At 40.6% G+C, this 71,195-nt stretch overlaps 5 protein-coding genes across 8 annotated transcripts; 4 read left to right on the top strand and 1 right to left on the bottom strand.

The window, feature by feature from the left end:
* Positions 1-8,191: 8,191 nt before the first annotated feature.
* LOC144521185 (uncharacterized) lies at positions 8,192-13,772 on the top strand. Its single transcript, XM_078255578.1, has 4 exons — positions 8,192-8,470; positions 8,601-8,688; positions 11,700-11,856; positions 11,989-13,772. Exons 1-4 carry the CDS (start codon positions 8,272-8,274, stop codon positions 12,883-12,885), a joined length of 1,341 nt encoding a protein of 446 aa, XP_078111704.1. The 5' UTR covers positions 8,192-8,271; the 3' UTR covers positions 12,886-13,772.
* A 3,058-nt stretch (positions 13,773-16,830) lies between these two features.
* LOC144520351 (protein-serine O-palmitoleoyltransferase porcupine-like) lies at positions 16,831-23,830 on the top strand. 3 transcript variants are annotated; one of them, XM_078254026.1, is made up of 14 exons: positions 16,831-16,966; positions 18,679-18,871; positions 19,020-19,063; positions 19,219-19,400; positions 19,616-19,746; positions 19,844-19,864; positions 20,197-20,211; positions 20,312-20,437; positions 20,524-20,624; positions 20,756-20,832; positions 20,940-21,003; positions 21,210-21,295; positions 22,639-22,749; positions 23,029-23,830. In XM_078254026.1, the coding sequence occupies exons 1-14, from the start codon at positions 16,831-16,833 to the stop codon at positions 23,128-23,130; spliced, it is 1,389 nt and encodes a 462-aa protein (XP_078110152.1). In that variant the 3' UTR covers positions 23,131-23,830. The 3 variants fall into 3 exon arrangements, with proteins under 3 accessions (XP_078110152.1, XP_078110151.1, XP_078110153.1); XM_078254025.1 differs by lacking the exon at positions 20,197-20,211; XM_078254027.1 differs by lacking the exons at positions 19,844-19,864; positions 20,197-20,211.
* A 3,699-nt stretch (positions 23,831-27,529) lies between these two features.
* wdr13 (WD repeat domain 13) lies at positions 27,530-37,097 on the top strand. The gene is made up of 10 exons (XM_078255576.1): positions 27,530-27,636; positions 28,163-28,250; positions 28,377-28,608; positions 28,930-29,039; positions 29,289-29,419; positions 29,513-29,820; positions 32,503-32,683; positions 32,805-32,946; positions 35,500-35,618; positions 36,368-37,097. The coding sequence occupies exons 2-10, from the start codon at positions 28,210-28,212 to the stop codon at positions 36,550-36,552; spliced, it is 1,449 nt and encodes a 482-aa protein (XP_078111702.1). The 5' UTR covers positions 27,530-27,636; positions 28,163-28,209; the 3' UTR covers positions 36,553-37,097.
* Positions 37,098-41,227: 4,130 nt separating this feature from the next.
* On the bottom strand, positions 41,228-46,407 carry LOC144521183 (putative G-protein coupled receptor 173). The gene is made up of 2 exons (XM_078255575.1): positions 45,482-46,407; positions 41,228-44,424 (listed from the first exon to the last, which is right to left on the bottom strand). Exon 2 carries the CDS (start codon positions 44,251-44,253, stop codon positions 43,042-43,044), a length of 1,212 nt encoding a protein of 403 aa, XP_078111701.1. The 5' UTR covers positions 44,254-44,424; positions 45,482-46,407; the 3' UTR covers positions 41,228-43,041.
* An 18,539-nt stretch (positions 46,408-64,946) lies between these two features.
* Positions 64,947-70,938, top strand: tspy (testis specific protein Y-linked). Of its 2 annotated transcripts, XM_078255573.1 has the most exons (8): positions 64,947-66,389; positions 66,496-66,573; positions 66,658-66,769; positions 67,469-67,623; positions 68,122-68,198; positions 68,487-68,680; positions 69,062-69,109; positions 69,346-70,938. In XM_078255573.1, exons 1-8 carry the CDS (start codon positions 65,412-65,414, stop codon positions 69,384-69,386), a joined length of 1,683 nt encoding a protein of 560 aa, XP_078111699.1. In that variant the 5' UTR covers positions 64,947-65,411; the 3' UTR covers positions 69,387-70,938. The 2 variants fall into 2 exon arrangements, with proteins under 2 accessions (XP_078111699.1, XP_078111700.1); XM_078255574.1 differs by lacking the exon at positions 69,062-69,109 and having other exon boundaries at positions 64,948-66,389.
* The last annotated feature ends 257 nt before the right edge of the window (positions 70,939-71,195 follow it).

The raw sequence follows: 71,195 nt of genomic DNA, 5'->3' as shown, positions 1-71,195 counted from the left end.
AAGGTGTCCCACAAAGATCAATATTAGGCCCCCTACTATTCATTCTATACATACAAATATTTTTATTTCAACTGAACACTGCAATGTTCATATTTATGCTGACAATACTATATTGTGTACCATGTTCTTTGCCTCAAACTAGGCATTCTCTGTATATTACAGTCTGTGTTTAACCTCTTGTCCTCTTTTATTAATTAAATTAGTTTGTTCTTATCTTTAAAAAGACAAATATTAAATATTAATATAAATATTGTTCCTAATCAAATCCATACCCTCAATGTTAATCTTATAGATAGAGTACAGCATTATAATTAGTTAGGAATTTGATAGCAGATTGTCCACAACAACACCTCATTCTAAAACAAAGAATTCAAATTGGATTCTTACAGAGGGTCAAAGTTGATTTCTGCTTTCAAAACAGAAAACACATTATACAGTTCACTACTACTTTGGATATGTTTTGTATGCTCATGCTGCTGCCACTATACCCTAAACAATTTACCACACTGTCACTCAATTCACTACTCAAGATAGCTACGTCATTAGATACATTATAGCTACATTGATAACTATAATCAAAGTAAACAAACATGACTTCAGATCACAGAATAGGTTTAAAAGTTCCTTGTACAAACTCAACTGGTTTCCAGCACTGCAGTTTGTACCTTACTGCTTGAATGAACTACAAAACAAATTGAAGTCACATACATTCCTCTGAAGGACTTTAAAGGTCTGCTTACTGATATTTTTAATTGTTGTCATTGTTTTAATTAGTGTGTCTGTGTGGGTGTGATGATTTTCTTTGTGCGACTGAGTCTAACTGCTGTGATCTTTTGTTCTCAGGTCTCTATTGCAAAAAGAAAAAAAGATCTTGATCTCAGGGGCTCAGGGACAATTCAGGCTTAGCTAACTAATGTAAGAATGTATAGCCATGCAGTGAAGATTTTGACTTTGAGCATCATGATTTAAAGGGAGATGTAACACCATATAAACATCCATGTAAATAGCACAGATTATTTTTAATGAAAGGGGAGAGAAGAGAGACAGAAACAAGCACAAGACACACTTGAGAGTTTTTATGCAGTATAAAGAATTGAATTATCTGTCTATCATAAGAGGTTGACTGGCATGTGGGACATGTAAATCCAAATTAATGGCTTTTCATGGCAGTCAGGGAGATGGGGCGAGGGGCGTTATTCCCTAATGTCAAACCAACACTGTTGTCAAATCTTCGCTCATCACAACTCTATATCCTCTATTCCCAATTCTCATCTCGCTCTGCTGCTGTGTCACAGCGCACTTAACACAGAGCAGGGATGGGGGGGAAAGAGGAGAAGGGGAAAGCAAAGGGGATGTGAGGGGTAAAGGAGGGAGGGAGGCGAGGGATTGGCTTTGACCAACACCATCTCACCTGTAAAGAAGGAGTAAATGTGAGGCAGACTGAGACCAAAGATATTTCAGAGCATGTAATTGGCTACTGGACAACCTTAATAAGGATCCTGCTGGGAGCTGCTTGTGGCATTTTTGCAATAAAAGAGAAAAAGATGAGCAAATGGAGAAAATGAGAGAGCAAGAGAAAGTTGGGTGGAGAAGGAGAGGTGAAGCAGCAGGTTTACAGAAACAAAGGAATACACAAAACAAGTGCAGTGGGTGTCGAATTTTCCAAAGGGAAAGGTGATTACCACGGTACCAGAGGGGAGGAGGAAGGCTTAGTGAGAGTGCCTAATTAATTTGAGTGCTAATGTACAAACCACAATATAGGGTCTTCATCTCCTACACCTTGCTCCAACCCTTCGTTCAGCCCGCAAGGTACTACACAGGAAATTCACATTGAACTAATATATCAGATTTTCAATCTGTAATCCTGCTGGCTGTAAAACGCCCCTGTTTCCCCTGATTTCCAAGCAGTTTTCCTACCATGATGCTTTATCTCCGCTGATGCTTCAGATCAATAGACCATATCATTCACCCAGCAATGTATTTAATGATCAATATCAACATCTTTCACAGACGTGCCTACAAGGACACATGTGCATGGACACATACACACACACCTTGATGCATTATGTAGAGAAAACGTCCACCCCATCCCTCCCTCTCCCCCCTTAGTGATCTCGCTTAATGTGATCCCCAATGGCTGTCCGCTGTCTAAATGCCTGCTTTTGTAGCCAGAAGCTTTGATATTATTTTTTTCCAACTCTGGCAGACAGCTGAGCTAACATGTTTCTAACATAAAAAAAACAGTTACACTTTCCTTTTAAATTGCTCTTGAGATGCAAGTGCTGCGATACAACGTTGAAATGTGAATGTTTTTTTGTGCAAACACGCATAAGCCTTGCTCAGATACTCGAAGATGTTTTCAAAATGTGCCTCTCTTTCCGTCAGTAGGAGCACAATAAACAAAACTTATCCCACCCAGGTGTTTTACGACATCTGCAAGCTGTGGCTCTCCTCCTCCCACATACTCCTACTTATTTGCCCCAGGCTCATCCAAATCAATATACCATTAGCCAGTCTCTCCCCTCCCCCCTTACCTTACCTCCCTCCCACCCAGCTCTTTACTCTTATCCTCCCTTCACATTTCACGCTATTTCATGCTGTTTTTTCCTCCCTTTACCTCGTCTCTCATCTTCACCCCTTTGGCCTCCACCTCCCCACTCTCGCTCCAGCTCTGCTTCTGTCCTTTGTGTATTTCTCTGAACCCTGCCACTGATGTGGAAGAGAGTGGGAAAGAGGGGTAAAATGAAAGAGAGAAGTTAGGGTTAAAGGTGTAAGGGAGGAATTTGGCCATATCAGGTAGAGATGGCGATGGTGGTTGGGAAAGTGAAGTGGAGAAATATGAAGGGGGATAAGAAAGAGCAGAGCAAAGCAGGGAGGAGATGGGGAGCCTGAGGGGGGAGGGGAGTCTCACTGGCTGGCTGGCTGTGTGGGTGAAATGAATGTGTAATTGCGTTGTAGTGGCTCAACCCTTCACCAGAGTGATGGCAGGAGCGACAGCCACAACACTCCCCGCTGGAAGTGGCTGAGTCTGTGGGTTTCTGTGCATGTTGGGTAAACAGAAAAGCATGTCAATAGCAGTGTACAGGCACCAACACCACCAGGAAGCAACACGCCCATACCCTGCTGCAACGTGTCAAACATGGCAAGTGATGAGTGATACATGGGTCAGGAATGCTTGAAGCCAGAAGCAAAAGTGTCAGTTTGTTTAATGGAAGAAAAAGTGTATACACAGGGATTTTTAAATGTATATATTTAGCTGTTAAAATAGGGACTGAATTATTGGCCCATTTAGGGACAAAAACAGTGAGGGGTTGGCTTGTATCTCCCCTCACTGTCTCTTCTCTCTCCTCTGCCTTCACCCAAAACAGGCCACCTATTCACTCACAACCCACCCCGCCCTTCTCACATTTTTTTTTTTTATATTCTCTCCTCAATCTCTTCTTTATTCCCCCCCCTCCTCTTTCCCTGCACTTAGTACGACACGAGGAGGGGTGAAGAACAGGGTAATTAAAATGAGGATGCTGTGCAGTGAAATGAAGCGCAGTACAAAGACACACCTTATCCTGAAGAGATGAAAATATGAATGGAATAAAACCATTCGAGTGTGTGCTACAGATATAGGTAAACAGTACACTGTTTCATATGTTATTTTCATCAAAATAAGAGTAGAAATAGCCGACTTTGATGACCCAGCTGCCCCTCTCTTGCACACACACACACACACACACACACACACACACACACACACACACACACACACACACACACACACACACACACACACACACACACACACACACACGAGGAATAAAGCAGCAGCACAGAGCTTTGAGTGATATGCATAGCTCCAGGACAACTAAGGAAACAGGTGAGATGGTGACAGCTCACAGAAAGAAGAGGGGAATCAGATCCCAGTAACTGTACCATGGTGACTGCAGAGAGAGGGATTGGCAAGACCAGGGACGGTACAGATGGAGGAGTCACCTTGAGTGAGAAGAGGGGAAGGAGGGAGGGAAGGGACACAGTGGCGATGCCAATTTATTTCTTTTCAGGTCATAAGCTTGTAGATATTAGGAAACACACTTGATGAGCATTTAAACTGTATCCTGAAGTAGAGTATGGGATTTATGATTGTACAAAAAGGATAATATAAGATATGATAACTACAGGAGAAAATTAGCCTAATCCTGAGAAAAGCTTCACAGGTGTCCGCTACTGTTTGCATTCATGTCTGTTTGTGGTACAAAACACTGCCAGTCTGTTCAATGGTGACTAAACACAGGAGTCAGTAGAACTCTGGTTTGTCTCTCACTCTCACTAGAGGTGTAGGTGGAAATGAAATAATATTGATTGCACTCTCAGACGCAGCTTTATAGATTGGTTTTCAAACCGGAACATGAGTTCACTCCATGAGACGTCAAAGTAGTGTTTATCCACAACATTGGCGTCCTTAAGCCCACCTGGGTTACTGTTTATCACGGCTACAAATTTAGGTTTGAGCTCCGTAGTGAGATATTTTAGAAGGACTCAAACAGGGAAAGTAAGTGGGGAGAATCAATACATTTTGTGAAGTCACATTATATACATTTTTGAAATAAATTACCAGTTTGTTTTTAAATGGTTCTTTTTAAAATGTTATCTTACTGTTATTTTGAAATCCTGAAACAACAACAGTGACATCTGTTGGTGGACTACTGACACAGAAAAGATAAGTGATATTCCGTATTTTTCTTATTCCAATGACAAAGACCAAAACCAAGAATGAATTGAGCTGTGTAGCCAAAGCCACTTCAACTCCAAAAACTATCAATGAGCCACAATGAGCTACACCATAGCAGTAGGTGACATGTTCATTCATTACATGAACACAGGCTCTGTGGTTTATTTAGAGTCAGTGCACATGCATCATCCTGCTGCCAGAAATACTCACAAGAGTGCCAGAACCGCAGATGAAAACAGTCATAATACACCATTTATTCGTATAGGTAGCTTTTACTAAAAACTAAAGTGTCTAGCTGTTAATTGGATGTTTTTTTTTTAAAGATTTACATCTTCAGTAAGAACAAATGGGCTGAGAGCAACAGAGAAGCTGGGGAAGTCAGAAAGTACTGAGAAACGGACTAATACACTTTTGGTTTTAGTATTGTCATTGGCTTTGTTGACAATAAGAAAAATATACACTATCTTGAGCTTTATCTTTTAACTTTACTTAATCTAGGGAATAATTACCCGAGCAATCTTGCTTGTTTAAATGTACCGTATCTGATTTTTTAAAAGCACGTATTGTTGTGGAAGATGCCAAAATAAATCTAATCACTTGGAGGAACAACAATCACCAACAACAATGCCTTATTCACCGCAGGCATTTGATTTGGACTTGTCATGGTAGTAAAAGCACAGGCGTTACTAATAACATTAATGATTGCCCTGTTCTATCCAAATGTCCCATTACGCATCATTAATTATATTATTTTACACTTTCATGCTTTTACTGCTGTGACAAATCAAAACGTCTTCCATGTAAAATTGCCCATGCATTAAATGGCAAAGCCTGCCATGTATCCATCATTGTCACACAAAACATAAGAATCTGAACAGAGTTGTAGAAATGGACAGCGTAACGCTTTACAATAAGATTCACAAAACCCTGAACAGTAAAGAATGAGTATGGAATCAAACTGAATAACTCATGAATTAAGGACTAGTTAATATGAGTTACTTAAAAAGAGAAGGCTACTACGTTGAAGAACTAGTGTCTATGTCTATGACATGCTTGATATGTACAGTATGCAAAATGACAACTTTTTAATGCATCATTCCTGATTGACTCTCAGTTAGTTGCTGTGTGTTGTCTTACCAATTAAGGCAGTGCATTATACTGAGAGTTTACTAAGAATGTATCATCATTTCATGATTACCGCCCCATTACTTCTTACTGCATTACTTTGATCCTCCATTCTGAGTAATTCAGGAGCTAATTGTTATATGCTTGCTAATCCATTTCTAGTTTATTCCTTATTAATTGATTACTATTCATAATTATGTGTACCCCCATTGTAAAGTGTGGTAAAAAGGAGAGAGCTCAATGCGTGCTAATGCCGATATCAGAAAACCAATGTGTACCAACAATAACCAAGAATGGAGCATCCTTGATGTTTCTGAAAAAGGTTTTAGTTAAGAAATAAATTGTATATGCAAAACAGTGTTTTGAACTAAATTAAACTCGAGGGCAAGTTAGTTAAGTGTTTCTGAGTGACAACTGGAATGAAGCTGCTGAATATAAAAACAGAAATCCTAGCAGATATTTAGAAAAAGAGAGAAAAAGCACCAGCCAGGGCATAATGGGCTACACAAATACAGAGACAGAAGCTGTGGGAGTATTAGGAATGTGTTTAAGGTGTGGCTCTGCAGAGAAAATATTTTAATGTTGAAATGCTTCAAGTTTTAAAGTGCCCCCCCAGACTATATTTGTGAGGATGCACTAGGTTTGCTGCACTGACTATTAGACATTATGTCTGTACCAGACCAAGGACACTACACTTCTTGTGAGTGCTGACAAATGAAACACACATTTACCCAGTGTTAATTTCAGTACACACACATATACACACTGTACTTATCTATTTTAACTTAAAATATTGTATTAAAGTACCTCTGAGAGAATTAAAATGATAGATTAAAGTAAGCTATAAACAATTTTAGTCCACAAATTGGCACATAAAAGCATGCTTATTTGTTTGATTTTTGTCATCATTGTCCTGTGTCACACAGTGAAGCCATAGGTTAATGTGTGCACAGTAGATAATGCAGTAACTAATCAAAAACTTTTTCACTTAAAAACATTCTAATTTTCACAACATAAAAACTATATTTGCTACAACATGTAAAAGTGTTGTGAAGGTAAAGCTTTGCTAATGGTTGCAGGCAATGCACCACAGAATCTAATGGTGTAACACCGGCAAGCAGGCAGTGGTGGAAAGTAGCCTAACTAAGTACATTGACTCAAATACAAATTGGAGGTATTTGTAAAGGTACTTTTATTGTCACATACACATACATGTAGTGAAACTCATTCTCTGCATTCAACCCACCCCTCAAGGGAGCAGTGGGCAGCCATTTATAGCACCCGGGGACCAACTCCAGATCTGGGCCAGTGCCTTGATCAAGGGCGCTGACTGGAGAACCTAGTACATGTTTTTGGATGGTGGGGGAAACCGGAGCACCCGGAGGAAACCCACGCAAACATGGGGAGAACATACAAACTCCACACAGAAAGGCAAGGAACGACCTGGATTCGAATCCAGAACCTTCTTGCTGTGTGGCCACAGCGCTAACCATTGGGCACCATGCTGCTGTAGTTTAGACATTGGTGCATCAATAATTATAAACCAGTGATAAAATATACATTATTCTAAAATAGGCCATTCTGCCTAATGAGTACTTTTGGGACTTGAAGTATATTTTATGGTAATACTTTTGAACTTTTACTCAAATACAATGTCAATGCATGGCTTTTAGTAGAGTATTTATATCTGCGTGCTTCTTCCACCACCTCCACCAGGGGGCCGCAGTGCACCGTGTGGATGTGGTCACTGTGCCAAAAGAGACAGACGGGCACAACAAAACTCATCTACGCTGTTAAGCTTGAATACCCACACATCATCACCCATACACTTTATACAAACTGTTAAATTGAATGCAGTATAGAGGTGGATGAATAATGTCTTTGTCATCATGTATTTTTGTTCTGTTTTGTTAATGTATATGTCATCACCATTATGTGTACCTTTTCATTTATAGTGAGTGAATGAGTGCTGTATGACTGCTGGCTGTCTCTATGTTAGTCCTATGTCACCTGCCTAGGGACTGCAGATGAAAAGTAGTTATTTTTTACTAATTCTGGCATATTTACATGGTGTTTTTTTATACAACAATGTTCATAAATATGCATGCTCCCTATCAAATAAAAATAAAATAAATATCAAACAGTCCGCCAAGACCGACGTTTTTACCTGGAAAGTAAAATAACAACAGACAGACTGTTATGTTGTTGTTGATAACGGTTGTTTAACGTCAACCGTTAAAACCATAGACAGTATATAAGAAGGTTAAAACAAACTGTCCTGTGTTCACAAACCAAGCTAACGTTAACGTATTCATGAGGGTGCGCGCGCGTCTTGGCAACGGAAGTTGAACATTGTTGTTGCTGCCAAGAACTTCCTTGACCGAAGCTAACGTTAACCAGCAGAATCCAAACAGTTTTGAAGTAAAATGTCGTCCTGTTGCGTGCCTGGCTGTAAAAATCGACATTCCTCAACCAGCCAACTGAAATTTTACAGAATACCGTCTGGATCTCGGCCGTTTCAGGCCAACCGGAGACGTTTATGGCTACAAGCAATCCAACAAGCGAACGGCAGTACCGAGGAGCTCAAAGGAAATGCTCGTATTTGTGGCGCTCATTTTAAGTCACGTAAGATAAACACGCTTTAATTTTACAGCATGTTATACCAGCTAGCTGATTTATTGGTTGAGGTATATACTGTATGTTTGGTGGAAGACTCTGAAGTTGTCTAAAAACGTGTTTTGTTTATGTTTTATAGAGGAAGCTTCCATGGACCACGACAGTCCAGACTTTGTGCCTTCTGTGTTTACATACGCTAAACAGACTCCCAAGAAAAAAGTGAAAAGGTAATAAATGTGAATTAAAGCTAATTTTGTTAGCTATATAGCTAGCTAGTTGTTTAATTTATAATTGTATGGAGTGTGCTAGCCCCAGTCTGTGCCTCTCTCGGTAATACATGAGAGCCACAAATGGGGTTAGTAGTATAGCTAGCTAGCTAGCTAACGTTAACGCTAACGTTACTGGCTAGCAAACAGCAACAACAAAACATGACAAAGTCTTACTCTACGCAAAATTATTTCATAGTTTCATTTATTTGTTATTATTACTTAAGTCTTGCTCCTTGTCTTTTGATTGGGGAGGCCATTTGACTTCAAGACATAGCTAGTCTAGCCTAGATTTGTAGAAGACTTCTGTGCACGTAGGCGGAGGGTTTGTGGTCCTTCCTCAATAAAATATTAGCTACGTTTTTCAATAAGAAAATATGCAATTTCACATAATTTTGGACCATTATTATTACTACCATATCTGTATAAGTTGGAAACGCTAGAGCAGATTATACATAAACAACACTCAAAAGCTTAAAGACAAAAGTTGCTAAAGTCCACTGGGGACCAACTACAACCATTAGATCTGAGAAAAGTAATTTAGTTAGTTTTGATGCTCACATTGATTTAGACTCTGCAAGGTTTTCATCTAGAACTGAAACAATTAGTTTATTAATTGATTAGTCGACAACAAATTGACAAACTATTTTGATCATCAATTCATTTTTCAAAATGACAACTATTGTCTGGTTTCAGCTTTGCTTTTCTTCATTTATGATTATAAAATTAATATGGTCAGGCAAATCAAGCACTTTTACAATGTTGGCATAGGAAATTATAACAATATACCACATTAGCTACATAGCACATAACCACATTAGGCCACATTCTGCTTTATGATGAATCATGCACAAGTGGAAGGAGCTGATGGAACTACATTTTACTGGAATTGTACCTTGTGTGATTGCATGTGAGATATGAAATTGATGGATATACAACAACAAATAAGTCATATTTCACAACAGGTCGAGAAAAAAATAAGTACAGGGAAACATTGACAGTTGCAGAAGCAGTGTCCGATGTACTGTACATGTGTATATAAAGCTAAAGTTAATTTCCAACACCAGTCCTTTGATGGGCATTGATATGTCTTGCACATGCCTGTAGATAACATACACAAAGTAGAAATACTATGATTCTCAGTCATTTATGTATATATGCCTGTGTATTATCATTACACTTGTGCCACTGTAAAAAGTTCAGTCAGGACCACTTTGTCAAAATAGATTCATTCATCTGCAATTTGTATTTGGCGGTATGGCTCTGTTCTGGGGCCTCCCTGCCCTTCCATGTGCATATATGGAAAGCCTTAAGCGGGGAGAGCAGCAGTGCAGGATCCCCATAGGGTACAGAACAGAGCAGCATCAATGATAGAGACACGACATTGATCAAGTCAGACAACATGAATTTAAAAGGAGGTTGCAAGCGCTAGCAGAGATGCAGCAAAGTAGGCTGGGAAAAGCAGTTTAAATAGAGCACGCTATTTGGAAATCCAATCAAAAGAGGGAATCAGCTGAGCCATCAGCTGGTGTGCTGGTTTAGGAACTCTCAGCTATGAGCTGAGATAATGGTCGAGATTGACTCTGTGACCTGCCAGAACTTACGCTATGCTTCATTTGGTCAATAAACTTAGCTGTTTATAGATACTTATGCAGTGCAGTAGCTAAGTACATCAACATTTTAGTTAGTGATAGACTGATTTTATCGGCCGGCCGATATATCGGGCCGATATTTGCGTTTTTACGTGTATTGGCATCAGCCGATACGCGGCTGCTGCGTTTGCCGATAGTTTTTTCCCGGCGTTATTTACAGACAGGTGTCCACATGCAGCTCTGTGTTGCTGGAGACGCTGCAGTTCACGTGCAGACCATGCACTGCCCCTCCACCACTAGCACCATGGCAGTCTTAAATTACAAATCAAGCACTTTATTTCAATGGCTACTTTTCAGATTAAAGATTAAATGTGTTGACAAAGGACATTTTGTGATGACCTGATTATATCTGTCTTATAATATATCAGCAAGCAATGCATCATTAAGGCTGTGTTGTAGATGTTGAAGAAAGCCTTTTACCCTTGCACAGTTAACCATATGCAGTGCACCCATCCATATGATGCACATTGCACACATAATTTGGGTGATATGAATGTAAGATGATTGCAAGAAAGTTTATTATTTTTAAAGAAATGGCAGAGCAGATTCCGAAAACAAATCCAGTGTGGCAGGGTTTACATTTTTATGATATAAATTGAGGGAGCAAAAGCAGTATCGGCTCCAAATATCGGCAGCCCGTATCGGTCATCGGCTAAGACTGATGAAGAAAAAAAATCCATATCGGTTGATCCCTAGTTTTAGTGCAGAGATCTTCAACAGGGGGTTCGGGACCCCTAGGGGGTCCTTAGGGTTACTGCAGGGGGGCGTATGTTTCCAAGAAAATTAAAATATCCTAATAATAAGAATCCAACATATTATTTTGCAATATTATTAGCTGTTAGCTGATGATGATAGGCTTACTGGCCTGTAAGTAAGATAGTCACTAAGATCCACAGATACAGTTGATCCTAAGGATTCACTCTGCCACTTGTATGTTTAACATTAAAACATAAATTATAAAAATCATGCCAACAATTATTATTTTAATATCTTAGTATTAGCTATGCACTAAAAAGGTATGTATAAAGGCTTTAGGCTGCCCTACACATTATTGTAGGCCCCGTTTAATATGCAACTTATTAATCTTATATATAAAGTATCTGTAGTGGGGGGGGGTCCCTGCTCCCTCTCTCTTTTAGTAAAGGGTTCCTTGGCTTACAAAACATTTAAGACCCCTGTTTTAGTGCATTGAGCCTTGCTGCACTAATGTCTTGCACCACAAGCTGTTAATGCTCACCATCTTTATTGCATTTGAAAAGTGCACATTTTTACTATTCCACTTTGACGAGTAGATATATGTGACACAATTATTTTTCTCAGTTTTGTTCAAAGGTTTTACGGTCGTAGAAAAAGGCGACGCCGTACAGACAAAACAGCCGAAACGGAAGAAAAAACAACTCCACCCAGAGTTGATTCTCCTGTGGACCTCCAGTCCTCTGTTTTGATGGGGGAAATACACACACCATCAGTGTCAAAGGTAGCAGCCACTACATGTTTTTTTTCTGCATTCATTTGTTGCTTTTAGAAAATCAGTATATTTAATTTTGTGTTGTTATTGTGTTAAGAAGGCATAAAGGTTCACTCTCTTCTGTATGTGTGTGTTTCCTAGGAAGGAGAAACATTAACTAAAGAGGCTGAGACTGAAAGTGAAACCACAACAATCAAATCGCAAACAACACCTAGCCCAAACAAGACATCACCGTCATTTAAAGCACAGCTAGCCATCCTAAATCTAGACAAAAGGAGTCCCATTGTGTGCCTAAAACATGTATTTGTACCAGCAGGTGGGTATCAGTGTGAGCAGTGCAATCAGTACTTCACCAATGTATCGCAGCTTATGAAACACAAACGGCAGCATGAAGAAGAAAGCTCCTTTATCTGTGACATTTGTGAAAAGCATTTCACGAGTCAGGCAGATTTTACTGAGCACCAGTGTGTCCGCGAGCCTTCCTTTCCGTGCAACGTGTGTGATCGATCTTTCACTACAAGCCATAACCTCAAGCGTCATAAACTGCTGCATGTCAAAGATGGCAGGAAGTGCGCCAAGTGTGGCGTACTGTTCTGTCAGCGTCATAACCACATTTTATTCCTGCCGTTGGCTGAGTCTATAACCGAGTATGAAGAGGATCCCACCACCATCGAGCCTCGACATTTCAACAGTAACTTGATGCCAGAAAGCCATGTGCTGGAGGAGCCTAAGCCAAGCCAGACTGCTGACCTGATCTCTATACCATTGTTTTTAAAACCGTCCTCTGTGTCACGTCTACCCCCCCCAGTTCCCAGGCTCTCAAGGAACCTGCACAACTATCCTGCAACCTTCGTTCAGCCCCTTCCCCCCCAACATTCAGAACTACCCCCCGCACTAAAGCTCTTTTCACCACAGTACCTCACCTCAGCATTACTTGAGGTTAAAAGAAATTATGAATATATTTTAAGCAAACCAAGTGATTGTAAGAAGAAGAAGAATATTGTGAAGGAGGAACAATCCTCTGATTTCTCCAGATGAGCAAATCGTTGAGCACGTCAAAAAGGAAAGAATTGCTTTCGACCTGGATATTGTGCTCTGATCTAAAGGGAGGGAGGGAGGGAGGGGGGAGATGTATCACTGTTAAAAACAAACGAATGATTCCTGTACTTTTTTTCAATACAATTTCACCTCATATGTCAAACTAGCACGTTTGCCTCAGCCGTAATGTTTCACATTTCCTTACTACTTATACCAAGATCATCATAAAGCCAATAGCACATTCTGTAAAAACAAACACATTAGTCGGTTTGGTACATGCTAAAACATAAGCTCATTTAGGCCAGTTCTACTGCCACTAAGCCACACTTTTGCTGCCTGTATGGCATGAAGTGGTCACATTTTGTTTATGATATATATACTGTGAATGTATTGCTGCACACTTCTCTTCAATGTCGGTTTTCTTTGGTTGGTAGGCATAATCTGGTTCAGCACATCAATATGTTTTTATGCAAGTGACTGAACTCGTAATGCTGCTATTTTTTTTAATTTAGTAAGTTTTTCTAGTCATTTGTTTTACCACTGTTGGTTAATAACACTGTTCTGTAAGTAAGCAGAATCTGTTACTGATTGTAAAATTGCACTAGGTAGCATTTGGACTGCAGACTATATTCTGTACATTTATAACCAGTTTGTTAGTCTGTGGGCAAATGCACATTGTCATTGATATCATGAATCTCATTATCTAGCATCATATCTGACAAGAATTTCCAATTAATTCAGCTTTCTCATCTACCTCAGCTACCGAGAAACCACATAGACATTGTTTGTTGTTTTATATTATAGAAATGTATTTGCACATAGTTGTTTTTTTTGTTTGTTTTTTTACACATGTATGTAAATTTGGGATAAACAAGTAGGCTATTACATTTTTGAGTTTGCTTGTGTGAACTAAATTCTGAAAGTGACAGAAAGCAAGGCATATTGATAGAGGAAACTACCCTTTAGAGAGTTGTTTTTGCCATAAAAGCAAGAACCTAACCTGCTAAACTGTAAGTGAGAGAGACATATTTCCCTAGCTGCTGCAGGGCTGCTGTTCTGTAGCTGATTCTGACCCCCAAGACTCTGTGAAGGGAGACAAGTTAAACATTTAGTATTATATTCACATTACTGGATGCAACACACTCACTGACTGAAGCTACAGGTTTGACAACGCTTGTTAACACATCAGCTTGCTGGAAATCTTGTTTTTGTGTACGTTTTTTAAATGAACTTCATATTAGTTTCAGTCACTACAGTCAATAGATAACAATTTTATACCAACAATTTTTTGGGTATTTTTTTGCCTCATGCCATGACTACTGGCATAGCATTTGGGCCTTGTAACACTGACATTAAGACTCAATTAAAACCAAACAAAGTTTGAAACTACACTTACTGTTGTATAGATGCAAGTCACATCTACAAATAACATCCAAAGTACATTGTGTCCACATGAGGCTGATTCTCACTTAGACACAAATAAATAAAATGTCTTAATGAAAATATAGTCTGTACATAACAATATATACAGAAATAAAATGACTGTGCTATATTTGCTGGACATATTTTTTTACCTATGGAATTGAGCGGGGGGGGGGGGTTCTGTGTCTAATAGTGCATTCAGATTTGTCCTGATGGTGGTACTAGAGAGATTAGTAAATTGTCTTCCTGCTTGTCTTGGACCGGCCTCTGTTTCAGTATGTCATATTACATTAGAATGGCCATCTTATTCTGTACGCTGCGATACAATCCCATTGCAGAAAAAAGCCCATAGTACAATAACAGTAAGGTGCCTTCATTCGTTGGGCCTTTTTGTCACTATTTACTTTTGGTTCCCAAAGGGTACTTTTACTATTACTACTACGGCATGGTTTAGAAGTAAAACACAATGAGGTGGCTGCTCAATAGTACAGCCTACTCATAACCAATCCATTTAGGTTTATTTGTTTGCACAGGTCATAATGATTTTATTGGTGTTGGTGAGCATTTTTTTCTAGCTATGTTACACTTTCTTATAAGGCTCCATTTATACACTTATCATTAACTAATACTTAATTGATCAGTTATCATTTTGTAAGAAAAACATTTGGGTTGCCAGGTAGTGCTACATTTCTGGCATGTGATCTTACCCCTTCAGCATCTGGACCTTAATAATTCAACATTTTGCAGACTTGATGGTTTATTGCTGCAACAACAAAAACAGCAACTTGATTACACTTTATTAGTGACATTTAAAAGTGCAGAATTGATGGTTTATGACACTTGGGACCTTTTACAAACATTTGTAACTGCAGAAATGTTGGCTCATTAGAACGTGGGAAATTCATGACTTAACATTTCTAACTGAAGAATTGATTAATTATTAAAATAAGAAATCTATTAACCTTTATTAATGACGAAGAGAAACAACAGCCAAAGAATTGTTTCACAACCTGGCAACCCAAACATTGTTCTTATTTTTTTTAAAACAACGTATTATTTGAAAGTATGACTTTTTGCTTGCATTACATAAAATTATTTTTTATTATTATTTTTTTTTATTTTAATAGACTCACTAAACACAGAACTGCGGTTTTAACATATTTTGATAAAAACTAAATACAAGTATGTACATACAGTCACATTGCTAAGGAACACTATTTGCTTTTCTGGGATGTTTTTCTGTAGCTGAACATTTCATGCTGAGGACATATTTTAAAACTTGCAATATCTATTGAAATATAAATTGAAATCTGTTCTTTGGCCAAAGAATGTTCCCAAAAGAAAAAGTAGGTTAAGTGTATATTGACTTTATTATTCATACCCACAGTTCATCCCTCCAAAACCTCTTGTACCACATCTCCGAGCCAGATGCCAGTTCACGGTCTTCCATCTGCACGCTGTTACATCCTATTGGTCAGAAGGCACCGGTAATGGTGGGCGTTTAATGTGATTGGCCGAATTGGCTGTTACTTAAGGCCAACGACAGCTATGATTGGCTGACGTGCCTAGACCTAAGCAGCACATTGGTTGATCTGATTCCGCCTGGCTGCCTAGATGACAGTCAAGTGGTGCTGATGCTGTGACAATGGGAGTCATCCAGATAAGCATCATCTGGACCGAGTGTGCTTAAAACACAGCGGTAGAACACACGCTTCACTCACTGAAACGGGACGGGAAAGCAGCTGGGTAGAAACACGGGGAGGAACCTCCAGCTGTTGCTCAGAAAGGGTAAGTCTAACCCCTGGAAAACACTGCCCTGCCCGGGGCGTCCAGTTAGCTGTCCCTGACGGGGGGCTGGGGAACCGCTCTCAAGTACGTTGGTAGCATGACTGTAAATCCCGCTGGATAGGTGAAGCAAGGTTAATGATCTTTACAAGCTATAAGATGCTTTGCTTTCTGGCAAGTCGCCCAGCGCTGAACATACTGTGCAGTCAATGCAGCGGTTATAGGAATGCAGCTGTGAGTCAACTCAGCCCCTTGGTCGACTGCATTGCGGAGAGAGCATGCCTTGCAGAATAGCATGTGTCTACTTCTTCATACTGCCCTGTAAATAAGTCTTCAATTCCCCAATACAGCGCTAAATAATTCAGCATTTTATTGTGCTACTGTGTACATGTTGAGATTTCAGTTCCAGTTTGATGCATTTGTTGCGAAATTAAGACATGCATTATTATACATTTAGATACCAAAAATGAGCGTGAACATATTTTATTGTCATCATCAAAACTTTGACAGCCATTGCATGGATTTGCACAGATTTGTGGTGAGGTGCTGTGCATGCTGGGATTTGAAGTGTGAGGTTGTGTGCGTCTGTTGACAGTGTGTGAGTGGTTTAGTGGTCAGCTATGCTTGCTGCACTGGTGCATTATAGCCATAGATGTATATGTATGCTGACATTGGTAATATATAAACTATTTTTGTTGCTGTAAAAATGGCTTCCCTCTGCTTTTTTAAAGTTTATTCATGGGAGCATTCAGCCGACAGAAGTTTTTCCAAGAGCTTGCTCATGGCTGCCTGCTGCCTACAGCTCAGCAGGGCCTGGAGCAAGTATGGCAGCTGCTGGTTATCTGCCTGCTGTGTCGGCTTCTCTGGATGTTGGGTGAGAGTCCAGTTACTTTGTGCCCACTCAGTGTAATTCACCCTTCATACAGTATAGCTTGCATCATCATAATCGCCTGTACAGTGGGGCAAAAAAGTATTTAGTCAGCCACCAATTGTGCAAGTTCTCCCACTTAAAAAGATGAGAGAGGCCTGTAATTTCCATCATTGGTACACTTCAACTATGAGAGACAAAATGAGAAAAAAAAATCCAGAAAATCACATTGTAGGATTTTTAATTAATTTATTTGCAAATTCCTCGGGAAAATAAGTATTTGGTCACCTACAAACAAGCAAGATTTCTGGCTCTCACAGACCTGTAACTTCTTCTTTAAGAATCTCCTCTGTCCTCCACTCGTTACCTGTATTAATGGCACCTGTTTGAACTTGTTATCAGTATAAAAGACACCTGTCCACAACCTCAAACAGTCACACTCCAAACTCCACTATGGCCAAGACCAAAGAGCTGTCAAAGGACACCAGAAACAAAATTGTAGACCTGCACCAGGCTGGGAAGACTGAATCTGCAATAGGTAAGCAGCTTGGTGTGAAGAAATCAACTGTGGGAGAAATTATAAGAAAATGGAAGACATACAAGACCACTAATAATCTCCCTCGATCCGGGGCTCCATGCAAGATCTCACCCCGTGGGGCCAAAATGATCACAAGAACGGTGAGCAAAAATCCAAGAACCACACAGGGGGACCTAGTGAATGACCTGCAGAGAGCTGGGACCAAAGTAACAAAGGCTACCATCAGTAACACACTACGCTGGCAGGGACTCAAATCCTGCAGTGCCAGACGTGTCCCCCTGCTTAAGCCAGTACATGTCCAGGCCCATCTGGAGTTTGCTAGAGAGCATTTGGATGATCCAGAAGAGGATTGGGAGCATGTCATATGGTCAGATGAAACCAAAATAGAACTTTTTGGTAAAAACGCAATTCGTCGTTTTTGGAGGGGAAAGAATGCTGAGTTGCATCCAAAGAACACCATACCTACTGTGAAGCATGGGGGTAGAAACATCATGCTTTGGGGCTGTTTTTCTGCAAAGGGACCAGGACGACTGATCCGTGTAAAAGAAAGAATGAATGGGGCCATGTATCGTGAGATTTTGAGTGAAAACCTCCTTCCATCAGCAAGGGCTTTGAAGATGAAACGTGGCTGGGTCTTTCAGCATGACAATGATCCCAAACACACCGCCCGGGCAACGAAGGAGTGGCTTCGTAAGAAGCATTTCAAGGTCCTGGAGTGGCCTAGCCAGTCTCCAGATCTCCACCCCATAGACAATCTTTGGAGGGAGTTGAAAGTCCGTGTTGCCCAGCGACAGCCCCAAAACATCACTGCTCTAGAGGAGATCTGCATGGAGGAATGGGCCAAAATACCAGCAACAGTGTGTGAAGACCAGAAAAGAAAACCAGAAAACGTTTGACCTCTTATCATTGCCAACAAAGGGTATATAACAAAGTATTGAGATGAACTTTTGTTATTGACCAAATACTTATTTTCCACCATAATTTGCAAATAAATTCATTAAAAATCCTACAATGTGATTTTCTGGATTTTTTTTCTTCTCATTTTGTCTCTCATAGTTGAAGTGTACCTATGATGAAAATTACAGGCCTCTCTCATCTTTTTAATTGGGAGAACATGCACAATTGGTGGCTGACTAAATACTTTTTTGCCCCACTGTATATCTTTATCTTGCTACATCAGGCCTCCCCTCTTTTGTGAAACACCTGGGCACAGTCGCAGGAGGTTTCTACACTCTCTACCTGTTCTTTGAGCTTCATATGATCTGGGTGGTCCTCCTCAGCCTTCTCTGCTACCTCTTCCTCTTCCTGTGCCGCCACTCTACCATGCGAGGCACCTTCCTCTCCATCACTGTGCTCATCTACCTGCTGCTGGGGTAAGAGAGTCCCCCTCTGATACCCGACAGCTCAAAGTCTGTGTTTGAAGTGTAACTTTGCAAAGTCGGTGCTGCAGTGATGTTTAATTTGCGGCGGAAACTATAGGCCTACATCAAAACTGAAGCTATTCTTATCCAATTTTATCAGAGAGCTGCACATGATGGACACCACCAACTGGCACAAGATGAGAGGTAGGCCAGGAATGTTTTCTGTAGGCAGCAACATTTGACACATTTCTGATAGATGAAAGCAAAGCATGCGCTTGTTCTCGTTTTACCTTCATATTCAGCTTTGATAATGGTCTAATGTTGGAATTTAGTGACTAAGTGCTGATGCTGCTGACCAGGTTCACAGATGGTGGTTGCCATGAAAGCCATCTCTCTGGCCTTCGATCTGGACAGAGGTGTCGTGGCCAGTGTACCGTCACCCATTGAGTTCATGGGCTATATTTACTTTGTGGGCACAGTCATCTTTGGTCCTTGGATCAGCTTCAACAGCTACAAAGACGCTTTAGAAGGACGTAAGCTGGTAAGTGTGATACAGTATCTCAGTATCTCTTAAGCACAGAAGAGGGTGTGGTGTGTGTGTGTGTGTGTGTGTGTGTGTGTGTGTGTGTGTGTGTGTGTGTGTGTGTGTGTGTGTGTGTGTGTGTGTGTGTGTGTGTGTGTGGGGGGTTATTTAAAAGATTTATCCCGAGACAAAACTGTTAACTGTCCAAATCTTTGGTTCTTTCTTCTCCTCAGAGCTTTTCGTGGCTTTTAAAAGTGTCTGTTAGCTGGGTGAAGAGCCAGGTCTGCCTTGTTATTTCCAACTGCGTGGCACCATACCTTTTCCCTTATTTCATACCGGTCTATGGAGACAAGTTACTACGAGGGTGAGTGTAACATAGAGATAAAAACAATCTACATCCATGTTTATTGTCTGGCTTGAATTGACAACGGCTTAAATGATTTCTTCTACTTTGTTTACAGCAAAAAGAGAAGAAAGATCAGGTAATGAACTGTCCACCTCAGTGATTCTGTTACTCAACATTGTAGGCATGCCCTCCACATATTTTGTATACTTTAATGCATGCTCATTTCCTGTTTACCATTTGTGCAACGTCTTTTTCTGCACGCATGTATCCACATCATTCTCCCCTCTCTGTGCAGCCATGTGCACCAGGATACCCGTCTCACCCTCTCATTTTACCACCACTGTTCCACCATCTTGAAAAACGTAGTGAGACGTAGATCATCACATGGCAAGTCAACAAACCATTGAAATGGATTTAATCTCTAACATTAACTGCTACACCTTCTCTCTTTATTCTGTTGCTTGTCAGAGGTACACCGGCAAGGTATATATTTTAGTTTTGTGTAAGGATTAATTAGGTCCAAATGAACCTGACATTTGCGTGTAACATCGATGTGTTTCTTCTTTTAATGTCATTGCATCAGGTGGTTGCTGGCATACGAGAACACAATGTCTTTCCACTTCAGCAACTATTTTGTTGGTTATTTGAGCGAGACTACTACTACTCTGGCTGGAGCAGGCTTTACAGAGGAGAAGGAAAACCTCAAATGGTCAGAATTGCATGTGCAGTATGAACATGACATGTATTTGTCTTTATTCACATTTTAAAACAGCCCCTTTATCTGTGGTTCTGTAGGGATATGACTGTATCCAAGCCACTGAATATAGAGTTTCCCCGGTCGATGGTGGAGGTGGTAACGTCATGGAATCTGCCCATGTCTCGCTTTCTGCACACCTGTGAGTTATAATGTTAACAGTGATTGCTTGATGGCATCAGCTGTTTTTGTTTTTCAATCTCATTATGAACGGCATTGTAATGGCTCATACAAACAGACACTCTGAAGCAAGCTGATGCTCTCGTCTCACAGATGTTTTTAAGAGTGCTCTCAAATTTGGGACATTCTCCGCCATCATGGTGACGTATACAGCCAGCGCCCTTCTGCATGTGAGTACTTTGTGGACGTCTTACATAAGCAATTATACCTCGCACTCTGCACTGTTTCTCCCTTTTAACGAGAGGATTGTTTAGATTCTAACTATTGTGCCTGGCAGGGTTTGAGTTTTCACCTGGGTGCAGTGCTTCTATCTCTTGGGTTCATCACGTACATTGAGCATGGTGAGAGTCTGCCCAATGTTGTCTCTTTTCCACATTAGAACCTTTCCATTTAAAGAAGGTGCTTAGCTTTGCAGTAATGGTTAATTGCACCCGCTGTTACACACTGTTTCTGTTCACTGCAGTGCTTGTAATTTACCTCTTATGGCTAAAAAAGGAACTCTTCCTCTGGCTTCATTCTAATGCTTTGGTCTTGTTTTGTGTTTCAGTGTTGCGGAAGAGGCTTGCAGCCATTTTCAATGCCTGTGTGCTGTCAAAGAAATGTCCGCCAAACTGCACTCACAGGAACAAAAAGGTAATACCTTGCTCGTCCTTTTCAGAGAGGGGGTCCTTTGTTACCAGTCATTTATTATTAGTAAATGTTAGACATTTAAAAAAATATGTACAGTATGTGTATATATATATATATATATATATATATATATATATATATATATATATATATATATATCTTATATGCAAATATGAAGCTAGAGCCAGGACACCGTTTGCTTAGCTTTGCATAAAGACTGGATGTAGTGGGAAACAGCTAGTGATTTAAGGGGGGGTTATGTGCTGGACTATTTCTACTATTCTAGTCTCTGCCAGGCGCAGTGAATTCCCAGAGTGTCACTGGTAGGTTTTTTCACCTTTGGACAGAGCCAGGCTGTTTCCTCCTGCTTTCAGCCTTTATGCTAAGGTATGCTAACAATCTCCTGGCTCAAGCTTCATATTTCGAGTACAGACATGAGAGTTGTCTGTCTTCTATGACTCATCTAACTCATCTAACTCTCAGCAAGAAAGTAAATAAGGGTTATTTCCCAAAATGTCAAATTATTCCTTTAAGAACTATTTCATCTGTGCAAATGGCCAGTGCACTGGCATTGCTGGCACTTCCTTACAGAGCAGGAGGTGCTCAAAGGGGGCCTACCCAGTAGATCATCTGGCCTAGTTAGCATTCATAAAAAAAAATGTGCTTTCTATTTTTACTCTGCATATATTTGAAAATGTGAAAACTAAAGCACCTTATAATTCCCCCTTTGAGTTAGCCTATAATAAGAATAATGATAAATGTCCTCAGCAGGCAAATTGGCTATCATATTAGAAAACACAAGAAATAGTCTAATCATTAAAAAGATATTACTAAAGTAGTGTGTACATGATCTGGTTTTAATGCCAGAAAAACACACAATTGCTGCAGTTAAAATACAGCAGCCCCCGTGGTCTGCCATGCGCTTTCAGTTGACTGGCAAGCGGCCAGCAAAAATCCCTTATGTTAAATTGGTTACACACATCAAGAGCAGCAGGGAGGGGGAATAATGATTTATGCCAAGAAAAAGCAGCCTGCATGGACTGTAACATAGTGCTGAACACAATTCAGGCAATGATACATTAAAGTATACATTAAAGTATTTCTCTATAACTTTAAATATTCATGATAACAATCAAAGTTAACGTTTGGTAGAAGAAGTTAGTATTTCACAAACACTTAGCTAATCTGCTTCATCAAGAGTGTGTAAGAAAGCAGATTGAGAGAATAGGTTCTCCGGACCTTTAAGAGAAAAACCCACGCATATTACAATAATGCAAAATATGTATAAAAGACATAATGATTCAAGTCTTTTGTTCTTACACGATGCCTTGTTTCTCCCTCTGCAGAAGCTATGGGTGTATTTGATTAACATAGCATTCAGCGCTTTGGCAATACTCCACCTGACGTACCTGGGCTCTGTGTTCAACTCCAGTGTTGACTACATGGAGGAGGATGAGGTAAGGTCACATGTATGCGACTATATTTATACACCCTTTACTCGTAAAATGGCAGCACGTGTGACATGCAGTATTTCTAGTTTAAAGGAGAGGCATGAACTGTCATATAAATCATTTTTTTGTATAAGTATGTATTTTATATTCTGTTCAGAAAGTAAAAATAAATGAATGTTTTATCACTTTTTTGTAAAAATGTTTTTATGGAGCTTGTAAATAAGTAAAGGTTTGTGTATATTCATTGTCCCATTGAGCTCACACAGCATGTGCTGCCCCCTACAGGACGATGTAACCCATCATACTATTCAGAAGTGGTCCGAGCTGAGCTGGACAAGCCACTGGGTCACATTTGGATGCTGGATATTGTACCGCCTCATTCTTTAATAATGAGAGACGGAGAAAGTGAAGCAATAAGGAGAGATGTAAGGCAGGTTCTCCACTTCTGCACTGTGACTTTATTCCGCCTCAGACCGAAGAGAACAGACTCAACCTGTATACAACAATAAACCAACGCGCAGTCTTCAGATTGTGCCGCATGTTGGCTGGGTAATCTATTATTCTAACCTGCCGGGGACTAGTTTTGATATCCATGGAATGATAGCCCACTCCTCCCTCCTTTTCTCCTCACCGCATCCTTTTTTATCCGAGCTGCAGTTGTCAACCCTCATGTTGTGACAGCAGTTACCGATGTCTCACTGTGAGACGCAATCCTATACCTATCAGCATGGTGGAGATTGGCTGCTCCTTTCTGTGGACACATGATAGAGCCCACTATCTAGGTTTTTCAGGGTCGACTGCGGCAGATGTCCTCCAGATGTGGTTTCCCCCCTCACCTCAAAGTGTTTTACAATCATATTTTTAGGTTTGAAGGATTAGGCTGGTGATATTCTATGGCTTTCTTATTTTCAACAAATCCCATGTAAAGACAAACAATACGTTTGCCCGTCTCTCAATACTTTCTGACCTCCCCAGCCTGTCTGTGGCTCTCAGCCCTAATCCTATTCTATACACTTAATTTAAAAAAGAAGGCTGAATTATTTTCTAAAACCTGTGGGCACATCTTTGGATTTTTTTTAAGCAGCAAAATAATACACATGTTGTGCTCTACTAAGCATATATATATATATCTACTGAGCATATATATATATATATATATATATATATATATATATATATATATATATATATATATATAGCAGCATGACAGTGTATGTGGGATTGACACAAAATAAAATGCAGTGCCCACGTTCATTGCAATCAGGGAACATGTCACCCAGGTCCAGGGCAACAGTGTGGTTCGTTGATACATTTTGGACAACAACAGAAGTCAGTGACACAGTAGCATAAGATGCATGAGGCTCTGGCTCCAGAGGCAACACTTGTTAGTAGAATAAATTAATGAATGGTTTGGGTCTTTTCATGGGATTTGTTGGCAATAAGAAAAATGTAGAATATCGCCACCAGACGTATCCTTTCACAGAGCTTGTCTCTCAAGCATGTGTAAGACAACACAGAGTTTCCTTTTGAATGAAAAGAGCACAGGTTATGGTTATGAGGCAGCAATTATAATGTATAATGAATTCCCTTTTTTGTGAATTTTAGATAAAGAAAATGAATCAGTAAATCTATGAACTAACTTTTGTGGTGACATTTCCTAATGGGGTTTGTATTTTGTTTTGTGTTATTTTGATGATTTCCTTTACATTTAGTTATTTGCCTTTGCTTAGAAAAGGTCTTAATCTGTAATCTCTCTTTATTACATTTGAACAACTCTTTCACTCTTCAGTATTGGAAATAAAGGTTTAGAATCAGGGTATTTCACACGTTACTGTAGGGGAAAATGTTTAAACTTCTCTTCCAATAGTAGGTGGAATTATGAAGTTCACTATATTAAATATTTATCCTTAAGTACAGATTTGTATTACACTGCTGCTTTTAATGGTGCATTCATGTAACTAATGAGTAACTGAGGAAAGAATCAAATGAGTGTCTGTATCAGATTGTGTTCACGTTCTGTCTATATATCTTTCTTAAATCTGGAATGTCAAAAGGATTTGCTTCTTGACTAAGATGTAGTGTTTTAGACTAGAGCCCGAATGTTTGTTCATGCCTGAGAACAAGCGGTCAGTCTCTTAGGACCTAATACCACTCAATCCAACAGTATTTTAAATATTATTCTGATATTAACTTTAAGCCCACTTTTTCTCCCTGTAAATGTGAAGGCACTATATACATCTGTGATATTTTTATAAAATTTTACATCAAACCTGGATTGCTGTCTGCTCAATTCAACGTGGGAATAAGCCTGAGAAGATGTGAACATGTGAGAATATCAGGAACACATAGAAGCCAGATACACATGGACTGTGGTAAGAAATAGTTGTTTTAATTATTATTTACAAGAAGGATGTATGGACTGTTAGACAGTCAGTCGTGGCATGAGGGTGAGTTAGGGAAGCATTGCAAAGGGATGACAAAATGTTTTTTCACTCAAAGCAATGGTCCGGTTTAACCTGGAGTCTATTTTTGAGCATCTAATAAGCCAGAGTGGACAGTGTGGGGAAGAGGGCAGAAAAAGGGGGGGCGTTGAACAACAAATGTTGATGGATGGAGATCAGGTTCACTTTCTGCCTCTGTGAGAGGTGAGCAGATGCTGTATTATAAGGCCGCACAACAGCCTAGTCTGCAGGCTCGGGGGGGAAAGTAGAGAAGGGAGGTGCACTCAGCCCTGTTTGCCCCGGGGGCTCCCATGTTTACGACGGCAGGACCCAAGCAGTGTCTCCAAAGCCATCTTCACAAATGCCTGGAAGTTATTGCTTCTCTCCCTTCGGCTGTCCTGCGAGGGGATGAAACACAGACAGATACCTTCACTGAGGACACGGCAACCACAGCATCTCATTTCCACTGCATGATGTGACAGAATATCTTTCGGTGTCCTAAACCACTGAAGGTTTATATCAATCTTTTTTTCTACTTGGAAATCACGATTCACAGGGTGAAAATAACATGCTGCCCAAATGTAGCTTCATATAAATGCTTACCTCCTTGCTTCTTGTTATCATCTCCTTTCTGATCAGCTTTCTTCGGCTGCTCTTTAGGACTCTGAGGTTGCTGGGAAATGAAAGCAAATATTAATAAAGTGAAGCAAAAAAGAATTACAGATTAAGAAGAAAATGAGTATTTTAGACAAGTATAGTAATGATTTTCCTACCTTGGTAGCTGACTTCTTGTCCGACTTATTACCTAAAAATAGTTGGAACATTTAGATTTATGTCAAACATTTGGAAACAAAGTCACTTTTGTGACATTTAAAAAACAAAGAGTCATTTGATTTTTATGTCATTTAACATACAGCTCTTCTGGTATCCAGATAAATTAAACAACATATTTTTTAGACACATTGCTTACCTTTTGTTCCTGGCATTTTGGCTGTGCTCCAGTCAGTTCAGATTTCTGAGAATGTGTGCTTAATGTGGTGTTCAACTCGGTCATTTATGGCCCGTGCTTGTGAATGGCTCTGTCACTGGGGCCCCTTCGAGAAAGAGCACCATGAACAAGCAAAGAGCCCCGTCAGCTGAGCAGCATGAGCCGCAGCTCTGCAGGTCTTTGCTGAGCCAGGCGAAACCTCCGAGCTGACCTTGTCATACTGCCATTGTGAACCCACTGGAACTGTGTGTTCACCTATTGTTCATGACAAGAAAGCATTTTAGTCATGTTACCGGAACCATGAGAGTTTGTTTTATTATTTAAAAAACCCAAATGAGAATATTTTGTTGATCAAATTTGCCATCCTTCTGCATTTTCCATTGTGGACCTGTCAGTTGTGGAAGTACATTTACTAAAGTACTGTATTTAAGTACAATCTTGAGGTACTTGTACTTGAGTATTTCCATTTTATGCTACTTATACTTCTACTACTATTATTATTATTATTATTATTATTATTATTATTATTATTATTACTCCACTACATTTTGGAAGCCAATATTGTACTTAATACTCCACTACATTTATTTGACAAGTTACTAGCAGATAAAGAATAATAATACAACATATGCTATAAATCAACATCATTATTATAATTATTAATACTTATTATAAATGAAGCTGTCCGCAATATATAAAGTATTTACAATGAACCCAACCTTTACTAGCTGCAATGCTTATATTATTATCTATGTATTGAATATATTGAATTATGGAGAAGGGGTGGGAGTGTATACTTCTTCCCAGTCCTTTTCGGACATGTCAACAAAAAAAATCAAGTATTTGTTTTTCAGGTATCTCTATGCTTTCTAGTTTGTGTAATATTGTTATTTTCTGTAAGGCTTTTCTTTTACATGTTCTCAAATGGGTCATTTTACAATTTACATAATGGGTACTTTTACTCTTGGTACTTTAAGTAGGCTATATATTGATTCTAATACTTGCATAATTTTATTAAGATATTCAATGCAGGACTTTAACTTATAACAGTATTTTTACACTGTGGTTGCTACTTTTAATTAAGTAAAAGGCTGGTAAAATATTGCTGATATTAACCAATTGATTATTTAGTCTCTCGAGGACGCCTGTGGTCCCTCAAGGCCCCACTCCTAACATGTAAATGTTACACTGTTATTGGCCTACTTTGTGCTTGTGAGTGTTAAAAAGAAATGTCATTACTATCCAATGAATGTTATAATTCAAGCAGTGTCTGTTTCTGCTCGTTATATTTTGCATTCTCTAATCCTCATCACATTGGATCAAACAATACATCACGTAAATGCTGTGAATCATCATCATCATCATCATCATCATCATCATCATCATGTAGCTCCACATCAGTAGGCTGGACACCGTGTCATGTGAGTTGACAGTAAAAGCAGCGATGGAGAAAAGCTAAGGAAGGTGAGCTGTTTCCACACGTATTGCTCCGTGTTTCTGTTATAAAAATGCAATGTCCCATACTCTGTATAAGCCTGCTAACTGGTAGACTATCTATGTACATTGAAGAATGAGTGGAAAACAGATTTTTATGCGAGGACATATAATGTTGTGACTAACTTGCTAATTGCTAGCTAACGTTGGTTAGCTTTGCGACGTTAGCTGTCAGTTAGCTGGCCTGCTTTTGGTGCTACTTCCTATCCGCATGCTAAAACATGCACAACCCATTTATTCTTTAGCTGCATGTGACTATTTCAGTACACTTCAACAATTATGTTCTGGTGTCAAACTCACGTAGCAAATAATAGCTCGATATCAATCTGTGGTGCCAATAGATTCTGCATCATCACCTGATTCAACGTTGCGGATGGTAGGGTGTGGGGTGACACTCACGTTAGCAAAGCTGTATTCTCACACAGTGGCATTCAATGTAAAGTTTATTAGTTAAAGTAGCTAAACAATATGAACTGAGTGTTGTGTATATTGACAGGAATCTGCCCTGGCAGTGGCTTCCTTTCTACCCAGAGTGCTTGTGGAATGGCAGCAGTTTGGCAGCAGGTTTTGGCAGTGGATGCAAGGTGAGACTCAATCATGCATTAAGCTTTTAATAGTCTAAACTGATGAAGAAGCTATTCAGACGTGTAATTGCTTATGGATCACTTGTAAGTTATTGTGTGTGCTGTGTCACTTCTTTTTCTCCCCAGGTACAATGCTTACCGCACGCCTACGTTCCCACAGTTCCGAACTCAGTACATCCGCAGGCGCAGCCAGCTGCTCAGAGAGAACGCCAAGTGTGGCTTTGAGCCGGGGCTGCGCAGGCAGTACCTGAAGCTGCGCAGTCAGCTGCTGGCCCTGCGCTACGGGCCCCTGTCTGAGCAGAGCAGCTTCAGGGCCAGCAGTGTGCGCAGCTCCCGCACCACACTGGACCGCATGGAGGTCAGACCCAAATAAACCGAAAGGGAGGGGAACATATAAGAGAAAGAATAGGGAGTGAGTGAGAGAGAGGCCATTTATCAATTAGCTGCATAGCCAAGCAACACTTTGGTTGCCCATACATATTAAGCTGAGCAGCTCGGCTGGCAGTGACCATGTACATTGGCAATACTTAAAATGCAATTTCAATATGTTTTCAAGAATTATTGATGGTTATTTTAGGATTATTTGTGGTCACAAGTAAGTTCTGTCTTTACTTGCACTCACTCCTACGAGGTTCTGTCTTCCTCTCCGACTCCCCTCCCTCTCCTCTCCTCTCCTCAGGACTTCGAGGAGGACCCCCGCACCCAAGGGGCTCGTGGTCACCGCCGCTCTGTCAGCAGAGGCTCCTACCAGCTACAGGCCCAGATGAACAGAGCCGTTTATGATGAGAGGTACCCAGAAAAACGCTACACACAGCATTCCTCAACTTGCATTCAACTTCTTGTCTTATCACCTTCAGCAATTGAATTTTCTTTGATTCATTTCTGCTTTGAGCCATTGCTTTTTGGCTGTAATTCTGGTTTGGTTGCACTGAGTAATGATCAGATCACTTATATTGAGTTGTCATCAGTACGAAAGGGTTGTGAGGTGTGTTGTAATTATTATATGCTTACATAGTGAGCTTTTTTTTCTGGCTGCAGGCCTCCAGGCAGTTTGGTGCCCACCTCAGTGGCAGAGGCCAGTCGTGCCATGGCAGGGGACACAACTTTGAGTGAAAATTATGCTTTTGCTGGCATGCACCACATATTTGACCAACATGTAGACTCTGCTGGTAAGTAAAACATTTTGTTTAACTTATTCTTCTTTTAAATAATTCAGTTGTATACATTAAGCTTCAACACCTCCCCCCCCCTTGTTCTTTTAGTCCCAAGGTTGCAGTTTGCCAATGATGACAAGCACCTCCTTGCTTGCTGCTCCCTGGATGGCACCCTGTCCATCATGACGTTGTCTCCCTCTCCTCCCAGTGTTAAGGTGACACTGAAAGGTCACGGAGGTCCTGTCACAGACTTTGCTTGGTCTCTGAGCAATGACATCATTGTGTCGACATCACTAGACGGGACTCTGCGTATCTGGAACACGGGAGATGGCCGGTGCATCCGAGAAGTCAGAGACCCAGAATCCAGCGAGTTGCTCTGCTGCACCTTCCAGCCGATGAATAACAACCTTACTGTGGTAAGTCGTTTTTCTATTCCCCTGTACTAATTCCCTAGTGGGACAAAAACTTGCCCAAGGGATTTGTACTCAGTTACATGACATTGAAAAACACCTGAGAACCTAAAGGTATCCTATGCAATGCTTTTCTTCAAAAAACAATGTATAGACTTGACAAAAGTAATCCCTCTCAATCATCACTCATGACGTACTAGAAGTGCGTAGTGGTGTCTGTATCTGCAGAGACCCTGTCCTCTGCCTGTATTTTCTCTTTTTTATTTATTTTGCTGAGTGCGGGACGTTTGGAGGTGTCAACAAAGAGCGTTTGGGCCCCACGTGGTTGTGTAACCCCCAGCCAATAACAGCATTTTAATTTCCAACCGCTGCTTTGCCCCTCGCGTCTCATACCGACACCCAACTGACACAGAAACAGACAGGATGAAGCTCTGCATTCACTCATAATCCGACAATGTGGCACCTTCCCATGAAGGGGTGTGTGTGTGTGTGTGTGTGTGTGTGTGTGTGTGTGTGTGTGTGTGTGTGTGTGTTTGTGTTTATTTGTGCTCTTTAGAACATAACGGCTGCGAGACAATGAGAAAATATTGTTTTATTCCACTGATTCACTGCTTTGTTCGGCGCTCCCTCTCTTTATTCACTCTCTAGCTCGCTCGACCACCACCTCTCTCTCTCTCTCTCTCTCTCTCTCTCTCTCTCTCTCTCTCTCTCTCTCTCTACAGTCTTTTAACAGTCCCTCCAGGATTTCACAATGTCGCGATCGCGACACTGCCAACCTGTATACATTTTATCATAAATGTACGCTGTAACGATTTTTCAATCTAAAGTCACTGATAGCTGCTGCCATTTCAATCCTGTCGGCTCTCTGCAGTGGGCGGGGCTGCAGAGTTCCCCCCGCGAATGACGAGCGCGCACACACACACACACACACACGGTGGATGCAGGAAAAACCGGAGATAAGACGACACGATGACCTAAATTGAGGACAGCTACGCTCGTTATTGTAAGTGCAATGATAAGTTAAAGTCAGTACTTTATCAAACTGTATGAATGTGTGTCCCAGGCCAGGATAGCTAGATTTATGTAAAGATCAACCAGCCACTGACACACATGTTCAGATTTGATTCATTCAATAAATTATTTTTAAATCCACCAGCCATTTTCATATTATTATACCTACTAAAAAAGGTTTTGAGCAACTCACTGTAGCTGTTGTTCTTCCGGTTGCCGTCTATTGAGCCAGTCAAAAATAGTCGAGGGAGGAGAGTAAAGATGGAAAGCTCCAAAGCTTAGTTCCATATAAATGCTTTTGGGGCTTAGTGAAATGTGTTTTGTCGTTAGTGAAACACAATATTGACCTTGTAGTTGAAAAAGGAGCCTCGTATAAGAATGACATTTCCTCCTATGGAGTCCGTTCATTCGCATTCAGAGATCGCCTATTTTTGACTGGGAAAATGGCGGATAGCGTAAACAACAACTGCTAACGTGAGTTGCTCAAAACCTTTCTTTTTAGTAAACTCTGGGTACACAAACAATGTTCTCAACGCTTTCGTTAAGGTGTAGAGCCCCTGGTGATACTTCGAGCAAAGTTTCATGTTGTGTCAAGCCTTCTTAGTGTTTTAAAAATAGCTATTTTGAGGCTAGTATAAAAGTGCCCCTAGCACTCCCATTCAAAAGGCCATTTGACCGAAAAACAAAAATACGGTAAATCTTAAAAGTGGCGATTCCGTCCTAAATATGCTTTTAAACAAAAGTTTGACTCGGGTACATTCACAAAAAGACCCTAGGTTGCATTTTGGCGAGAGTTACGCTTTAAAGTGCGCCTAGACTCGGGAACAGCGCGAGCCTAGGCGCACACACAGGGACGCGCAGCACACAAACATGCAAAAGATTAAAAATAAAAATATTACAATGTGAAATCGTATTATGATCTGCTCGTGCGCTTTCACTTCACGCACGAGCAGATCAGTTTCTTCTCTCCTTCCTGCTCAGCAAATCCGTATAGAACTAATTCATCATCATGCATCTTATTTTACACGGAACGCTGACTCATTTTTGTGGATAATGTAGATTCGTAAAACAATAAAGCATGCAGAGACAAATCCTCTCAAGAGTAGCTTATTATCTCATTCCCAATAACTGAATGCTTATTTACACCATGCTGACATTAATTACAATTTTTAAATTGAATATCATCTTATGTTACCAAAACAAAAGTGGTAAATGTCCTGGATCATTTTGTTTTTTACTTTTTCACTGGCAAATACTTGAATTGATGAGCAGAATGTTAAATGAAAGCAGAGTTGTGCACATTATGGCTCATTAAACAGAACATGAGGGAAATGGATATTTGTTTTAACCGACAGTACCAACAACAACCGACATTATGACAGGAAAAAACGTGTTTTTCTGGTTTGAACAGGTTTAACTGGTCTGTCTGTCAGAGCATCCCTGTGTTGGTCTCATCTGCCTGAACACAAGACAACAGTAGCTTTCCGTTGGATTACACAGTGTTAGACCTCCAAAGAAATATTATATATTTTACAAAGATCAACCTGTGCTGGTTTTCACTAGTCTAGTCACTGCACCAGCCCCAACACTACAACCAGTGCTTTCCCCAGTCAGTTCATTAGTGCTGCCTTGTGGATATAAATAATGAAGATCCTCACTCCCAGTTCTGTGTTGCAGGTGGGAAACAGCAAGCACCACCTGCAGGTGGTGAACATCTCGACTGGGAAGAAGGTGAAGGGGGGCTCCAGTAAGCTGACAGGCCGCGTGCTGTCTCTTTCCTTTGATGCTCCAGGGAGGATCCTTTGGGCTGGTGATGACAGGGGGAGCATCTTTTCCTTCCTCTTTGACATGGCCACAGGTACATTCACAACATTTCCATTTGGCAGAGGGCAAAGTGTGCAGTGACTGAATCACAAATCATAGTTTAGTGTTTGAATCATGCACTCAATCATGCACTGAATGTTGTCTCTTCCCCACAGGGAAGCTGACCAAAGCCAAGCGTCTGGTGGTGAGTGAAGGCAGCTCCATCTGCAGCATCTCTGCCCGGTCCTGGATTAGCCGAGAGGCCAGAGACCCCTCCCTGCTGATCAACGCCTGTGTCAATAAGCTGCTGCTGTACAGGTGAGTCTGTTAGGGCACGTCACTGTTTATTAACGGGCAGTTTTGTCTCGGGATGCAGCGATTTCACTATTAACCGCGCTTTAAAACGTCACGGTTAATTAGTCGCGAAGGCTCCGCTACACCGAGTGTTAACTGACTGCACGTAATGTGTAGAGTGTGTAGTTCTTATTAAACCTCCTTCACATTATAAATGCTCACACACACACACACACACACACACACACACAGCACATAGTTAGACATGTGAAATCAGACGCCGGTCATAGCGAGTATTGACTGTCAGAGTGATGTACAATGGTGTCCCGTGTTGGGATAATGCTGCAAATTCTTAATGTTATATCAAGTAAAAAAAACACCAGGAAAACGCAGAGCAGAACCAGCCCCTGACCTCATGACAGCTGCATCTGCAACGGGGGAATTAAACCCAAGTTGGTAAGCTTGCTAGGGACTTTATTGTTTAACGTTGTTGTTAATTGCTTTTTAGCTTGTTAACGTTACCAGTTAGCGTTAGCCTGACAAATGTTAACGGTAGCTTTTCAGTTGCATTTACAGTGAGCGAGCTGACGATAACGTTAAAGCGTCAAAGAGCTCAAAAGAGTCAAAACTCAACTCAAACTCAACGGCTCAAATCATGTAAGTGACGTTACCACTTCACGTGCCTTACTTTCTCATCTTCATCCCCTATGGTACATCAGGCTTAGGATTGAACAATGTTGGAAAATAATCTAATTGCGACCTTTTTTGTGTTTATTTTTAAGCTCTTTATCTGCTATATTATTCAACGAAGACAAACGATGAATCATTGCATGAGTTTATATGAATGACATATTATTATTTATTTATAAACTACTTCAATCACAGTGATTTGTTGAACGTCTCGTAAACATGTAATAATTACCATGTCAACATAAAGCACTGACAAATAAGCCTGGTGTAAACATAATATAAACGTCAGTAACAAATCCCACAAACTAAAGTGCAGATTGCAGAAATGAACTTTTTTTTTTAAAACACTGTCTGTGAACTTTACTGGACAGTCTTTAAATATGTATATGTGCACAATGAGTATGGCACTGTCAGCCATAGTGATCCTACGGCTTGACCACTTCAGTTATAGCAGCATAAAAAACATTTTTTGTGTAGCTCCGGTATGGCGACCTGGCTTAAATATGTGCGGGAGGGCATGTTGTACCGCTCATCCTGTGTATTTATCAAAGCCGTCATCGTACTGAGGTACATCATATCTTTTGCGATAAAATTTGTTACTGCTTGAATCATTTCCACATTCGGTTTGGAAAAAGATATCTCTCCCATCAGATTTTGTCCTTGGCAACATGCTGCATGTCTGGCAGCTCCTCCAACTTTTAGACTCACCAGCAAGCAGGGCCATTTGTAGCTTTTTGGGGGCCCTGTACAAACTTGTTTTGCATAGGGCACCCAAAAAGGGCCAACTTCTTCTCAAGAAGGACAAAGACATTTACATAAGAAGGTTGATGATTGATCCTATAGCCTAATTGTTTTCATAACATTCAAAACTGTTACTGTTATTTCTGTTTCAAAAGGCAGCAATAAATAGCACATTAAAATATAGTAGGGCTGTCAATCGATTAAAAATGTAATCTAATTAATTACATACTCTGTGATTAATTAATCAAAATTAATCACATACATAATTAACGGTGCCTGAACCGATACTTTTTAAGAAAGTAAAAAAACAAAAGAAAAAAAGGGTACTAAACAACAGTCGGTGACAGTAAAGAACGGCTTGTTTATTGCTAAGGCCATATGGTCAAAATTAAATGATTTAATAATAATGTATAACAATAACTTATTTCACTAGTAAATTGCTGTTGAACGACAAAAACAACAACCAGATAGGAAAAGGACATTTACAGTAACTTCAAATGCACCACGAGGCTGTAGTTTACCAGTTTCATTGAACGCACCATCTGTGTTGTTTCTCCGACGGCAGCTCCAGATTGTTACATCCCGGTGTTGAATCCTCTACAGTAAAACACAGTCAAACTTTACACCGTTTAGCGTTAGCTGTCAGCATTTTAACCGTGTTTATCCAGCTACTAGCTAGCAGTAGGCTAACGTTAGCTGCTGTCGAGTATTGTGTTATTAGCGTGACGTGCAGCAGTGTTTGTGTTGCCTGTAATGTCTGTTTCAGAGCAGCAGAGAGAAGCGCAGACATATCAGTGGCACCAGATTTTCGTCTGTATGCAAACGTCAATATGGAATGGGTTAATCTGCGTTTAATTTTTTTAACGCGTTAATTTCGATTAATTAATCTGAGAAAAAATAACGCGTTAAAAAAATTTGACAGCCCTAAAATATAGTATTCCTATGAATTTATACATTAGCAGTGTTGTGATATTAAATAATGCATAATAATCGTGAAACGGTGATTATTCCTCAGATAATCGTACCAACAAAATCTATAATCGTTGCATCCCTGGTTTTGTCTCCGCTGTGCTGAGATATAATTTAAAGCCAGCTTCAGCGGTGTAGCATGTACTGTATGTGAATATGTATTTACATTGATGGCAGGGTGGTGGACAATGATGGTACTCTACAGCTAAAGAGGAGCTTCCCTATCCAGCATGGTTCCCAGCACGTTCACAGCATCTTCTGCCCCCTCATGTCTTTCAGACAGGGGGCCTGTGTAGGTAAGAAGTCTCTCTGTGTTCCTGCTGTGATATTAGAATAGAAAATTAGACCACAGTTCATTATACAGTATGCTGCAGGCTATATAGTGTGAAAAAGAGATGCTTTTGGATTAAAAGAAAAACCAAAATAGCAACCTGTTCAGCAAATAACCTACCGTTTTGTAATGTATTTTTGAGTGAATTATATCAGCTTTGTAAAAGCATTCATCTACCAAAAGGCTGTAGAATTTCAGCATATAATCAATTGTTTAAAGTTATACAGCATGCTGTTTGCGTAATATGTAACTGCTCTACCTCAGAGCTTCACCTACTTTCCTCACCTTTTATTATTTCCTAACAATCAACAGTTCATTTCATTCAAGGCTAGTCTGTGTTTAAATTATCAGGTTTGTGTCTCCAATTACCAGAAGCATCTCACTCATGAATATACCCTTAAGAATCTTCAGTTAGGGACGAGTTGTAATTTCCTTTCAGCCACTGAGGTTTTGCAACATGGTTGCTTACATTATTTTACATTTTATGTGTGCTTACAAGTGATTTTAATACTGTCTCTTGAGATTGTTTAGGAGCAGTGTAAACTATTGAGATACCCATTTTCAAATTCAAAATGAATTGTTATCTTATATGTTATAGTATTGTTATATTGTTATGTGTATAAGCCATTCATCATTTATGTATCTAGTTGTCCTTGTATTTTCTCTTTACCCTTTTTAACTTCTTGACCTTTTTGATTTTTCCCTCCGACACAGTGACTGGCAGCGAGGATGCCTGTGTCTACTTCTTCGACGTAGAACGCAATACCAAGGCAATAGTGAACAAGTTACAGGGTCACGGGGGACCAGTGCTGGATGTCAGCTTCAACTGTGACGAGAGTTTACTGGCATCCGCCGATTCCACCGGCATGGTCATCATCTGGAGGCGGGAGCAAAAGTGACTGATCCACAAATGCTTCCATCCACTCCATACAAATGGCCCTGCCGCTCCTTAACCGTCCAATAACATGTCTGTAGAGTTTCACTGGAATGTAACAGGCCTCATTAAACGTTTAATGTAATGATAACTCAAGTGCAATCAGATAGTGTGTGTGTGTGTGTGTGTGTGTGTGTGTGTGTGCGTGCGCTTCTACAGTTGCATCTGAGAAATTGCTTTTTAACAAAGAAAAAAAGAACACTACACCCATGCATGTGTCATGGCTTACCTCTGAATTGAAACGTAATCTTCCAGAGAAAACAGGTCCAACTCTTTGTATCACACTGATAGTCCCTGTGGCATAGATATAGTTCACTATTTATGTAACTGTTAACTCAAGCAGTGTAAACAAGTGTAGTAATACCGTTTTATTTGCTTTCAGTTCTGCAATTGCCTGTTTGCATTTAAGACCATGTGCATGACATTGAAGTGTGTGTGTGTGTGTGTGTGTGTGTGTGTGTGTGTGTAATTTATTTAATGCACATACAGAATAAACTACTGTAACTGTCAGCAGTCTTTGTTTTGTCTTTTAACTAAATGTTTGAAACAAAAGGAAATGGTAATAGCAGCTTCATGTAGTAGGGTGGTCAAACCTACAGTGTAGGAGAGTGTTAGTCATTGTGTGGGTCTTCAAGATCTACACAGGATTCCCCCTACATCAATGACTAAAAGGTGTGTAAATGTACTGTTGCATTTGTGTTATGAGATAAGATGTGGGATTTTTGGTTTTGAAATTGTAAAAGTATATGGTCTTAAAGGTTCAATAATATTTGACATTTTCAGTGTTCTAACTGAGAAAAAAACATTCAATTCCTTTGCCTATGCGGACATCATTCATAATAATCACATTGATAATTATGGTTTTAGGCGTGGCTCTATGGATGGCAATGACAGTCGGTCTGTTGGTCCACCACTTTGGATTAGCCTAAACAATGTCATGCCAATACAGCCAACAGTTTTTGAGATATTTCAGACAGTCATGTTCCCCAGAGGATGAATTCTCCTGACTTTGGAGTTTCACATTCAAGGTTTTGAGTGAAACATCTTGGTCAAACATCAAGTCAAAATGTCCGATACTTTAGTTTATAAGCAAATGTTATGCAAAACTGCTAAACATAAGCATGTAAGCATTGTCACCGTGGGGCATTGTTATGGAACCCACTGCAGTTCTAGGCAAGACCCGCCCTTCAATAGCATTCGCGCACTACGATTGGCCAGGCGTCAATGCTCACAAGGTAACGAAACCCAATTGGTTCAGGTCCTATTCCCTGACCAATCGACTATCCTGACCTTAACTACTTCCGGTTAGTGCCTAACTTTAACCAATCGGGCTGCTTCGTAGGGCAAATCTTGCCAAGAAAAAGCATGTTAGCATGCTAAAGTTTAGCCCAAAGCATTACTGTGTAGTCTTGTTCAACGATTTGTGTCTAAGTATCTCTTTGGAGAGAAAAGGACATATGCTAATTTTCAGGTTCATATTATTATTTGGGATTTCTACTTGGACATGTTTACATGCTTTAATGTTCAACACATTATTTTTCTCATACGGTCTCTCTGAATATACCTGTACTCATCCTCTGTCTGAGACGCTCTGTTTTAGCGCCTGTCTCTTTAAGCCCCCCCTCCCTAAAAAGACCATTCTACTCTAATTTGGTCAGTGTTTCATGGTCTTCCGCATCTGCGCTCTCAGCGTCTGTGCTTCCGGGGAATGACTGTAGCAGTATTTTCTACCTCTATATAGTATAGTTGTGACATTACAACCGTATGGAAGTCCTGACGGCTCGTTTAAAGGCACCGTTTCTGAATATGGGCTGTATGCATTTCTCTGTGGATTGAGCGTTTTGATACTTTTACAGTATTTATATGACACTTCAATTAAAAAAATACATGGAAATCTCACTTTTTATAATATGGGACTTTAAATCTCCCAACAATCAAACCCCTAAATGTCCTCACACTGTCAATATTGATGTTTTTGGTAAAATATATTGTAACACAGGATTTTCTTAACATCAAGAAGCTGTAGTTAGTGCAGGTACACAGTACAGTAAATATCCACAAACTATCAGAGGTCTGCAACCTTTTCAGACTGTGATCTCTTAAAATAAAGTAATGTCGACCTGTGGCCACTCATGATCTTAGGGTGTGAGTTCAACCATGGAGTGATTTTTCCTTTTCCGATTTTTGTTTCATTTGAATGATTTTTAGAGGCCGAAGAAGTCAAAGTATCTGGTATTTCACAAGAAAAATGGCAAAATCTGAAAAGAATGTACATGATTTTGTTTAGCAGAAGGGTCTGGTGTCCCCTCAAATACTTCTTGAAACCCTTTGACGGGTCCTGACTTCCATTTCAGGAACCACTGATAGATCACACAACCATACATTAAAGCTCCTTCACATGTAGACATTTCAGTTTTCTAGCCCCAGATCAGCTCTAAATATGAGACATTACTGTCGTATTGTCAGACTCATGTATCATGACAATCTACGCACTATTTGCACTATTATATATATATATTTGTCTCAGTGTAGGAGAAAGACATACATAATGAACAAAAAATTGGTGGAAACAAAAAACAGGAAACAAAAAAGTCGCTGGTGTGCATAAGAATCTGTAATTTCATGTTAAAACACATTATGTACAGTATGATTAATGCACAAATGCAGCGCCTTCAGACTTCAGATTGTTTTCCTCTCAAGGTTGGTGCTGATGAAGTATTGTGACGTATAAATGTGGCTGTGTGGGTGTAAAGCTCGATGAATGGTTGCTGTCTGGGAAGGTCAGGACGAGGCTTTGTTTGAAAGAAGCAGGAAAGGAGCTGATAATGATAAGAAGGATTTCTATCCAAGAGCAACACAAAACCTCTCCTCTGGTGAACCCAAGTGCTCTAGGGCAATGCAACAACTCTGCATCCTCAGAACATACAGTGGGCGAGGATCACAATGAGTATGATGGCCTTTGTTTGTGGTGTATCTTGGAAAGAAAACTAAAAATGATTGAATCTTCAACATCAGTTCTGGTGAGACAGAGGCATAGTCGGATACAACCTGTTAAACCTGGACTATTTAGAGGATGTTCTCACAGTTGATACTGCTCACTATGGAAACATCTTTTTCATCAGCCACAGTCTAGGCGCACAAATAAAGACAATGAAAATTATCCCTCATTCAGATTCAAAATATAGGCTGATTGTTTATCGAGAGAATACACAATCATACGATGGCTGGATTTCAAGCAGGCCCTAATTAAGAGATTATATTATCCCCACACTTCCCGTTTTATTTTATAATGTAAAAAAGCATAATTGGTTGGTTGCATAATGTTTGCTATACACGTGGACTCTGTGTGAGATTCAGAAGTATTTATGTTCCTTATCATGCAGAGGAGTCAACCCTTAACAACAACATTGGAAATACTTTCTATTATCAGCACTAGTATGTTTTAAGATGTGGTTATTCTTCTGTTAGAGTGGAATCCAGATACTTGTTAAATCAACTTTTATTCATCCAGATATTGTACCACAAGCATATGTGAGTTTTAAAGAATGAAATTTGTTTTTCTGGTCTATTGAGCGATTGGATACCGCCTTAAACCCATTTCTCGGTTTACACAAAAGATTCCACAGCTGCCGCTTGAAAAGCCTGGTACAGAGGAGCAGACAGTTATTTTCAATGACATTATTTTTCAGTTGCAATGTCTTTTTGTGTTGTATCCAATTTTGTTTGTTGAGTTATATGACGGTCATGGATTTGCTAAAGCATCAATATTAAATGCTAGTTTTAAGAATAAATGTTAACAAAATGAACTATGTTTATGCTTGAGTCCTCTTTTGTATAACACATTTGAAGGACCTCGTAATATATTTGTTTTTGCTTTATAGTTTAAAGCGAGACTAGGTAACTTTAGTAAAGTAGAAATAAGAGATTTCTTTGACAAATTTGAAGTTGAATATAAGAAATAAATACAATACAGTCCGCTGCTACAGCCTCTCTTGGTCTGGTATGATGATCAGTAGCTTATGGTGACTAATGTTAGCGAACTTTAGATAGGTATTGCTGTATGACACTGCTTAATCATGTTCTTGACTTTATGACTCTATTCTATTTGAGTTACATTTGCCATTCTCCTGTACATTTCATTCGTAGCGATGGTTAGCAAAAGTTACATCATTTCACTTTTTGTTTTTTTATTGCAGGAAGGTTTAAGTATATCAGACCACGAGCTTAAGAAACTTACTTGTTAGATTCAACCACATTTCTTTGTTCCCACATAGTTCAGGTCAAGCCTTGTATAACAATTCTAATTGGTTCTAACTCCTCAGTGTTTTGTGTATTTATACACCTGGTCCACAGGTTTGAAAGATTGGTACTTCTGTAAGAAATCACAAACCATTTTGACTCTATAGCGGTTGTTGGTCAGTGTTCAGTGGAGAGGAAAGTGTCAAGAAAACGTTTTCATTTCATGCAGTTAAGTGTACAAAGCTAATTAGAATACACAAATGTACTTTTGTTGTATATATGTTCAGGAATAACAAAAACACAGCATAGGATGTAATTTGCACTGTTAAGTGTTCTCCACAGGGATCCAGTAATGTCAATCATCCAGGCAGGTCATATCTCAGAATGCATCAAAAGTAGAGTCTTTATTGATGAGTGGGCAAAAGAACCACCTCAGTTAAACTGTACAGTTACAGAATATCATCTCGCGAAGGAATGCCAGACATAAAAATTATGGACTTAAGTTCCCGTTTTACTTTGTCTTCCATTTCAACATCTGTACAAGTTGTAATCCCCAGTCTTGAATCTATGAAATGCAGTGGAATGCATGCTAATACAGTATGCTGTGCAAGTGTCCACATTTAGAAAATTGACTGCACAAATATATCTATGCCTAACATACTGTAGGTCTGACATTTGTATTACATGAATCTTAATTTGGAAAGACAACGTCATGTACTCTAAGCCGGCTTCCACACACCAAACATCTCTGTGGTCCAGCCTGAAGACGTTTGGATTTTGAACTTCCTGTGATCCAGGACACTCAAATGGTGACATTTATGTTGGGAGAGAGTTATAAGAGGGCCTGGTAACATTCAAGTTTCCTTCCCATTAAGTGCCACTTCATTTTTTTCATTTTTTTTGTATTCTGGTGAGAGCATAACAGAACTTTAAAAACATTCCCAAGATCATCATTTGCAAATAAATCTTCATTTGCTAATGATTTTTTAAAACGACGTAATTTACATCATCTTTCAAGTCATTAAATCCTCTGGCCTGTTTACATTGCACAAGTGTTTTCAAATTATTATTCAGCCCTCTTTTATTTTTATAATTCATCTGTACTTCACATTTTAAACAAATCAGACTACATGTTCAGTTACGGAAATCCATTTAAAGGATACATTTCCATACGAAGCATGATTTTAAGACTCCAAAATGAGGCTGCTTTCATATTGACTCAGTATTACTGGAACCTATTCTATCATGATTATTTCTCTCATCTTTCTCCCTCCTCTCCTCTCCACTCTGTCTACCTCTTCCTCTCTCACACACACACACACACACACACACACACACACACACACACACACACACACACACACACACACATACACATGAATGCTATATAAAAACACACAAGCAGGAATATGCATTCCTGTACAGTCTGTACAATATGAAATCAAGTCATATTTCAAAATAGTGTCATCTGCTTAACATGTATAGTTTACAAATGAAGGAAAACAGGCAATTTTTTTTTATGATACAAAGAAACCTGACACGCCCTAAATCAAGTCCAAAAAACCAAGCATGTTAGGGGCTTCTCGGATTCACAACAGCTATTTAAATGTATCCAAGGTTATTGGGTCCATTCGATATTCTGCAGTCTTCTTTGAATTACATGAAAAGGCGTCCGGGGTGGTCTATCAATCCGTTCAGACCCTGTAAGTTTTTTGATGTGTTTCAGAGTTAGTAACGCTCTGATCAACACTTTCTTTTCACATTCCGCAGCGCATTTTTTCAAGGATTTCTACCCTCTGTGTGTCTGTTTTGCGCCTCATGTGACACAGAAACTCATTCTCAGTTGAAAGCTCTGGGGCGTGTCCCATTGAAATAAGGCAACATTATTTTAAAATGGAATCTGTCACACTTAGTTGGAGCGGTGATAGTTGTGATCTTTCCTATTTATTAATCATACAGTACATCATCAGAAATACAAACCATTAAAGTGTTACCAGGGCTTTTCTACTGCCCTGTTCAAACCTCTGCACCTGACACATGTATTCAAATATCAACATTCTTAATAAGCTGTGCCTGCATTTGTTGGCAAAAAAAATTATTTTGTTGTGCAAAACAACAAAACAGACACTTAACCAAGGTGCGTTACATCACTTCTACTCTCCAAATTCTCCCTTTAAAACATGAAACATTCCCTTCATTAAGCTCATATATCTTATCACATGATGCAGTAGGCCTCATCCTGGGGAAGGTGTTGTTTAGTCCTCCAGTAGGTGGGCAGGTGAGCTCTCAGCACTTTCCTCAGGTCCTCGTTGAGCAGGAGACAGAAGATGGGGTTGACTCCGGCTTGGGCGAAGCTCATCCACACAGTGATGGAGAGGTACCTGTGAGGGATGCTGCAGGACTTGACAAACACCCTCCAGAAGCACGCCACGATGTAAGGAGCCCAGAGGACCAGGAAGAGCAGGGTGATGGTGTAGAACATCCTGCCCAGCCTCCTCTCTGACCTCACCTCTTCCATCCCGAGCAGCCGCCGGTGTTGATTGTGTAAATTTTGCCTGATGCCCAACAGAGTGGGTGGCATGGGGCCACGACCGAACCCTGCAATCCAGTTAGCTGCTGCCTGACCTGTGGCCCCAGGACCGTGGAAGGTCCAGTTCTGGCTGATCGCTGGCACGAGCTGGACAGGTTTCATCTTGCGGTGACGGTACTCAAACAGCAGCAGCTTGGCGTAGAAGCCGTGCGTGGCCAGGACCACCACAGCCAGCATGAGCATGAAGCCCAGAGTGTCGTTGGTCTTCAGGTAGCGGTGTTCAAAAATGCACTGATCCTCATCACGGATGAACTTGTATGTCCCCACATCGAAGACAGGTGGGAACGCCATGGCAACGGCCAGAGTCCACACCATGCAAATGATGGCGGCGCAGGTCCAGATGGTCATGCGCTTGGCGTAGAATCGGTGGTGGGCGATGGCAAGGTAGCGGGTGACAGCCACACAAAATAGCATGAAGGCAGCGTGAAAACAAAACAGCACAGCCATAAAAGCCACAACTTTACAACTCAAGGCACTGTAAGTCCAGACCGAGCTGTTGTGGATGGAAACCAGCACAAAGGGGAAGCAGGCGGCCGAGCGGACTGCATCTGCCAGGCACAGGTCCAGGAGAAAGAAGTAGGAGGCCTTGTGAAGTGTCCTGTCTCGTAGAACCAGCAGGGAGACCAAGAGGTTGCCGACGAGGCTCACACAGATGATCAAACCCAAGAAGACCAGCTTAAAGTAGGCAGACACATCTGTGGCAGAGATTCCTCCACTGTTGCCGCTGCCGTCACTGCTGCTGCTGCTGCTGCTGCCGCCTCTTGCCATTCCACTCTGCGAAGCCAGCACAGCCAGCAAACTGCCAGGGCCATCGATGGCAAAGCTCTGGTTAGCCATTCTATTACCTTCCACGAGAGCCTGCCTGGTTCGGCCTGGCCCTTTTATAAACACTACTGATCCTCCTACAGCCGTCCTCTCCCACGGCGCTCTCGTCTTTACAAGGAGAGGCCGCAAGGATCTTTTCTACATGACAGATTCATCTTTCCTCTTTGTCCACAACCTCACCACCTGTGAACAGAGACACATTTTGAGGAACGAAAAACAAGATGTCTGACGTGCTGGTTAGGTCTAAAACAGTCCACTAAATGCAAAGCAAACTTACATTTAGCAGCATGGATATGGAAGTGCTGTGTTGGGCAACACAGTGGAAATCGTTGCCTTCCTGTTTCTCTAAGGCTGGGATCAGATCAGCAGCTCTAGAGCATGCCAGCTCCTTGGCTCTCTCAGTAATTACCTTGCCCGTTGCTAAGATACAACAGCTCACATACTTTGTGCAAGTGTGGGTGTTTGAGTGAATGCATGGGGGTGTACAGCAGGATGGAGCAGACACAGTACAACCAACACTGGGCATGTCCAACAGAGATCTTGTAAATGAGCAAAGAACATTTTATGCTTTCTCTCTGCTGCTCTGTGCGTGTGTTTGTGCGTGACAGTCTGTTAAAGAGCAGAGGGTGTAATCTGTACCATTCCCAGCACTTAACAAATGGAAGAATATAATGGCAGAGCAGGCAGCCATTTGTTGTTGTTTTTTAAGCATAGGCCTACGTGTGTGAATTTTACTCAACAGGAGGAGCAAGTTATCATTGTGATTATCATGGTCAGGCCTCAGTGTTTTAGCAAAGAGCCTACAATCAGCCTTGTCTAAAGAAGACATGATTAAAAACAACAACAAAAAAAGAAATTCAAGGTGCAGCCTCTTCTAAAAACTCATGTATAGGCGTACGGTGATAATAAAACATAGCTGTGCTTGTCTGGGTGGGCCTTGCCTATGTAGGCCATAAAACACAATATGATCTGCTGTAACTGGGGGCCTATTTTCATCCATACATAACAGCCCTCTGCCACCTTGACAAATATCATTTCACCTGATTAGATGACTGCCAACGTAAGCTAGGCCTGACACAGGCTGGAGTGAAAAACAGATAAACAGGTGTCAAAATCACCTCTGCTGTGTGTGTGTGTGTGTGTGTGTGTGTGTGTGTGTGTGTGTGTGTGTGTGTGTGTGTGTGTGTGTGTGTGTGTGTGCGTGTGCGTGTGTGAGAGAGGAAGAGAGATGATAACCTACCTTTCATCCCTTCATCTTTTTTGGATCTGTTCTTCTCTCAAGGCAAAAACAAAAAAATTGATCCCAGTCGCTTTGTTTCACCGTTTGTTAAATCGAGAGAAAAACACATAATAAAGCCTCATGCTCGTGCTGTGCTCTCGGGCTCAAACAACACCTGTTATGCATAAATCCATCGCGAGGAAATCGAATTCAGCAACATATAGCCTAATAAACACAAGACGGCAGAGGCTATCTAAAAATTATCAACAGCTGATCAAGCAATCCAGGGTGAGGACTCTGCCACATTTAAGAGATATGTATAAAAAAAACATCCACCGCCACCCGTTTACAGTCTCATACAGAGGGATGTGTTCATTTGTGTCTGAATATCATCCGAAAAAAACAGATTTTATGTTGCATCACGTCGAAGATAGATTTCCAGGAGGCTAGAAACAGACGCGATAAAAAAACATATCTGGTTCTGTTCACATATATATCCAAATGATGTCAGATTTCCAATGCTTATAATAACCCACCCACAAACGTTAGAGAGAGGGAAAAAAAGATCGCGCATCCCCTAAATGAATCGTCTTGGCATGTACATTGGCTAGTGGCACCAGCACAATTAGTCCACACAGACAACAGCCTCGATACGTCTCTCTCTCCCATCTTTCAGTCAAAAAAGGGCGATGTATTTACCCTGAATTGTTAATATGCAGTCTTTGTTTTGCTGTCCAGCGAAGGTGGACTACATTTTAAAAGTCCACAATAAAAAAAAACGCCTGCGTGACAGAACAAATACATTTCTGACAAATCCAGCGATGTCACGGGGGGGGGATTCACGTCTCCAAACGCTGTCGATATCACGATTTGGAAAAAAGGAAAAAGAAAAACAACGCGGCTGGATTAGGCGAATTATTCCTGAATAATCCCAATTATGGCTGCTTGCAAGGAGGCAGCTCGCACATTCGCGGAAACCGTCGGTTTTATTCGGAGGGAGGGAGAGAGAGAGAGAGAGAGAGAGAGAGAGAGAGAGAGAGAGAGAGAGAGGCGTATCTGTGCAGTATTGTGAGCTGAAGAAGTGATGTTGTGTTCTGACAGTCTCTCTCATGTATGACGCTGTCTGTCTGTCTGTCTGTCTATCTGTCTGTCTGTGGCTGTAAACAAACTGTGTCTTTCATTGGTCTCGTGCTGCCCTTGGAGACACACTGGGCTGACTGGACCCACAATGGTAGGTCTACACACAGAACTGACAGGGCAGCACCAAGGGATTGTGGGTCCTCTGGAGGAATATTGGGCCTCCTTTTCTAAGAGAATACAATAATACAACTCAAATTTACATTATGTTTTCATTTTCTATTTCTGCTTTCTATTTTCATGTTTTTAACATTTAGACTTTTCTGCATTGTTAAAGCAGCTACAAGGAGTTTTTGGTCACGAAACAGTCTCAATTTAATACTGATAGCTCTATATGACCGATATAAGCAAACGAGACCACCAGTGAGAAGATAGGCTACGGGCCTTATCTTGCACTCGGCGCAGCGCAAAGCCCGACCCAAGTGTCTTTGCTAGTTTAAGACCGACGCAGTTGTCAATTTCCCGTCCAGCGCCCGCGTCGTTTAAATATCAAATGCACCTGCCCCCGTCTTTGCGCCCCTTTGCTGGTCTTACAGTGGCGATCCATTTGTCCATGCGACGCTTCTGTCGCGCCGCGCTCCACTCTATTTCTATGGATGACGTCAAGCGACTTCAACGTGCACGCAAAGCATTCCGGGAAGGCGGCGCTGCATTTGAAAAAATGCTGCACGTCAAAAAGCTGGCCGATGCCCGTCTTTATGCAAATGAATCCGTTGAACGCAACGCGACTATCCAGTAGAAGTAGACAAAAATCTTTTAAACTGACCTTTGTCGATCTGAAATGAAGACAGATTCAGCAACTGCATGGCCTATTTCTCGCTTAAAATGTTTTCAGAAACACGTTTCGGTGAACTATTTTAGTAAAATTCGAGATCCTATTCTCAACGAGCTGCCATGACACTCGGTTGAAATTCTCGAGCAGCCAGACCCATGTCACGCGTTCGTCCAATCAGCTGCCGGTCAAGGGCGTGGAGCATCAACCATGAATGTATTACGTTGCGACACCACGCTTCAGTAGTGTCGCCAAAGTGGATCTGTACCTTTAAGGGAGGTGTGTTCAGGTGAATTCTTGCCGTCTTGCTATCTTGAGGCAGTGGGAAGTGATCGCGCCATTGACTAACAAAAACCTGGTCTAAAGTCAATAGCGCAGCATTTCATTATTATTTTTACAGCGAATTAGTAAAATGCGTCTCGGCTCATTCACAGCGCGTGCACACTATGCTTGTTACACACACAGGCAAGCGCAGCAGCACACAAACATGCAAAAGATTACAAATAAAAATATTACGGTGCAAATCCGCCATCATAATAGCAATGCACCAAGGTACAAACACACCTGGCTTTTAAAGGGAATGGGAGATGACACTCTGATTGGTTTATTGCATATTACGCCCAAAACACACCTATGAATTAATGAAGACACTAAGTACAACCATTTTGAACCATGCGCCCGGTGCACGGACCCTATTTTCCGCCGTCAAACTAGCAAAAGTGGATTTGGACACACCCTGAATGCACCTGCGCCAGGCGCTTCACGCGTTTGACCACTTTCATCCAATCTGAAATATCTCAACAACTATGGATAGAAATGACATTTGGTACAGACATTCATGTTCCCCAGAGGATGCAGCCTAAAGACCTTTCTTCTAGCGCCACCATAAGGTTGACATGTGTGGTTTTGAGTGAATGAATCTGGTACACATTAATAACCCCCTCAGGATGAACAATATTTGTTAACCCCTAGTTTATATCCTTGACGTTCCATTTCTGGGATTGCTCCAGTGCCGCAGGAAATTCCACCAGATGCATGTATTTTTGCTGATGTCCGTTGCCTTCTGTGTTCTTTGTGTTGTAATGTTAAACTCCGGTGGATTTCTGAGGACTATGGTTAACTGCTCCTCAGATCTCTGCAGGGTAAATCCAGACAGCTAGCTAGACTATCTGTCCAATCTGAGTTTTCTCTCGCACAACTATTTTACAACGGCTCCGTGCGGAGCTTAGCGCCGCCCATGACGATTATGATTGGTTTAAAGAAATGCCAGACCCTTCTCCGCTCCGCAGCGTGTGGATGGTCTGGCAAAGCGAGACTAGTTAACCTCTAACTTTTCACTTCGCTCCATTATCAGGTCAAAACTTAAACATAACATTCCCATCAGCCTAAACTTTGTTTTTAGTGCAAGTGTTCCCATACTAACCAACTAAACTAAGATGGTATACTAGGTATACCAAGCATTTTGGGTATAAAAGTTTTCTTCAGGATTATTACAGTTTTATCTTATCCCCTGGAGATAAGACGTTTTAAATTACAAAACTCATAATCTTACTGGTTGATTCACCCTCAAACGCCATATAAAATGCCCAGTGGTGATACATTTTTGTATTCTGGCGGGCATTTTGCCTTCATTTGATACCAGACTGCAGAGAGGTGACAGGGCATGAGGAATGCAACAAAAGTCCCCAAAGTGGGCAGCGAGGGGGGGGGACAGACAAGAACATGGCTTTTCTGATAAGCAGCAGGCCTACATTTTGTTTTGGTTTTAAAGTAAATGTTTTCAGGCATTATAGTATATATTGAAAGTGTAATAATATTAACTTCAGATTGTGTAGAATTTTGATGGCTTGGGGAATGGACTAAACAGAACACAATTTGGACTAAAACAAATCAAATGTGTGCTATATGATGGCTGTGATGGATTACATGAAGCCATTAAACATCAATGGACCATGGGTGCAAATTCCTTTTGAGTACTATGACATGTTGAAGGAGGGGTATTATTGTTTTCATTCTGTCAGAGATATTATTCAAGTAAAAGCCTTTTTAAACAGTTTCTTATGATGAAATAACTCCATTAGAACAAACTAAACTGAGTGGAAAGAGTGAGAAAATACCCCCTTAAACTGCTGTTTGGTAATAACTGTCACACCCTCTTTTGAAATCACTGCTTAACGCGGCTTTCAGTGGTGTATAGCTTAAAAAGGCATTCATTATTTCACAGTGAATGTCTGTTGTAGAATTCCCACTGATTATCCTCCTTGGGTCAGTTATAAGTCTGCTTACATTTTTAATACATTCCACACTCCAGCTATGTGACCATCACACAAATTAATCACCCCCCCCCCCTTTTCCCTGCACAAGTCTATGAAATGCGAGTGTGCTCTAATTATTAATTTTGTTTTAAGGCCAAATACATAATCCACATAATCCATACCTGACATCCAAGGCCATTTGTGGGTTTGAAGTGAATAAATGAATACAGGGGATTAATTTGGTAGGAAAGCACTGAAGTAGTTTATGCAACTCTTAAAGGAGACACGGCAGGTTAATAGGGAAATATTTTAACTACTATATATCACCATGAAACCGCCTCAGTTGATCACTTATATTAAGTTTTCTTAAATATTATGTTAAAATTCAATTCAATTCAATGTTATTTATAGTGTTAAATCATAACATAACAAATTATCTCAGGACACTTTACAGATAGAGTAGGTCTAGACCACACTCTATAATTTACAAGGACCTAACAATTCCAGTGATTCCAACCAGAGAGTGCGACAGTGGCAAGGAAAAATATAATAGGCAATATTAGGCAAGGAAAAATATAATAGGCAATATTAGGCAATTATCTTGTTAAATATGCGCTGATATAATATTTCCAGAACAAAAATCTGAACATTGGAGGAAGCCAGGTTCAAAATGATTGTTTCATTTTGTTGACATATTAAAATCAAAGGTTTTACACAGGGAATTTTGGATATCTCTTCTTATCACTAAATAAATCAGTAAATACTGTCAACAGCCATAACACAAATCTATATTCGCAATGTTCTTAGGTATACAGTGTTACATAAATCAGGCTGTGAATGATATCTGAACAAACCCCTGTGTAAAAACCTTCTGAATATAGATAGGAATGAAACTGCAAAGTTTGATGTATGGAAGTGCTATTGAAGTGGAGATCTCTGGCTCAGAGTATGAGAAAAACAGATTTTGAGAAAAAAATCGGCTTTTAAAGATACGGATTGTAAAATGGCATACATTTTACAAGACATGTACAGGTGAATGGGGTAAATCATTTTAACCAACAGATATCAACATGAAACTTTCCCAGTTGATTACATAGATTAAAGGGGCGCTATGCAGTTTTGGCCATTTCTTCGCTGTTTTCGCTTTTTGCTCGCAGGTTTCTCTATAGAGCTCCCCCTACAGCTTCGGAATAGATATTTGGCCGCTCCAATGTTTACTTGTGTCTGACTTCTCACTCGGTCAGTCTGCCGTTTCCTCTTTCTCTGTTCCTCTGACAATGCTTTCCTAGCTTTCTGCATCTTTTTTGCCGGCTCAGCCATGAAAATAGTGTGAAAAACTCCATCGCTACCTTGTTAGCCGGTTCCTGAATGGGCGTATGTGTGCAGTGCCGTGAAGCAATTAGTTGCATCACGAGACCTGATATCACGCGATACTTCCTGACGCTATGACTTGCCGGCCGAAAGTTGCAAGGGTGGTTTTTCAGCTCACAGGCGCTAGGGGGGAGTGAGACGACCACCATTCAACTCGAAAAAAGTCATATAACCATTCCAATGACTCCGAAGCTGTTCAGTTAAGGTAAATTGAGCTTAAAAAAACTGCATAGTTCCCCTTTAAGACCATCATGTTTTTGTATTTACAAGTTTTCTGACATTTTTTCATGTTAAAATGTGCAAATGAGACATTATCTAATGTTAACTTTTTGGTAAAGGTAGGAGATGTTTACAGGCGCAAATATACAAAGTGTAGTTAAATAAACATCTAAATGTTTATTTTGGATATCCCCCCAATAGTCTGAAAGAAGTTTTGACTTTTGGAAGCAAAATAGCACCAAAACTCAAAACTGACAAATTATGCTTTTGCCTGTAGTGTCCGATATCAGCCCATCGTGACTACAATCAGAAATAGTCTGTGACACGTCATCATGTAGCATCTGAGGAGGTTTCCTGAACTTTTAAACACTGATCTCAGCTTACAATGATCAGTGTGCTCTATACTCATGACACCATGACTTCAGTGCAATGCATGACCTTTGGCTGCCATCTGCAACTCATGTTGCCGTGTGTGTATTTCCACTTCAAGCGAAGCTGAATGCACTCCTGAGACAACGGCACTAAAGGCTCTGATGTTATTTTAGTTCACTCTCTCTTCTGCACTACAGCGTCATTACTGTGCATAAAACTATCATGCACACATTCAAGATTCCTTTATTTGTCGAAATTGTGTTTCACACATCCACTAGTCAATAAATAAATCAGTGCAAGACAAAAGACTTTCAAATTCTAAGCTCGTAAATAAAAGCACTTCATAAATAAACCGAGATTACGCTAAAATAAGCACTTAATTAGAAATAACTACGATTGTGCTAAAATAGAGTCAAATTAGTAGTTTAAAATATTTTAAAGGAACAGTCTCTTATTTGCACTGAAAAACTGTCGCTAGTGTCAGCAGAGGCCGCCGCAAGCATCAGTCAGCGGATGAAAAGACAAAGTAACAAACAAAGACGCATATTGGTACAGGATATAGAACCACGTTTAATTGCAATACACTGCAAAAACTTTCATCACTTCAAACATGTCAATCAGTGCTTCAGTCTGTCTGTGAGGTTGTCAAAGTAGTGCTGTAACATTTCATGTTGTGCAACAACAGCAATATGGGTTTACCAGCAAGAATCAACAGGAAGAGTTACCAAATGCAGTGTGCAATAGTGAGGAGGCTGGTGTTCTCTAATGGTAAATATGACTGGACGGTATTCCACGTTTGTCCCTCAAGCAGCAGGTCAATCACAGGTCATTTCTTTTCAGGCATTAGGGCAAAAATAAATCACATAACACAAGTTTTGCTTTTGCATTTTGTAAACACAATTCCATTTGTATAACAAGTCGCTTTAATGTCCCAGTATGGTAATGGTTTTTGTCCTTTCTTAAAGCCATAACAACACATAGAATTCACAAAAGTTAAACTCATGGCAGTGAGGTTAGACAACAACCTTAGCTACACTCACAACAATGGAACAAAAAACAAGTGTATTATAGGACTGATTGAATACATCAGAATATACACACCACATACACTATCTCCACATGACAAGAAAAAAGTAATTACGGACCACTTACAAAACATCTCTGACAATATACTGTGATCTAGTATTAGAGTGATCACAATGTTGTTGTAGAAATGGGGACTACTATTCTATTACTGCACACTTGTTTCACAGAATGCATGAAAATATCGCCAATATTTGTGTAATTACTTTCTCCTTGCATTGGACTTTGCTTGGAAACATTGTACCCTTTCATGTCCTGAAAATATAAACTAATCTAAAAACGTACCCAGTGATACACAACTTCAACAGAAGACTCATTTGTGTATTGTTAAACTTGTTTGGCTTATTTTAGAATCGCGAAAAGGCACTTCACTTCAGAATGAACAGATCAGAATGAACTTTTGTGGCATAATCACAAACGGTGCAGGACCAAAAGTAGTCCGATGATAAAGAGGGCACTGGGTTCCTGCAACACTATCAAGAGGGAGACAACTCCACTCAGAAAGATGATGGATGGCGTCAGAATCCTGTTTGCGTCATGCTGTGACTGCAGCTCGCAAACCTCTGACAGGATATAAGGTAGATTCTTTAACGTCTCAGGGGGAATCTGGGGAGCATCTTCCTTCTCTTCCCAGGCTGAGGCAGACTGAGCTACGTTTTGGCTCACATTCTCTGTGGGTTCAGGTGACGGTGGAGCTTCACCTTCTGCTCCAAGAGATGCCTGACTCTCAGCCGCAGGAGACAAGAGTGCAGGTTTACTGCCTTCAGGATCTGCTGCAGAACTGGTGGAACCTTCTGATAATCCTGCACAAAGTTCACTCGATCCCACTGCAACCTCTCGCTCGGAGCCCTGAGTCACACTGGGAGCAGAGACGCCCTCAGCGGAAAGTTCAAGACAAGGACGACTGGCTGGGCTGTTGGGCGATCCGTCCTCTCCTGTCGTTGGCCACAGATTTGTCTCCGTGGTAGCAAGCTGCATGCATGAGGCGTTGGAGGGAGGGATTTCCTCTCCGCCAGCCTGGGAGCTGTCTGATCTCGGCCTTGACTCTTGTTGCAGAGAGGGAGTTGAAGCAGGCAGCAGGGCACAGGGACTACTGTCTATGGGCTGCTCTGACGTTTGGTTGCCTAATTCACACTGGAGTATGGGTAAAGGCTGTGACTTATTTGGCTTGGCCGATTCGCTGGTACAGAGTACAAAGGATGAAGTAGTTTGAAGTGGGGTTTCGGAAGACATACAAGGGAATTGTTCACCTGGGGATACATCAACAGATGAAAGCTCGTGGTTGGGTGGGACATAGGGACCAGATGGGTGAACTGCAATCTGTTTAAGTAAAAGAGCAAGACAACAGTGACAGCTAGGAGAGTATAAAGACAAAGGGGAATGATTTGTATTCCACATTAACATTGCACACAGAAAGAGGAAAAACATGTAACTGCATACTAATGCTTTTCCGTCAAGTGGATCCCATGCTGACAATGTAATTGTGAGCAAACAAAACAGGCACAGTATGACGGGATTGACTAGCATGTTTTTCTTAGTATTGGCAGAAATGTACATTCCAATGCTTTTACTTCCCTTGTAATGAGTATAAACAGTGTTATAGTCCAGAGATGTTTTCCTTTAACTAGAGTTCATACAGAATAAGGGCATCCAAGTGAGAAGGAAATTGCCTCAATTTTATTATTTATAAAAAATATTTTTTCACATTGAACTGTTTTTTCTTTGAACACCAGGACCTGTAATTACTGCCATTCCTATTTTCATTTTCACTTGATTTCATTAAAAAAGGAAAATAGCTAATAATGGAGAGCCTGCTGTGACAAACATCTAAGGTCAAATGTCAAAAATGCAGGAGCAAGACACATACAACACAAATAACAGAAGGGCTAAAAAGAGCATGTGTATATAGATTGTTATGTTAAGAAGTTATTCTCATGTTTCCAGATGAAAATCCAGCTGTGACCTGGTATCCTTTTTTGAGAGCTAAACAATAAAGAAAAACAACAATACTCAGTTTATCATGCATGTGTAACTTTGTGTGCTGCCATTTCTGGTATTGTAAGTCTATGTTTTATAAGTTTACACCACATTCAGTTGTTTAGTGTGTCTCAAGAGAGCACTCAGAGAAAAATCTATTAAGAAATGATTTTATAGCACCACTAAATGAATGAAAAGCTAAACAGAAACCAAACGTTGGTGCACAACTGAATGCTCAGCAAGTGAGCCATTAAAACAGCGGATCCTGGCAATTATACTGACAACAAGTTAACTTTATTACACACAACTTGGAAATGAATTTGTCAGGAATGATTAAGTCTGAATATTTAACCCCAGAATACCTTTGAAATAGATTATTTAAAATACTGGATGACGTATAGAGTGGGAACTGATGTTTATACAGTAACTGGTTCATCGTTCATTTCAATGCTCTACCTTAGGGAAACAACATGCATGTGAATACTGATGTAAAACAAACATGAAGCTGAACCTAATGAGTACATGCAACAGATAGCATCAGTGAGATGACAGTACCAGATGACCTGTTATTACTAGGGCAGGGTATCGCCACTGATTCCCAAATCAAATTGTTTGCGATTTACAAGGTCCCGATTTAATGTCGAATTGGGATATTTCAGTTGCAAAACCAATTTTGCTTGGATATGAAAGAGATTCTACAATTGTACAAGGGTCCTTCTAACCTGCTGCATTATTAAAACCAATGTTTACATTAGGAATTGACCCCTAAGGCAGTTACATTAATGTACTTTTTATTTAACCTGTTGTGTGTGACAGCAGTCAACACAATAGAGAGCAACCCTACAGACTCTACAGTCAGTGAGTATTGAGTGACATTTCATTCAGATTTCTTGAGGTGAGAGGTCACAGGACCCCTTTGAAATTGGCCGTGCCATTTCCCTTTGCCATTTTCATCTTCGGAGGGATTTTTAACTCCCTTCCGGACAAGCTAGCATGACATAGTCAGGTAGGTACTAATGGATTATTTATTATTTAGTTTCATATGATACAGAGATCAATTCTGGATTTTATGAATCAATATTGGATAATTTCAATGAAAATCGATTTGAATCGGAAAATCCCAGCCCTAGTTATTACTCTGTTAGAAGGTGGAATGTCGTACTTTTTTGACTGACTCTGGGCTGACTGAGGTAGTCAGTGTTATGCCGACCGACTTTAACTTTCTATTTCTTCTGAAAAACCCATTTCCTCCAGTCTGATATGTGTTATGTCTGGATCTGTTCCAAAATCAACTTTTGTTTAGCCAAAATGCTGATGTAAGCCCCCAGGTAATCCTAGTTTTAAGCAGCTTTAACAGTTCTCTCTTCCACCATATTGAGCATCGCTGAAACTAATTTACTCTCCATTTAAAGGAACATTTCAGGAAATGTGCTTATTCTCTATAGTTCTTTACAATAGCACTGTTTCAGTGACATTTTAAATACAACTATTTCAATACAAACACCTTGACAACAGCGGGGTTCGGTCATAATCACAAATAATGTAAACACATTACGCATGGTGCAAATTAGTATTAGTGCACTGAATCGCTTCAAACTGAAAGAGGACATGGATTCAAATGAAATGTGGACAAAATCAAAAGGTGCAAAAACAGGATGAGCATGCGTCATGATAGAAATACAATAAGAAGCTGACAGGGAAGGTAGCACCCAGTGCTCGTGCTACAGCAGTGAGAAGCGAGATATTACCTAAGTTGTTGCTGAAGCTTCAATGAGCTGTGAACAATATAAACAACCAAGCCAGTAATGATGAGCTTTAAAAGTGGAACAGAAATGTTTGTTATGTTTTTATTAGACTAGCATAAAGGGATGAAGCACTTAGCCTGCTTACCTGTTAAATGGCAATGTGTCAACAACTGCATACAAATCAAGACCATTTGAACATAATCCAACAATTTATTTGCTAAATGTGTGTCCTCTGTTGGCAAGTGAGTAGATGTGATGGACTTTTTTGACTTGTGCAGATCCTAGACAGTTCATAAAGGAAATAACCCAGATGAACCCTACTGTTGGTTAACACTGTATTCCATTAAAAGCAGCTGCTTTCTTTCTTTTTTTTTTACACACACCTCTATGTCAATCTCCGGCTGTATGATGACTGGGCAGACAGCTGTTGGTCCGGACCTCGAGGTCCCTGCTTCTTCTGCTGATGCAAAATAGATAATTACGCTGTGAGAACCTGATTAGTCTGAACGGAGAAAAAGCAATGCACTTGTTTAACAGAACACAATTGTTACTATCAGCGTTTTCTTTTATCTACAGTATATAAGTAATTAAAGGAGCACTCCACAGATGAAAACATTTGCATCATGTCCTCTGTGCCTCAGATCGAATCTTGGGTTCGAGATTGAAATCTTATCACAGAAAGGCTGCATTACATACTGGCCATTTGTTGTAGGAGGCAGGGGGAGTCTAATAAAAGACAGTTGCATTATGGGAAATGCAGGATTCAACTGTATTGAAACTGGACTCATACTAGACTTAAAGTCAGGCCATCTCGGACTCTAATGCAACTTTATGGAAGTGCAATACTTGCGGACTACCACTTCAAGTAAACTGATCACTTCTAAATCCAATGCAATTACATCATATATAATTATCCATTATATTAATGTTTAATCAATCTATCTAATCAATGTATGTCCTTTTTTCTCAGAGAACAAACTGATATGTCAACAGTGCTTTTGGACGACAGCATTCATGTTGGATACCTTTGTCCTTTTCCTGCTCGTTCTCTGAATCGAAATCATCTTTCATACTGAAAGAAAAGAGAGATATATGACTTATAAAACAATATAAAAACAAAACAAAACTATTCAATAGTACAGTGGTTCTCAACCTTTTTAAGTTGCGACCCCCCAAAATAATATGGTTGGTGTTCGCGACCCCCCACCCCCTTCGACAACGAGAGAAAGAGAGCTGCAAACCGATGTAAACAGCTGTTGCTACACACCTACACCTGATGATTTTGAGGGAGTTTTGTGAATGCTCTGCTACATGTAAACAAATGATGCTTTACTTTAATGACAGTTTAGTTTTAGTTTTTAGTTTTAGCAGCTAGCACCTTGCCTTGTCCAGTGTGCTCCAGGCTCTATGGATTTTTGATGCGTTTGTGACTTTTTCTCTCTCCCTGACCTGCCTTCAGACCCTTTTCTGTGAATGAAGCTCTGAATATAACACAGGAAATGTACTAAACTCACAGTCTAGTCTAGTCATGTTATTTAATTTTTTTCTCCACAACCATCTGGCGACCCCCAAAAATGATCTTGCGACCCCCTTGGGGGTCCCGACCCCCAGGTTGAGAACCACTGCAATAGTACACGCAAAACAGAAGGCATAATAACAATTATTCTTTAAAATACACAGTGTATAGAGTCGTATATAGTGTTATACTGGTTGTGATGTGGGCAGATGTAGTATGTGTGACCTTTGAAATAAAAGGTTTTGGATATACAGCGAGACAAGAAAATTCAGTCAGTTTCAGTCCGTTTGTGTACCATGGATTTGTAGCCAAATCCTCCACAAGATTACTCAGAAAGTTTTACATTAAAGGCTCATCTTTGGCGATAAAAGCAGCATCTTAAATCAGCTGACAAATGCAGTGGCCATGCCTGAAAAGAAAGAAAGAACATCAATTTGGGCCCGATGATTGAAAATAGCAGTTAATGTATGAAGAAGGCACATTTTAAATGGCAGAGGAGGGTGGTCATACACCATCATCAACACCTGTTATGGATAATTAGGTTTAATATTTGCTGATGCAGTTCAGCTGTTAATGTGCTGAATTAGCCATTTTACTAGAATATGGCTGGCTATCTCTTTGTCCTGCACTGGACATTTTGTACGGTTCTGTTTCTGAACTGCTGCACCGGCTGAGCAGAGTGTTTTAACGCCAAACGCCTCAGTGATGACTGATGACACATCTTATTAGAGTGTTCAGACGACGAGGTGGGAAATTACTGAGCGAGGTATTGTGGACTGAGGGTGAGGGTCATTGAGTGCACGCACAATATAAGCCAGTAAAAAGTCATATTTCTATATTGAAGTTGATGTATCAAATGTAATTATGGTGACCGTGGTGACATTGGGCTATTTCAGCTAAATGCCTTTCTTTGGCTGCCCGATAACATTTGATCCATGTCCTTCTAACAGCCATGACAGGTGTTTTCACGTGTGATTACATCAGACCCTAAATCTAACTCTATATCGCAGAATCTCTGTGTGTCCGTGTGTGTGTGTGTTCCTGCATGCGCAGTACAGCAGCGGGGGCGGGGGAGTTGCTACATCCCTACAAGGCTCATTGATTGCGGTTCACCGGCTACCGGTGTGCCAAAAACTGATCATCCGCCAAAAAGGGATTGCTGTTTACCCTACATGTAAACAGGGGCGTAGCACACAATTCTGGGCCCTGTAGAAAGGCATTTTCTATGGGCCCCTCCCCGCATGCACAGCTATTCATTCTAGCATCTCAGCATCTCAGCTCAGCCGGGTTCCCTGCTTCTTCCACCCAGGCCACATCGCCTAAAAACTACCACGATGATGCGTGACTGCTACAAGAAAAAAGGGGACACGCTAAATCTCTACATGAGCCGCAGCCGACCTGCGCCTGATTAAACCGCACTGCAACATGTGTTACAGGTAGGGTTGGGTACCGAAACCAGGTTCCACTATGGAACCGGTTCCTACGCAAACGGTAGTATTCGGACCGGATTAAAACGCAAATTTCGGTTCCTCATTTCGGTTCTGACTGAAATATTTTCCTTCTGTCGCTCCGGACAGCGGCAGACTCTTTTTTCTTTCTCCCTTTTCTGCCGAGTGGCACACGTGCCCACCTAAGTACTTTAAAACGTTAATATATTGTTAAATTTAAATATATTTAAAGTTTTTCAACAATCGGTTTAGGAATCAGTTAGGAATCGGAATCGTTTTAAAAGTACCGGTTCGGCATCGGAATCGTAAAAATCCAAATGGTACCCAACCCTAGTTACAGGTTGAGTTTTATATTAAAAAAAATTACACACATTCACGAGGCGCTTTACCTACAGTATTCCATATGGTAAAACCGCCTGTGACTGCACAGTACAAGTTCTGTTTTCAAATGTTTAGTTCAAGTCAAAAGAGAGGCATTATCAGCACAATGTAGGCTAGGCTAGTTCAAGGTAGAGATTTTAAACTCTAACATAATGATGGATATTTAATGCATCATATTTTAATCGTGATATTTTGTGAGTAGAATTTGAATCTGTCAGGTAAATGTATAGTAGCCTAGTACAATGTTTTCCTCTGAAGTACAAGTAAACAGTAAGTCAGTAGTATAGGCCTACAGTTGCATATTAAGTGCTTTGGGGTCCTTCTGTAACTTATTTTGGGGAACAATGGTTCTGGAGAAAGCTGCAAGCAGTGATACAGGGGGCTAAGCAAGAATGGGCACTGCATTAGTATTTATACATTCATGGGAGAGTTGATAAAATACAGCCTTGATTCATTTTTAAAATCATCTGCAAAATAATGGTGCCAAAATGTTTCCTATGAGAAGACTCTTCTGTTGAAAGAGGGGGTGTTGTAACATTGCCAAGAGTCATAGTAAGATGTTTGATAAGTATGTGACAGGAGCTGCACAAATAGAGAAGGAATAACCTGATGAGCGGTTTCATACTCCTTGTGCTTATTTTCACTTCCAGTTTTATATCAGCTGGGTGGATTTAAATTCCGATAGAGATCTGACAAAGATCTTTGCATTATACGTGCCTGGTGATGTGAAGTCATCAAATGCTAAGCGCTGCACACCCTGTCAACAAGCACACTATCCTCAACAACATTTAGAATAGCAAGAATGTAATTTTTGGAGAAAACAGAATTTCTGAAAGAAGCACGCATAAGCTTTTAATTATAGATTTGAAAGATACATTTGAAATGTCAGATTGCTTAATCTGGCACTCGCCACTAAGTCACATGTCTGGCCCAAACCCTTAGAAAACTTTAGATCCCTAGTGCGACCTGAGCCTGATAATGTAGGAAAAAAACAGGGTTTGTGTGAGCAGGTGTGTGTGAGCAGGTGTGTGTGAGCAGGTGTGTGTGTGTGTGTGTAGGTCTAGGTCCAGTAAAAAAAAAATCTAAAGAATGATTTAGATACAGTAAACATAACTGGTTAAGTTAGCCTGATCTGGAGATCTGGCCCCGTTTGGCCTGGGTCACGTCCCAAAACTGGGTCACGTCCCAAAAAAAGACAAAGACTGAGACAAAACTCAGCAACCTCATCGCTTGGCGATCAATGCAGATTGAGTTAGGGCTGTGCAATGAATTGAATTTTGATAGCGATTTCGGCTCCTAACAATCCCAAAAAACAATGTTATCGAGAAAAACAATTATTTTGCACATTACCTTTTTTTTTTTTTTTACAAGTAAACTCTTATTTTGTCTTGTGTTCTGAAGAAATTCAAAAAGTTCAGACTTGAAAAGTATGAAGGGAAATTTCACAGTTCAAGGTGTTTTCACTGTTGATTTGTTTAACTGTTTTTTTTTAAGTCCTTTTTCCAAAAGTCAATGAGAAAATCGTGTTAAATAATCATGATTTCAATATTGACCAAAATAATTTGTGATTATGATTTTTTTCCATAATCAAGCAGCCATAGTTGAAATAGAAAAACTGCATTGTTCCTGCTCTGGTCTCAGTGCTTACTATCAGCTACTGTACATGATTGCATTATTGTGTGATATCTATATTTACCTGAAGTGGATACAGTTTAGTCAAATATAAACTATTACCAAACAGAACCTAGTGTTTGTGTGATTCATATTAGCATACAGTAAATAAAATATTCTAGTGTCTAGGCTTGTTTCACCCCATAGTAACCTTTCCTCCAACTGTCTGTCTTGTTAATGTGCTCAAATCTAATTATCAGTGAACTTCAAAGCACCTAATGAATCTGTAATGGTTGCTAGGGGGGTTGTTGCTGGTACAGTTTCTGTTCCCCAAACCCTCCCTTTTCAATCAGTGACTCATCCATCCCTAACAACCCATCTGGCCCTTTCCAACTTCCAAACAGATCTACATGACAACTACAGCAGTGTACACCCTGTTTGCTCCTTTTATGGGTCCTTAGGAGCTTGGGGGACTTTTCCTGCTGTCTTCTGTCTCTGGGCATTGTGAGATTCATCACGCACTTTCATGTGGATGTAACAATAAACCAGGCTTTTAATTCTTCCTCTTAGGGATTAGCTGATTTAAATAGAGGAAGGAAAAAGGTGATTTGATTGCAAGTCTCCACCTATATAATCAAGGCAAAGAGGCCAATCTGTTCCATTGAAATTGCTCTGCTCCCCCATGACTCTGATAGAAAAGGTCAGAGGTAAATTTAATGCAGGGGTATCGTCACGCCTGAAAATGACACCTGCCCTTCGCCTATTTTGATCGCCCTCTCACACCACTGGATGATTGGCATTCTAAGGGGGTGTGTACTCTCTCCAAAAGTCTTTTCTATCTCTCACTGCAGACGCTGAAGACACCAGCCATAAACAAACTTAACTAGTTTTGATACTCACTATCTCATTATGCAACGGACTGTGTAACTGCTTGTCTTACTATGCTAAATGCAGTCTCTGGGCAGAACTACTGAATAAAGCTGAATGCTCATTTCAGCCACAAAACCTTACAGGGAGTTAGTAGACAACTGGAGCTCTGCAGCTGTTGCACAAGCCCATGTCAAGTTTTGTGACTCATCTCTTTAAGATTTGTTGGCTTATATGGAACCTATGCCACAGTCTGGGCTATTTATTAGATACCTTGGTCTGAAAGTATTACCATACAGAATCTTTTGTACAGAATCAATCTGTGGAGGTCAGAGGTCAAAGGAATCTCAAGCAAAGAGTGCCCGAAATATTGCACAAATTGTCTGGTGAATTTCTATCCCTTTGGTCTGTGTGAAATGAAATGAAAGCACACATGCGACAGGACAGGAGATTTACCTGTAAGCTTTTGGAGGTTTCAGGATACCTCTTACTTCTTGTATGTCGTTTGTCTGAGCCAAATCATCTTCGTATGACAGGAGCAGGGTTACCACATAATTCATAGAGGAGTTATTAGCCCAGAAATCACCATCAGAGGTCTCATAGCGGACAACAAACTCAATGCGAGAGCCGTGTGTGATATAAGGGGGTGCAAAAGACAGCTTGAAGGAGAATTGATCAGTGCACCCATCATGAGATCCCTGGACATACTCTGCTGGGTGATCAAAGTAAGTAGCCCAGTTGTCCATTGTGGATCTAATATAAACTGCTTTGTGGAAGGAGATGTTCAGGACTCGTATTACCCCACTGAAGGCAAGTGGCTCGTTCTCTGCTGGAGACATCTGCTCAACCTCCACTTTTTTAGAGTGCACAGCCTGCAGCAGGGCATTGCTGCTGGGCACGGTAAACTCTGGCTGCACATGATAGGTCGGTTCTCGCTCTGGCTTCCGATACTTTGCCTCCTCTACCTCCCACTTTGCAATATCCTCTTCCTCGTCCGAATCAAGGGCAGCAAATTCCTTCACATCCACCAGATCCCCACCTGTTGTATCGGCGAATGACACTCTCTTTCGGCCAGACAGCGCCAATTGGATCTGCATATACTCAGCAGTCTCATCGTGGATGGAGTGGCCTCGCTTTCTGGGCACCGGGGAGCATCTCGGGATGAGGCGGACGTCCTCGCTGTCATCGTCTTCCTCATCATCATCATCATCATTATTATCCTCGTTGTCCATGGGGGACCTACTCCCTGCCTTCTCGGCTGATTTGCCGTTTTTAATCGTGATAAAAGTGCCCTCTTTACTTGGTATGGATAAAAAAGACATTTTTGCAGAAATCTACACTCATGGAAGCTGTGCGCTGAAGAGAGTAGCCCACATATGGCGTCTCCAAAAAACACTACCAAATACTCATTATTTGCGCAGCAGTGCCCAGTGTAGATCCAGCGCTGTCCCTGCGTTACGCACAGAACCTCTTTAGTCAACGTGTGGCGTTTAAATGTCACCCATGGAAAACATGTCTATACTGCCAACTCTTGTGATAGTGTTTCCCCTCGTTGACATGACTTTATGCATCGCAGTTTGGCTACTGTAGCGGAAGGAGCAGCCTCTAATTTTAGCACTGACCTCCATGCCCCAAATGTGTCTTTTAAGTTGGTATAATCCTGCGACTCCCCCTTGTTCTGTTTGGTTCGGGCTGGCTAGACGCCGATCACTGGAAATAGGATATTAAAGTAATATCAGCCAATTGCCAGTCTTACTAAGATGTGACACATTGAAACCGATGTATAGACGTCATCAGTATAGCCTATATCTCTGCAGACACCATTAGGTGGACAATTATTATTTCTGGATGGGGTCTATTTAATCACCATGAGACTTTCATGGTTCAAGGTCCCAAAAGGAAGATTATTTTGTATTCATATTAATAAAATGAATAGTTAATATAATAGTAGGCTAATATAGGCAAATAATAGTTAATAATAAAGACCCTACTCATTAATTTAATGTATATTGCATGTGTAGATGTGTTGCAACATGCACCTGCTGCAAGCCTAAATTATTCATGGCATATGCTATAATCTGTTTGTTTAGTGTGTGCAAGTTTTGTCATCCAATACATCACTGTTTGTGCATTCATCAGAGCATCGACAGCAATAGTGAATGCAGTTATTGTTATGTAATCCCACTCATGGACTCTAAAAAATGCCTGATTTGTAGAGAACAAACAAATCCTAAATGAAACCCCAGGAGAGCATAGGCCTCCGTTATTGACACAAATATAATTGTAATTGCCTATTACCAGAGAGGAAAAACAACCACACCTGGTAAGAGGTCTACAATATATTGTTTCTGGGAATAAACACATATGCTGTTAAATCATCATACGTGTTCACGCCTACCTTCATTGAATTCATAAGAATACGTTACAAAGCTAAACTTGTTTACTAGCTTGTCATTTGAGGTCATTAATTCAAATGTCCTATATTTTAATATCGCTTGTTCAAACAGTAATACCACAGAGCGGAAGTTGTAAACTGTGATAAAGTCATGTAATATACCCGTCTGTTTCGAAACTGACATGTAGGCATAGACTATATATAAAAACATGTAGGCCTATCTCACGACAACCGTCACTGGCTGGCTGCACTTGCTAGCTGCGCAGTTCTACCACTGCTACAGATTACCATGTAAACACACCCTTGAAAAGGATTGGTGGAGAGGTTTTAGCGCGGCGTGCCGTAACCAATCAGAGGATTGTTTTTCTGGCACGTCGGTGCACGGATAGTAAGCTAACGGATATTGCAAACATAAACTAATATAAAGAGCGCGTGTTCTTGCTAAAGGCTGTATAGCACGGGAAGGTTTGTTTAATTGGATCGAGTCTTTCTTATTGAACTTGTATTCGTGAAAATGTGGTGCGGCCATCATTGCGAGGACACACGAATTGGGTAACGTGAGCTAACTAACGTTAGCTGTAGCCTGCTAATTTTTAACGTTCCGCGAGGCCGCGGAGAAATACAAGAGCTGCTTCCTGTTCTTGCTCCATTGAGAATGTAGGTTACATTACGATCCGAGATACAACATAGCAGCGGTTATCCAAGTGGTGCAAGTTCAGTTGTGTAATCGATTGCATTTAAGTTTGTTTTAGTTGTGCTTGCGGGCTATCTAGCTTGTTAGCTATTTGGCTAGCTAGCTAGCATGAGTGAACTGACGGGCTGCAAACAGTCCGCTGACTCTGCATCGAGGAAACGGTGTCCGTCACCCGACCGCGATGAAGGCGCCACGATCCCCAGCAAGTCCACAAAAGTAAGTGACGCAACAAATGAAGCAGGGGTTACTTCGGAAAACTGCAAAAACAGTGACGCTGAGAGTAAAGAAATAGCCGCCAGCGAGGGCCAGTCAAAAGATAACGTTAGTGAGGGGAAACCAGCTGCTGTGCAAGCGGATCAGGGTTCAGACAGCACGGATCGCACCAGTGCACTGCCTGTCAACAACTCCAATGCTGACGCTCACGATGCCAGCAACACAGAAAAACCACAGTCCTCAGATGCACATGGATCTGCTGACGCAAAGGCAGATATAGAGAAGACCGCAGGAATAAAGCAGCGTCCCTCAGCTTCTCTGGACCAGACCGACTCAGCAGCCATAGCAGCTGCTGAAGCACTTGCCAGTCTCACAGGAGGAGACGGGGAAGACAGTCAAGAGACTCCTTGCTCATCTGAAAAGGCTAACGTTAAACAGGTGAAACAGGGGAGCAAATTCAAACAACGTGGGGGCCACCAGTCCTCAAGAACGGGCTCTAAAACGCAGGCAGCTGCTGCAGATAGCTCCACATCTGTGCACAGTACTGACAGAGAAGATGCAGATGAGATGCCAGAAGCAGATGAAGGTGATGAATCCATATCTGGATCTTCCTCCACTCCAAGCTCCTCTTTCCCGTCAGACAATGAGGACAATGATGATGGGGAGTGTGCCATTGTGTCAGTTAAGATGGCCCCAGAGATGAGACAGTCAGTGGCTCTTCTGGCGCAGGTACAGATGAGACTGGAAGCTCTTGAGAAGAAAAGCGCCCGGCTTCACCAACGGCTGGAGCTGAAGATCAGTCGCCAGCGGCGCCCACATCTGGATCAGCGCAGCTCCATCACAAAAACTATTCCTGGCTTCTGGGTGACAGCTGTATCCTTAAAATGAAAACATGTCCCTGTTTTTCCATTCCTCTGTTGTGTTTGAGTAATTGAAATAAAAACATGTTGGGTTTTTTTTCTTAACTTCAATGTGCCAGCTGTTGAACCATCCTCATCTCTCAGCACACATTGACGAGACTGATGAAGATGCTCTGAGTTACATGACTGATCTTGAGGTAGGAAGTGTTGGTGTGTACTTACAAAGTCTGGCTATTGTGTATGTCTAGTATCGAAATGAATTTCCTCCTGTCTTTTTTCAGATTGAGTCCTTTAAGAATAATAAACTGGGCTACAGGATCCGTTTCCACTTCAGACGGAACCCGTACTTCCAGAACAACATTATCATGAAGGAGCTGCACCTTGGGATGGGAGGTAAAAATAAGCGTGGTGATTTAAGTCGAGGCATAGTTGTCATACATAATGAATGCGCTGTGTTAGCTCACTCTTTGCATCGTGGCACTGTAAAGGTAATATTATAATAATGTATAATAAGATATGCCAATACATCTTTCAAAACCAAACTATTGTCATGTACAGTTTTTCATTCGGTACAAGAAAACTGCAAACTCATCTAAAACATTGCATTTCAACCAATGTTGAGTCATATTTTGGAATAAAAAAACAATTGCAACACACTCTCAAACAACTGCCAAAAAGTGCTGGGAGTGACCAGTACATAGCCAGAAAACCTCAGACAAAAAGATTCAACAGACTTGTCAACTTCACACCAACAATGACCAAACACTTCAGCCGTGCAGTTACTGCACAGTAAACTGATGGTATTGCAATTGTTGTGTTTATATGTATGTAAATATGGGTGGCCAGAGTATTACATTTTTAACATTTGCATGGCAGGGCTGTTGCATTGCATTATGTACATTAGCAATCATGCCATTGGAAGATTTCTGTCACACAAATGTCATGTCAAGCACCTCTTTTTAAATCTGAAACGTTCTCTGATAGCACATAATATCCAAAAGATGAGTATTGATTGCATTTTGAGGCTACCTAAAATCTACATGGTCATTAAATCCTTGGATCGCCGTCTAATCCTGGCTGCTCATGTTTCAGGATCGCCCATGTCGTTCTCCAACCCCATCCTGTGGCATCGTGGACAGAACCTGACGGCCCACAGCGAACCCAGGAAGTCGTCGCGTGGGGTCTACCAGACCTTTTTTAGCTGGTTCAGTGACCATAGCAACCCAGGACAAGATGATGTAGCACAGGTACAGCTGACTGCACCCTCATACTGAAACAGGTTTATGATTATATCACACAGACATTTTTATAAAAAGTTCACTACTCTGGTGACATGTATTTGGACCTGCCAGCCTGCATCCATTCTTCAGTGTTATGGTGCTACCTTATTAACAGTTTATCCCGATAGCCAAATAATGAATTGTAATCATTATGTGACAGATGGGTGCTGGAAAATAAGTTAAAGTCTGAATGGTTTAACGATGTACTTTCTTTTTCCTTTTATTCAACTTTCTGGGAAGTTTATGATAAACTAAAATCACTGAAGGATATGCACACACTCTGATTTCTTCCACCAGAAATATTAGGTGATTTTTGAAGCAATACAATCCTGACACTTTTCTAATGTGTGCACGATACTCAAACCTGTGTCTCAAATTAGCACCATGGTGTATTTAAGCACATACTGAATATCCCAAACATATCGTATGTAATGTATTGAAATTACCTCTTGTTCTGGTGTTTAGATACTTAAGGACGACCTGTACAGAGACCCTCTGAGATACTACCTCACTCCACTCTGGGAACCCAGGGAGAACGGCAGGTAAAACCAAGAGCTTCTCAGACGTGTACAGTATATGTGCGCCACAGACACATCCAGTCTAATGTGTAGTCAGTGGACAAACTACTTATTAAGCTATAAATTCAAGAAATATTCTCTGCCCCAGGGCCTTGAAATTATAGTTCATTCATGTGTAAGCTTTAATTGTTTCCTGACACCCCCCCCACCCCTCTTTTTCCTGCTGGTGATACCAGGTGGGTTGCATTCCAAAACAATGAGTGTGTGTCCTGTTTATCAAAAATGTATGTGTGTGTGTATTTTTGTCTCCAGTGGTGGCAGCGGGGCCAGAGCAGCCGACAACGGTAATGGAGATGAGTGTGTGGTAATCTCCGACTCGGACGATGAACCCGGTGAGGAAGCTGGTGAGGCGGAACAAGTACACAGTAGGGAGGAGGAGGACGAGGAGGATGAAGAGGAGGAGGAGGAGGAGGAAGAAGAAGAGGAGGAGAGGGGGCCAAGCGCTGGTCAGTGCTAAAGTAGAACTTATACACGGCTGCTTGGGGTACAGTGACCAGTCATTTATAAATAATCCTGCAGATACACTTTTCACATTCAACAACCCACCACCCCCCATTTTCCATAGTTACATTTGTATTTGTATGCATATTTTGAAATTGGATGCTGGTAGATACAGTAAGTTTGGACACGCTTTCCCATTCCAGTGACTGAGAAAGTACTGTAGCTGTTGTAAAACAATTCTGTGTTTTGAAATCCACGGTTTGCTGTGGCTCATGTTGTGAATTCGAGGCCAAGGGCTTGCTGTTAGTGTCAGTTGTTGTAGCTGTAATGTAAATGTCTGGGTAATGCAGGCTAAACTGAATAGACAGGAAATATCTCCTCCTCAGATGAGAGTCCAGAGGAGGAGGATGATGGTGGAGAAATTGTGATTGACGGTAAGACCACTATCACAGCAATCAATCAGCGGGGTGGTTGGAAACCTGTGGGGTGACCTATAGTTTTTCATATTTTCAACTTTTAATTATGCTGCTTTTTTTTTGTTTTTTTTCTTTTTTTTGGTTTACAATCTGACTTGCGCTTTGCTGTAACGCTAAATAAAGGGTTTGGGGTGTAGTGGTCACATTTCATATCCGCAAAGATCATTTAGACTGTCTTTACTTTTGTTCTGTAGGCTCTGATGACAGTGAGCAGGAGGAGGAGGAGGAGGCCTGAAGAGGTTTAGAAGAAGAAGACGAGTCCTCAAGGGACCAGAGACCAAGAAGATGAAGAGAAAGCCTAGGTTGACGAAGAGTACCAGAGCAATGTCATTTTTATGCACATAATATCAGTTTTTGTTGTTTTATACCTAAAATACAAAGGAGCATTTTAAATCAGGGTTAACTGTAATAATAAAGTCAAGGCGGCATGGTTTCCCCTAAATTTTATACAGTTGGGACTGTGTATTCTGATTCACTTTTTGCTAAATGTTTTTTTTTTTTTTTTTTCTAAACTGGTTCTTGGGCACATTATGCCAGTCACTTCATACATGTAGTGTTTTCTTCTATTTAGTAAGGAACATTGTAGAACAGCCTGCACACATGTAGGTGAGATCAGGATTTCCACTACTTGTCGGCCTAACATTTTGCAATGCAAATTCTTCAAACAAATAATGTAGAAAACTTCAGTGGCGTTATTTTAGAGCTGCAAAGATTGATCGATTAGTTGTCAACTTATTTTCTGGCATTTTCTAGACCAATGAGCTAATCGACGATGAAAAATAGTCGTTAGTTGCAGCCCTACATTATTAAGTGATTATTTCAAGGCAAAGTTTTGGCTGTTTTTAGAATTGACAAGACAAAATGTCAAGTTAAATTGATAATGACAGTACATTTCAGACGCACAGTAGTACTGAACCAAAATCCGCTCTCAGGGATGATCATGGTTGTAGTTTTATTGGAAGAACCTTTAGATCTTCAGACATTTACACTCTGGTTATGGTTGGCTGTGTATAAGGAAACGTGTACTCTACTGTAGTAAATAGGAACAAATGTTTTAATATGCTACCTGTGTTTTTCCATCTTCATCTATGTTCAGTCTTGTTACACACCAACCTCCACCCCTGTTAGTCTGTAAACCATCTCTGATGTTTGAAATCATGGCGTAGTTTGAACATTTCGGTAGATTCCAACATTTTGTAACGCGCTCCTACAATAAATGGCTGAGTTTTGTATTTTTATTTTTTTTCCCCTTAAAACTTAACTTAATTTGAAATTGCTTTCTAAAACATTTGTTTTCACGTAATGTGTTTTAAGGTTTGTGTTATCTTCTTTTTAAAAAGATGGTATTTATTACACTTTTTTCTACACGTCCACAGTTGGCATGCCTGTGAGCATGAAATGTTAAGACAGGATGATTCCATCACTTCCAAGGCTTTTTCTGTGCACAGTGTCTGTAAATGTCATTAAATTCACAGCAACATTATGGGGTGCACTGTAACAAAACTAGTATTTGTATTTGCTTACTTTTCTTAGCAATGACCTGTAAATATTTCAGCATTGTTTTTTGGATAAGACAAGTACACGTGTTTAATCCATGGATAAATTTATCAAATAATCTGGAGAGTTTTTTCATAAACATGACCAGAAAGTTATATTTTGTGTGCTGTGTTTTATAGAACACTGTAGTTTAAAGATACCTACTTGTTTGTTGCTTTGGTTCATTTTGTTTGCTTAAAGATAAATGTCCACCTTTTGACTCAGACCTAATAAAATAGGCAGTTGTTTGACCTAGCTGTCTCTGACTACATTTCTGTATTTTTTGCAAAATGAGCTAGTTTGTCACTGAACTGAAATGTGTGCATAACAGAACCACAAGATGGCAGTGTAGTTCAGAATATCTCCACATCTCATTATTACACTGTAGGTGTTAATTGTGGTTTTGAGCAAATACAGTATATCATTAAGCACTTTGATGCCAATATTTAAGCTTTCAGATGTGCTTAAATGAGAAATAATTCAATCTAGCCTATACACGCCTGTCTGT

This window comes from Sander vitreus, chromosome 7 (genome assembly GCF_031162955.1).
Source record: "Sander vitreus isolate 19-12246 chromosome 7, sanVit1, whole genome shotgun sequence".
NCBI classification, from domain to species: Eukaryota; Metazoa; Chordata; class Actinopteri; order Perciformes; family Percidae; genus Sander; species Sander vitreus.
Note: the sequence above shows the minus strand (reverse complement) of the source record. Positions and strands in the feature narration are given on the sequence as shown.

Coding starts and splice junctions, on each gene's coding strand:
- LOC144521185 (XM_078255578.1), top strand. CDS start 8,272: ATGTCGTCCTGTTGCGTGCCTGGCTGTAAAAATCGACATTCCTCAACC. Junction 8,471..8,600: donor TGGCGCTCATTTTAAGTCAC/GTAAGATAAACA, acceptor TATGTTTTATAG/AGGAAGCTTCCATGGACCAC. Junction 11,857..11,988: donor ACACACCATCAGTGTCAAAG/GTAGCAGCCACT, acceptor TGTGTTTCCTAG/GAAGGAGAAACATTAACTAA.
- LOC144520351 (XM_078254026.1), top strand. CDS start 16,831: ATGGGAGCATTCAGCCGACAGAAGTTTTTCCAAGAGCTTGCTCATGGC. Junction 19,401..19,615: donor CTTTAGAAGGACGTAAGCTG/GTAAGTGTGATA, acceptor TCTTCTCCTCAG/AGCTTTTCGTGGCTTTTAAA. Junction 21,004..21,209: donor CATCACGTACATTGAGCATG/GTGAGAGTCTGC, acceptor TTTGTGTTTCAG/TGTTGCGGAAGAGGCTTGCA.
- wdr13 (XM_078255576.1), top strand. CDS start 28,210: ATGGCAGCAGTTTGGCAGCAGGTTTTGGCAGTGGATGCAAG. Junction 32,947..35,499: donor AATAAGCTGCTGCTGTACAG/GTGAGTCTGTTA, acceptor CATTGATGGCAG/GGTGGTGGACAATGATGGTA. Junction 35,619..36,367: donor CAGACAGGGGGCCTGTGTAG/GTAAGAAGTCTC, acceptor CCTCCGACACAG/TGACTGGCAGCGAGGATGCC.
- tspy (XM_078255573.1), top strand. CDS start 65,412: ATGAGTGAACTGACGGGCTGCAAACAGTCCGCTGACTCTGCATCGAGG. Junction 66,390..66,495: donor CTGGCTTCTGGGTGACAGCT/GTATCCTTAAAA, acceptor TCAATGTGCCAG/CTGTTGAACCATCCTCATCT. Junction 68,199..68,486: donor GAACCCAGGGAGAACGGCAG/GTAAAACCAAGA, acceptor TTTTGTCTCCAG/TGGTGGCAGCGGGGCCAGAG.
- LOC144521183 (XM_078255575.1), bottom strand. CDS start 44,253: ATGGCTAACCAGAGCTTTGCCATCGATGGCCCTGGCAGTTTGCTGGCT.